The sequence below is a fragment of the Lactuca sativa genome, chromosome 9 (genome assembly GCF_002870075.4).
Source record: "Lactuca sativa cultivar Salinas chromosome 9, Lsat_Salinas_v11, whole genome shotgun sequence".
Taxonomy (NCBI): domain Eukaryota; kingdom Viridiplantae; phylum Streptophyta; class Magnoliopsida; order Asterales; family Asteraceae; genus Lactuca; species Lactuca sativa.
Genome location: NC_056631.2, coordinates 102181757 through 102253845, shown reverse-complemented (window position 1 = coordinate 102253845; position 72089 = coordinate 102181757). Strand labels below are relative to the sequence as shown.

The 72089-nt window shown below is 37.0% G+C and overlaps 2 protein-coding genes across 2 annotated transcripts; one reads left to right on the top strand and one right to left on the bottom strand.

Annotated features, from left to right (window-relative positions):
* Positions 1 to 13799: 13799 nt before the first annotated feature.
* On the bottom strand, positions 13800 to 17528 carry LOC111920706 (kinesin-like protein KIN-10B). The gene is made up of 11 exons (XM_023916275.3): positions 17020 to 17528; positions 16752 to 16920; positions 16253 to 16643; positions 15949 to 16154; positions 14990 to 15272; positions 14733 to 14893; positions 14602 to 14648; positions 14484 to 14505; positions 14325 to 14387; positions 14188 to 14226; positions 13800 to 14057 (listed from the first exon to the last, which is right to left on the bottom strand). The coding sequence occupies exons 1-11, from the start codon at positions 17265 to 17267 to the stop codon at positions 14013 to 14015; spliced, it is 1674 nt and encodes a 557-aa protein (XP_023772043.1). The 5' UTR covers positions 17268 to 17528; the 3' UTR covers positions 13800 to 14012.
* A 35314-nt stretch (positions 17529 to 52842) lies between these two features.
* Positions 52843 to 54477, top strand: LOC111920712 (aspartyl protease family protein At5g10770). The gene is made up of 2 exons (XM_023916279.3): positions 52843 to 53026; positions 53220 to 54477. The coding sequence occupies exons 1-2, from the start codon at positions 52843 to 52845 to the stop codon at positions 54464 to 54466; spliced, it is 1431 nt and encodes a 476-aa protein (XP_023772047.3). The 3' UTR covers positions 54467 to 54477.
* Positions 54478 to 72089: the final 17612 nt, after the last annotated feature.

The window sequence follows — 72089 nt, the reverse complement described above, 5'->3', positions numbered from 1 at the left end:
TATTAATTGTGTAGGTTTTGGGTAGGTGACAATGTAGTGGCTAAGGCTGAAAGGCGTGTCAAATTTCATATTTAAGAATAAAAAGCATTTTAGTGCCATCACGTGGGAAACTATATGCCACAGTGTGGCGACCATTTTGGTATAAACCATAGATCTCCGGTTTATTTAAGGGCACTAACTCCCAGGGTTGCATCATTTGGCAGACTCCATCCTCTAAAATCGACCCCTACCCCCCAAACCCTAGCCTATTTGTGTGTATATTGAGTGTGTGAAGCTATTTTGTAAAGATTGAAGGAATGAGAAGCTCATCTTATGGATTTGTTACCTTAGTTCCAGCTTAGATCCACCTTGTGGAGGTATAAGGTCTCAACCTTTCTCCTTGTTTCTCTAGAACTTGTTTTGGGTCTTGTATGAGCTTTTGGTCCCAATATTTTTGTCCTTGGAGTTTGACTATACTCCATAGCATTTGGGTGCATATTTTGGCTTCTAAACCATGGTGTTGGTTCAAAAAGTGGTCTGGCATGAATCATTTTGGTCTCCATGCCTTTGGTGTAATCATTAAGAACTTTGGAGTAGGGATATTGAAATGTGTTTCTTAATAGATCAACTTGGAAACTTTATCCATCAAGACCTATTAGAGATTGAAATCTGAGCTTTGGAGCTCTTAGGATTAGGAGATAAGATCTTAATCCATTAAGTTGTCCATGTACAGTTTCCACGATGTGGCGACTTGCTTGCCACGATGTGGAGATTGGTCTGGTCGCGAATCTGTTCTCTAGATTCTATCACGGCATGGTCGCGTGTCTGCCACGATATGGCAAGTGGATTTTGATTAGGATCGAGTTGAATGACCACGATGCGGCCTTTGTTAGGCGATGACGTGGTAGGCAGCTAGAGTTGAATTTAAACTTGACCATTGACTTTTTGACATGGTTTAACTTTTAGTCAAATTGATAGTTTTAGAAGGTAGACTAAGACTTTACCTTGTATTATCCATGAGGAGGTGTGTAGCATCCACTTTTCTACTGTGATGGCATGTTAGTTGTTGATTGTCTTTGTGATACTTGAATGGATTACTAGGGTTTGGCCCCTGACATTTGCATGAAAGGATATGGTTTGGCCCCTGGAAATTATATCGAAGACCAGGATTTCGCCCATTACACTTATACAAGTAAAGACTATGATTTGGCCCATTGCAAGGAGTAAGACTATGATTTTGCCCATAGCATCTACTTGGGGTTGAAGTAGACCCATTATGTTATGTATTGTATTTAGTATTTTGGGTAACTCATTATGTTTTATGTTTACGATTTCCTAGTTTAAAAGTTTCAGGTATATCTAGTTCCAAAAGAAAGGACCCGACATGATCGCACTGTCTCCCCCCAAAGATTTATTGCACACTATATATCTTATACACTCTGATGTTTTGAAGAACTTATATATATTGATTGGTTTTGATAAATAGGTTTTATGGTTTAGTGATTTAAAAATCCAAAATTTTTACTTCTTACTTTTGGGACATTACAATACAAATACAATACATTAATAGCTAAAGTTAAATTTAATAACCATCTAACCTAATTGCCTTTAATTTTTTTTATTTTTATGCATTAACAAGAAAAAGAATTTAAATCTATTCCATCAAGCATAAAATCTTTTCTCTGCTTTTTAGTATCAAAGATCGTTTCATTCCTATAGTTCAAAATCACTCAAAATTTAGAAAAAACATTTGCATCAAAACTTGAAATCATTAAGGTATCTCAAGCTAAGCTTAATGAATCAAATAGTAAGAGTATGAGGGCAATATTGTGTACAATACCTCCTATTAGGATGCTACATACAAAATTTAAAGTGACTGATGATTTTAGTTGCATCTTCGTGGCACACAATAAACATGGTTGTAGGTCGTCCTTTATGTCTTATTTGTACTAGATTAGTCACTTTCTAACCATATGTTATGTTCGAAGAAGGCATTGGGTGCTGAATTTTAACCTTCTACTACTTCAAGGGGTGTATCATACTTGGACTCATGAATATGAACAAAAAATTCATATATGTATATATCCATATCCCATCTATAGGGTTATAACAAATATCAAACATATCTAAGGAAGTTGTGAAAAACAAACTGACTCATGAATATGAACAAAAAAATCATATATGTATATATCCATATCCCATCTATAGGGTTATAACAAGTATCAAACATATCTAAGGAAGTTGTGAAAAACAAACTCAAACTTTTGGGACAATTTTTTTGCCGATTAAATGGTTCTAGGTCTATGTATGGAATATTTTTAACGAAAATTTTATAGGGTATGGATGGTTAAGATATAATGATTACCTAATTACCCAATCATATGGTTATGTGATTAAGTATGGAATATACATCATAGTTCCTAATCACCTACTTTTCAACTATATCATAAAGTGGATCTGTAGCCAAAATTATCCAAATCATATCCAATAAAGACATATTTTGTGATATACTCTTAAGCATGGATATGACATCCCAAATTTTCAACCAAAATTTTCTTTAAAAAAATCAAAAGTAAGACAAACTAAAACTGATTTCATAAATAGTTCACGAAAAATATCCATCAAATCAAAACATTATTCATATCAAATGTATATCAGAGTTGTGGAAAACAAAAACATATCAATCAAATGAAATTATAGTCATGCCACACCCTTACTTTTTTCACTGGAACAACTTGGAAAACATTTCACTATAAAGAGTAAGTACAAAGTTTAGTGTTTTTCCCAAAATACCACATATTCCAATACACATATAATGCATACCACCTAATGGCTCATGGCCTCAAATCGTTCCGCCAAACTCATACTCAAGTATTTTTCAGTCAACATTTGAAGACTCATGGGCTCACACTGATCCATCAAACTCACAGCCTCACAATGTTCCGTAAACATACCATATAAGTCATGAGAACGAATCATATGACCAAAAAATCAACATGTAAAGACTATACTAGTATAATCACACATTTTTACTATAACAGTACTCTCACGTCCTACTATACAATGGGCAAATAATGTCACACAAAGTATATTGAGAAAACTCACTTGAATTTAAAAGCTGACATCATACACTCGCAACCTTGAAGGAATCAACGACACAAACTACCTAAATCTTGTTACGTGAAACTCAATGATCAATACAAATTGGAGGTCAGCCCAAAGTAAAATACCATTTAAGCATTAAAGTTTAACTAAAAGTCAAGCAGGTCAAAAATTCAACGATCAACTGGTAAAAGTAAATGGTCAACAGATCAACACGATGCGACCCAGCTCATGTCCGCATCATGATCACTAGGAAACAAAATAGTCATGAAACCAATTCAATTCTCACGTCGTGACCCTTTCTTAATCGCATCGTGCTTATCAAGGCAAAGTCATTCTTCTTATTAAGCACATAAACTCTTAATACTAAGGCACATATTTTCTAGAATAATTCGAAATATGGTAATAATGGATAAAGTTTCCATCTTTATCCATCTTCATTTCTCTAAAACTACCAACTCTAAACATAGGTCTAAAATGAGTCCAAAATGCCATGGTTCAAATAGAAAGATAAGCATGCACCCAAAACACCACTATAGGTCCAGAAGATCAACCAAAACCACCTTTGGACCTAGAGTTTTCCAAAATCTAAATGAAACATGACAAAAACGGACCAAAGAAGCTCAAAAACCTAGATGTAATATGAAAAAAAAAACCTTAATGGTGGGAACTTGATGACTTACAGAGCTTGAGAAGATGACAATAGGGTAGGAGTAAATCCGAGAATACACGAGAGTTCTTATGTATTGCAAACTAGATGCAGATCACCAACCAATAATCATGGACAAAACATCCCCTAAAGCAAATATTAAAATAAGGTGAATATGTAGGAAATAATAATATGTAGGAAATAATACCTACTGTTAACAAGATACAAATGACTGTCTAATTCTGTTGATGGCTCCACTGATGATCTCAACCATCTATATTGAAGAACTATATGTTGTGAAGCTACATACCAAGTTTCAGGACGATCCAACGGGTAACGAAATTGTTTCAGCGATTATCCCACGACTGTGCAAAACTAGAGGAATTTTTTACAACTCAAAAAATGCTTTGTTTGCTTTTTTTCTGATCTCTAATTTTTCTTCGGTAGATTTTTCACATAAGAAAACCTTTATGTTTGATACTAGTGGATCTAGCAAACTTTATACGATGTTCAAAAGCCCTAACACTTAATAAAAAAATTTACATAAATTGTCAACCCAATTAAGAGGGAAGCCCACACCCAGCACATCATGCTGCCATTTATCATGGACGATATCATCACCAAAGGATATTACGCCATCAAATCAAACTACGAGATTCAAATTTTGATAATCGTCTAAGGTAGCAAAGGAAAATAAATTAGAATAACTAAAACGTTTTATTACCCATATATGAACCATTGCTAGAACTATAATCAAGATGGTCTAATCACGACTTGTAAATTAAGTATTTTAAAATTAAGTTTCTCAAAGTTTAAAGTTTCAAATGATCAACTAAAAATATAACTACTATAAAAACGAACCATTGTTGAGCTAAAAGGCAAGCTAAAGTAGCTAACAACACGTCACCTACATTTGCTAATAATAACATGGCCAACCTCTTGACAATGAGTTATATGTGACGCCATTTTTTCTTGTGTATGAGAGGGGTAAGTTGAATCACATGTGTATGTCTTCACATAAGACCAAAATTTATTGGAATAATCTTTCAAACACCATTAATGTATTCCGTAATCAATGTATCTCGTAGTCAATATCAATACTACTAAATTTCAAAATAGGGAAAATTAAATTATTGGGCACTATGGGCACTGCACGATAAAACGTAAAATACATATGATAAGTTATTTTATTAATAAAAATGATTCATCAATTTGTCCATACAAATCGTTAAGACATGAAACATAATTGAAAAAATTTGAAAGATTGCAACAAAAATGAGTTCAATTCATTTCACAAACAAATAGAGTATATAATAGAGTGTATTACAAATTCGATCTTGTGTTTAACTTAAAATTAAAAGTTCAGCGTAAAATATAAAATGGTTTCGCTATGATCTTTAAATTTGCATTCATTATGATGCCATTTTGATCCCTATCAGATCAGGAACCAATTCGTATAAAAGCTAAACCTTTATAAACGGATTGATTTGATCAATCTTTTTGGACATTAAAGGATTGATATTATAGCCGGTTGAACTCGATTGCATTGCATTTATCGCAATGAATCAAATACATAAACAATAATCACACAAACACGAAATTTTAGAGTGGAAAACCCAAATAAAAAAAAAACCACTATGAGAACATTATAATGGATTTGAAATACAGTTACAAATAATGGTTCTGTTTCGGGGAATGGAAATAATTAATCTAAAAACTATCTAAAATCCCCTGGATATTAGAAACTAGAAAACATATCCTAACATAACTAAATAGGTAGGCAGATTTATGTTGTATTCTGGAATAAATGAAGCTTTAGGAACAAGCAATGCTTGACGGCTAGGAAAATCTCTCACATACATCTCTTGGTTCTCAGAGCATAACAAACAAACTCCACCTTCTTATGAAAACGATATCCAGCAATGTAACCTTTAACCATCAAGTGAAATGAAAAATATATAGTGTTTAGAATTCCTTAAGGACTTAATTTGAAATACCAACCAATTTGAATAAAGTTAAAATTTGGCGGTAAGAACTAGCTTTGTCATCATGTCGGTTGGCTTGTTGTTGGTCTCAATCTTGGTCACCTTGATATTTCCTTGGGTAATGACATATATAATTTAATGGTATCGTATGTTGATGTGTTTTGTCCGCTTGGGGAACATCGAATCCTTCGTGAGGCATATCGTATTTTAACTATCGCAATAAATTGTGGTGAATGATAAATCACCACACTAAGCCAAGTAGACTCTTTATATACTTTTAGAATAGACATGTACTCAGCTTCTGTAGTAGCCAAAGCAAACGTAGGTTGAAGTGTAGTCTTCCAACACACGGCACAATCATTAATAGTAAAAACATAACATGTGAGTGATCTTCTTTTGTCAAGATCGTCTGCATAATCTGAATCGGCTTATCCCCATAATTCAAATTTCGATTTCCTAAACTCCAAATAGGCCTTAGAAGTACCTTTAAGGTACCGGAAGATCTATTGGACGGATTTCCAGTGTTGTTTTCTCAAATCGACCATAAATCAACTTACAACACTCAAAGATTGTGATAAGTCGTGGTGGTACACCACCATAGCATACAGTAATGATCCAACCATGCAAGAAGAAGGAACCTTTGACATCTAATCAAATTCATCATTTATTTGTGGAGAAAGTTTAGAAGAAAATCGGAAAAGGTCAGCAAGTGGTGTACTTACCGGTTTTTGCATTTTGCATGTTCAACCGATGAAGAACTTTATTGATGTAGCTGCTTCGGCTTAAATATAACTTTACTAAGGATTGATCCCTTGAAATTTCTATACCAACTTTTTCTTTGCATCATCCAAATCTTTCATCTCGAATTCACGGCTAAGTTTCTTTTTCAATTTGGTAATAGTGGTCTTGTCTTTTTGTAGTTATAAACATATCATCAACATAGAGTAGTAAGTAGATAGGAAGCCCTTTATTGAATTTTAGGCAAACACATGAATCATAATATGATCTTTTAAACTACTAAGACATAATGGAGTTATCAAACACCGTTGTCGAGGTGATTGCTTTAAGCCATAATGTGATTTCTTCAACTGACACACCAAATCTTCCTTCTTGAGAATGTAAATCCTTTGAGTTTCTCTATGTAATTTTTTTTTTCTAAATAACCCTGTAAGAAAACATTTTTAAATCAGGTTTTTGAAGCTCCAAATCATGCATTTCAATGATTCTAAGCAAAGTATGGATAGAAGTATACTTAACAATCAGAGAAAACACATCAGAGAATCTATATCGGGTATTTGGTTATACCCTTGTGTAATGTCATGATTTTTACCTAATTTTTTTTCTTTTATTTTTAAAATATTTTAATGGAAAATGCAGCGGAAGACTTTAAACATTGTTAACTTGAAAATCATTTCAAACCACAATGTTTACATTCAATTCAAACCAAAAGATCAAAAGTATTTAATTGTAGTGAAAGCATAAGTATTAAAAAGTAAACAACACATCCAAGTGGCATCTTTATTCTAAGGATAAACTACCCAAAAGTGACCCTAACTCACCAAGCCAAAATCTTAAGCTACTTGTATCAATCATAGAGGCATAAAGCCAAGAAACAAGTGTCAAAAAATGCATCGTGAGCCAATACGAGTTTATACGCAATCAAAAAGAAAATATACAATCCCCTAACGGTTCAATCATTCAAATTATAAACATGTAATAGAACTTTCATATCAATCATCAATCAATCTTCATTCATATATCGTTCCATCATAACAACTATTATATTGTTTTGATATATTGGGATATGACCATCACATCAATACTTGTTGTCTTGTATATTAACATGTTTAATCTAAGAATAATTTTATTATTCTAAAAGTTCATAGTCAATTATAATTATGGAAATAATTATGAAGTAATATGAATTGGATTGGTTGACTCTCACCAGTTGAAAGTAGGCAAGTGGTTGTAACAAAGTTTCATAGGTACTTGTCAGAGAACTAGTACTGAATGGACGCGCATCAAGATCACCTCATGGATCGCTTGTGAGTGAAACTTGATTAAAAGGTACTATCTTTGTATCCTTAACACCTGAGATACATGGTAGGACCTAAGTGTAGGGAGTGTTTTGCTTTGATATGGTCAAAAGTTGATCCATAAACGGGCGGTTATAAAATACATTTTCAAGTATTGTATAAACTATGTAAGAGGCTATATAGTCAAGATAGGATTTGTTCCTTTTAAGTGTTGAGATTTAGGCATCTATCGTGATACCCAAAGTTGAACTGGAAATAAGATTGATTGTGATCCAAGTCTCATGTTCAACAGGACATCTATAACAAAGGAGTTGTTGATAAACTTACCTTATACATCAATTAAAGCTTTAAGCTTTTGGGAATTGGATGTTGATGAATGATATTCTTTGTTATATGTTATTAGGGGCAGTGAAATATTGCTAGACGTTCACTATTGTTTATATCAATCTATGGTGAGTCTTATGCAAGTGAGAGATTGAAGGATCTTATATGTCCAAGAGTCATTATAGAATGATGTTTCTAATAACATATAATCTTATAAGGCCACACCTTATAGGAAATTAACATTAATTGATTATTTATTAGAGTAATTTTGAATATTAATAAATACATTAGCATTTGTATTTTATTGGAAAAATATTTTTTTATGAAAAATAATATTTACCAATATACTGGAAATTATTATTTCTAGGAAATAGTAATAAAGAGAAAAAAAAAAAAAACTAGTAATAATTCATATCGTATGATTTTATAAGTTATGTATAAATATTTGGTCACTTAGAGTAGCTAAATAGTTACACTCTAAATAACTAGTTGTTAAATAAAATAAAGAGCATTTGGTTTTGGTCTCCTTTGACCTCATCAAGAGACATGGTCTAGGATTGTTTTTTCATTATTTATTCAACACTCCATACTTGTAAGGAGCATGCTTTCACTTTTTCTTTATGCTTTATGGTCTTGTTTTTTTAATACATAAGATGACATATAAAAAGAAGACCAAGAGCAAGTGTATGGGCTAGTTTTTCCTTGCAAAAAGTTCTCTTCCTTTCTCTTTAAAAAGTGGCCGAATTTTTGGGGCTACTCCCTCTCTTTTTCTCTTGCAATTTGTTTCTAGAATTGAAGTCCATAAAGTTTCTCTCTTTAAGCACTTATTTGGTTTAAGTCTTATATATTAAGAACAACTTTAATATAAGTGTTTACTAGCATATTTTGGTGGTGCAAAGTTTTCTTGGTGGATACATTATAGAGAGCTTAATTTAGAGCTTAAAACACCTTCATCAACTTCCTAAATGCAAAAAGGAAGCAAAGTATTCAAAGGTTGTATCACTTTCTTTTTATTTGGTTTCGTTTAATCTTTCTAAATTCTTGCAAAATGATCCTTGGTGAGTATAGCACTAGTTTTTTTCTTTTAAATCAAATTCTTCTGTTGTCGTCTTTATGTGTTTTAAAACTATTTTTGAATAAAAAAACCAACATATCAGTTATAGGGTGTTGCATGATAGAGATGTTCTACTTTGGAAATTTATCTTCTTGACAAAATCTACTTAAGGGAATTTATTGAACCTTCTTGTAGATTAATTTAGTTACATTTATGGACACTGATTCTTTGGCTAGATTATGATGCTTAGTAATTGTTGGTAAATATAAATTTAGGAAAATGTCACCGTAGCACAATAATGTCTGACTCGATTTGGTCACTAAACTATTTTTTTGCACAATTAGTTATTAAACTTACAATTTTTGTCTCAATTAACCCATTATCGTTAGATTTTAACTATTCCTTCGTTAACTAGCCTATGTGGTAGGCTGACATGTCAAAAAACTCAACTAAATCCTTTCCACCTTACCATCCCCACCGACAATCACCATCATAGTGTTCACTTCAGCAACTGCCCACCATACAAGTGAGTAGGCACCTTGTTATTGTCTCATTGTTAGGGTTCTTCGGCACTGGTAAGGAGAGGCAACGAGTTATCATTATTCGTGTATGGAGAAGGTTAGTTAGGCAATCATTGACTCATGGTATAAGGGTTGTCATCGACAATGAATATCTACAAGAAACTAAAAGAGCAAGCTAAATGGACGGTGGAATTTAGATATAGAAGAAGACAAATGAGATGAATTTTTTTTACATATTTTCTTTTCAATTTTAAATATAAAAAATGTTAAATAAATTTATAAAATACTATTTTTAAGAAATATATATTAACTACAATATTTTGGTAAAGCTCTTTTGGTGCATTGTGTTTTGAATAAAATACAATGTATGAGATGTAGGAAAAATAAATCTAGAAATTAAAAGATTCCTTATAGCTAAACTTTGTTTGTGTTAGGGTACGATGTGTGAGAAAATCAAGAATGGTGAAGCTTATGCTACTTGTACTTTATGCATCATCAAAAATACTTCTTTTATGGCTAATTATGGATCAATGCATGTAGGAAACATCGTGAGAAGAACATGGGGCAATTTATACTTGAAGCACCATTTGATGAAAGGGATGACGTATATGAACTATTTATACAAGATGTAGTGAGAATTGTACAATTTTGATTTTCAATGGAGAGAAACTTCATCAAGATGCATCGACTGGGTTCTCGAGTTTAATCGAAGAGGATACAGGTAAACTACTTTTCTCGGACATGTAACACCCATAAAATTCAAGCCAATTTAAAGCTTGTCATAACATTTAAAACCAACAGTTATTACAAATTTGTTTTCAAAATAGTCTAATATCAAAGTTTTCCCAGAAACACAAACAAAACATGAGGAGTTGTACGATCATGCATTCGCCTTGCTGCGATCCCCTGATGTACCTGAAACAATAAAATGAAAGTATAAGCCCGAAAGCTTAGTGAGTTACCCCAAACTACCAACCTCATATAACCATTATCATATCATATCAACAAATACAAAACAACATGTATAATGAGCCTTCAGTCTGACTGGACCGCCTCACAGGCCTTCAGTCTTTCTCGACCGCTCTTCGATCCTTCGGCATGTCTGGACCGCCTCTCAAGGCCTTCAACCTATCTGGACAGCTCGCCAGGCCTTCGATCTGACTACCATACCCTTTCGGGTTTGTAGTCTATCCGGTCCGCCCTGGGTATGTTGGCCTTCAGCACAAAGCAAGACCACCTCAACCCATCCCAAATCAAACAAACATGTGCACATAACTATCATACGCTAGCATACATATATAACAATCAAACTGATCTAACAGATCATATAGCATAGCAATACCCTATAACCAGGACACCACCAGGACACCGACCAAACCAGGTCACTAAGTATTAACATTACCTCATCCTAACTCCCAGTATGCAAAATAATAAACATATCATGCCATAATCGGATACAATCCATAAAGGGTCGGCCTTGGTGCCTTAGACCCTGTTGATATAGTGAGGATAACTCACCTCGCAAGTAGTGCTGAAATACTGTAAATCTCTGATTGCTGTCTCGCCGGGGATCCCAAACTATTACACAATAAACACTAATTTAATACCCAAATAACCTTCTTGACAAAATGTCCACACCATTCATTAAGTGCATTTTCTTTATTGGGCCAAGGCCCAAATACCCAATCCTTGACTTAAAAGTCTATATATAAACCCATTATCAGCCCAATTTATTAAATTGGGCCCAACTTCCTAATTGGGCCTCACCCATGATCCACTATCACTACCGGGCCCAAAATATCTTATTTACAAAGTCCAGCAAAGGCCTAATTCCATTTAGTCCATAAACAGCCCAAAATATGAAACCCATTTGACAAAGGCCCAACAGAGGATATACGCGGGGCGTACTTGTGCAGATGTTGACCACCATCAGGGTGGTTGATCCAGTACATTGGGCGTACTCGACAGTTTGCCAAAACCTTGTTAAGTGCTTAATGGCTTAAGCATTTAAGCCCAAACTTCATATCCATAGACCTAACATGCCTAGGGTCCATAAAGTCATGAACTTTATCACTTTGGACGTCCATAAAGTTCTTAATGCTTGGTCTTAATCCATTAAGACCTTATTTCTCCATGAATGGGACACATACATCTAATAGGACCTCATTTTTATCACTCAAGGTCCCTTCAAGAGTATAGAAGGACAACCCTTTTTGTACAAATCACATCATGCTACACCTTATGGCTTTTGGGACAAGAAATGCTTCTAACAAAGTAAAATGGTGAGATCTATGCATATATGCATAAAGTTTGGAACTTTATACCTTCTGGAGCTTCTTGAGCACAAGCTAACTTCAGATCTACAAGCTTGATCTTCTTCTCCAACTCTTTTATGCAATACCTTCCTCATAAAGCACTCAAGAACACAACAAATAAGCTTAAACACACAACGGAAAGGCTAGGGTTTAGGGAGGACGAATGTAATCTGTGGAGGCTAAGGTAAGGGAACTTTTGATGCTCATAATGTTACTTATGTAGGCCCTAAACCCTAAATATTAGGGTTTCACCTTGACATTAGTATGCCCAGCGTACACAAGTGTATGTCCAGCGTATTAAAGCAGACCTTAGTACACATAGCGTACTCTTATGTACATGCAGCGTACTCCCTCTTGGCCCAAGTTTGCAAACTTGGCCCTTAAAATTATCTTTGCTCTTCACTTCCAACCCCAAGGACTATAAATGACAAGATAATGATAGAAGAGGGTTCGGGAATACCTGCCAAATCTCGGGATGTTATAGGACATGCCAAAGACCAGTGCATGTGGAAATAAAGTATGATTACTATCAACGTCACACCTATGACGACTGAAAATCATGTGAAGTGAATCGAGTTGTAATCATTTACAAACACATATGAGGTTTTGTCCCAACATAACCATTGTTACAACAAACCGAAGGCAATGAGAGCTATACATGCTGTCAAAACAAGCGGGAATAAGGAGGTGAAGAAGTTTTACCGGAGAAACAATGGTATGTATTGTAGGTGATTGTCACTATGGAACATAGGTGATCGTCAACTATGGGTTTTCTATGGTTTGGGGGAAGCTTACGAAAGTGATCGCAAGTGAAAAAGTTTTGAGAATGGCTAAGGGTAGGGTTGATGATGAGAGAGAAAGAGAGGGAAGAATAAGAAAGATAAGATGAGAATGTGGCTATAATTTACTCTTAAGATCCGCTTTGACTCGGAGAGAACACTGCCTAGATCCAAGGTATGCACATGGTTTCCTTGCACATCATCCTACCATGTAGGCTAGTTAATGGGAGAATTGTTAAAATATAACGATAGTGACTTTGTTGACAGATAAAATGTATGACTACTTGCGCAAAAAAATAATTCAGTGACTAGTTTGATATTAAAATTCAATTTTTAGGCTTCCAAATTTCATATTCTCAGCTTTCTCTTATTCTCGATTTACATTTTTAGTAATGATTGTTTCACAAAGACAATTTGGATCGAAATAAATGATTGGAATTGGTTTGTATTAAAACCAACTTATTATTTTAAATTTCGGATTGGTCTTGGTTAATTGGTTTGTATTAAAACCAACTTATTATTTTAAATTTCGGATTGGTCTTGGTTACTAAAGTTAGAACCGAATAATCTAAGAAAGCCGAATAATTTTTTTTAATCTATTAGATATATTTCACAAATTATTAGAAGGTATTGCCAAAATTAAAAACTAAAAAATAAATATTAAAAAAATTAATACATATAGAAATTTGTTTCTAATTACAAAAACTTAATTCACAAACAAATGGTTTTCAAAAAAATTTAATTGCCAAATAAATCATTTGATTTTCTTATTTTATTTTCTAAAAGACTCTTGAAAGCTCTAAATTGAAAAAATGGATCTAAACTGAATTATAATTCGGATGTTTCGACCCGAGTTTAATTTAGTTTGAGCTATTTGACATAGATATTTCAATGGCACTTATTTGGATCGGATCGAGCCACTTCATTCAAACATACACCTCTGATAGAATCATATATGAATACTTATCAAATTTAGACATCTACCTTAAAATAAAGTTACAATGGAAAAAAATGCCTATTATGTCGACGTCAATTTCGTGGGATTCCGTTGCAAATGAGCACAAAATTAAATTCCATTTTGTCGACGTCAATTTCTGGTAATATGAGTTACATTCTACAAACCATACACGCAATCCAAATAATTGCAACATGATTGACTTAGATGTGGTAATACAATATTACCACCATCCATTATTTTGCTACCTTATCATCAAACAACTAACATATTTCTTTCTCTATCCTCTCAACAACCTAGTGAAAACTTGAAATCAATCAAACAACCCTTTCGCTGTTCTTCCAAACATGTTTCCAACCTGCACAAAATGTACAAACAGAATTTACATTTTGAATCAAATATCACACATTGTAAAACAAAAAACATCTACTTGAACCTATGGTTTTCTTTGTGAAGCATAAAAGGGAGAAAAAAAAAACTTATATTACCTGTTTGGATGAAATTCCAATTTTCTCCAAATCATTTAGCTGCACGCAAGTATAAGTTGTTAGCCATCATAACAAAAATAACTAACGTTCAAATTCATATAAGAAATTAAATGAAACCAAGTTATGGCATGACATACGGATTTGAGTGGGGTCATATCTCTAAGCTCAAGTATGTATTCAGCCATCTTTTCTCCAATTCCCTGAAAAAATAAATTCACAGGATAAAAAAATAAATTCACAGCTCAAGTAAGTATGTAATAATAACTTAACTTGTTATAAAAAGATGTGAAAATTACCTTCAACTGTAGAAGCTCTCCCCTGGTTTGGAATCCAAAAATATAGTTGAGAGTTTAGCATTTAAATTCTCGCATAAATTAAAACAAACAAGAAATTGTCAAATTGACTTTAACTTACTTGTTCGCTGTGTTTAGGAAGTTGACGTATTCTTGGGCGAGAGTGCTCTGTGATTGAAATTTCAAAACATTATGAGGATGACAAGCTAAAAATAATAATAATAATAATAATAAATGTTTAATCGTTTTTACCTTCAAATTACAACTCATTGCTTTGAATTTATTAAGTGGAGTGTCTGTTTCATCCGCAACTGAGTCGTGTTTAGGAGTGATTGGATCAATAATGTTGGAGTTGATGGGAAATAGCACTTTCCTTGTTGGTGTCATTTTCAACCCTTTTTCAACTTGTTCCTCTGATACACACGAATTTGTAATTTTGCATGCGTAACAAAAAAAAATAATAATAATAAAAAAATAAATAAAAGAAAGAAACAAAAAAAGGTGAGTACCTAATGTGGCAATTGGCTTTGGTTTTCCAGAGCTCTGGAATGTAATGTGCTTCTTCGTAGAGCTTATAGAACGGGGAGTTGTAGTGAATGGAATATCATTTTTTGTCTTTCCTTTAGATTCGAGCCATACCCTAAGCTTTTCCTCCATGTCAACTTCAGTCCCTCGGGTATTATTATTATTATTATTATTATGCTTCTGAGCAGAGTGTAGAAAGTTAGAGACACGTCGGGACCTTGCTGCCAAACTAACTGTATGGACAGATTGTTCATACTCCCCTGGATTCTGGTAACATAATAACCAACAAATTAGTAATTGCAGTTAAATAAAACAAAGAGTAAATTACACAAATGGTCCCCATGGTTTGGAATGATTTACACGTTTGGTTTCTAACTTGTTGTTTAAATTTGGAAGGTCCTTACTGTTTGTTTTTTTGTTATACGTTTGATCCTGTCTTATCTAAAAAAATTATTTTGTCATTGATTATTTAATTTATAAATAAACATACCTCAACTCTAACCCCACCTCATCTTATCTTATCTAAAAACCCTATTTTAATTTATTTAAATAAGAGTTTTACACGAATGGTCCTTGTGGTTTGGATAATTTACGTATTTGGTTGGAAGTGTTTATATAAATAAATTAAAAAAATCAAGGGTAAAATAGTCTTTTCAATTAAGACATCAACTAAGTGCATAATAAAAGCAAACAGTGAGTTAAAAAAATAAATTAGGAACCAAACATACAAATCACCCTAAACTATAGGGATCATTCGTATAATTTATTATTTAAATAATGACATAATGGTCCAGGTAAGACAAAGAAAACAAAAATAACATTAGGAGCTTTCCAAACTAAAAAAGTAAGTTAAAACCAAATATGTAATTACCCTAAACCATAGGGACCATTTGTGTAATTTACTCTAAAACAAAATGGCTAAAAAAAAAGTTAATGAGCTTACGAGGCAAGCGACCATTAAAGCATGATTTGTTCCCCCTAAGGAATCTTGCAAAATCCGTGTGAGTTTGGATTCTCTATACGGAATCCGAGTATTCTTGTTATTGAGCGCATAAATGACGTTTGATAATGCAAATAGAGACTGATTAATTTTTTGACTCTCAATAAGTCGAACACCTTCATTGCCACTTCTCCTGTTATCTTCATTGCCTGATGAATGGAAAAGTAACTATATTTTATCAACTATATCATTATCAACTAAAGAAAATACTTTTATATGGGTATGTTTTTTAAAGAAGAAATTTAACCTGCTAAATCAATGAGATTTAGTTTCCCAATCAAAGCACCATTTTCACAAGATCTTGAAACAGAAATGACGAGTACCCCATGGCTTCTACTTGAGACATCATTAAGACCTGTGTGTGCAACTTTTCGCCTCTGTATTCCACGAAGGAAAACGTCATGAAAATCAGACATTGAATATATTGGGATTTTGGATAGATTTCTGAGATGAGGATTCCCTTGTTTATCGTCTAAAATGGTAATTTCTTTTGGTTTTGGTGTGTCTTCTAAAAGATCATAACATCGATCCATGTAGATCTCGTAGTATGAAACTTGTACAGTATTCCCAATCTTTTCACACATCGAGAGGATGCTTGATGTAGCCATTCGCATCAAACCTGGCAACTCATCACTTCCCTGTATCAAGTCAAAACATTTAGGGTTTCAACTCAAAATCAATTGAAAATAAGTGAATGGAAAACGAATCAGGGGATCAAAATTAATCAAGAAGAGAAGAACACAAACCTGCATTGTAAAAGTTTTTCCACTACCGGTAGCTCCATAAGCGAAAACAGTGGCATTGAAGCCGTTTAGTACAGCAGGAATCAGAGGCATCACTTCTCTTTCAAAGATCCGTATCAGATTGTTATCTTCTTGACCATAAAAGGAATCTAGCTTGTAATTTTCATTCCGACTGCGAAGAAATAACATCATTTCGTGTTTTAAAGTTTCCATCCAGCTAAACAAACTCGGAGAGAAAGAGGGGAGAAAATTAAAGAGATCGTATACATACCAAGAGTGTGGATCTTTGAGTCTCACAGTAACTTCTGAGGCAGATTGTAGTGGTGAATCAAGAACGGAGACACATGGTATTGATTTATCGATATCAGCATCATTTGACCTAGAAATCTCGTGAGGCAAGAATGGACGAATCCTTGCGATTACTCGCACCATTGAGGTCGAATCAAGAGGTAAATGCTTGTTTGGAGTGCGCTCTATATGCGATGTTGCACTGGAAGAATTTAGTTGAGGGGTTGACATTTGAAAATTAGCAAACACAGAGATGGAAAATGTTGAGATTTGGGGAAAAAATTGCAGCGAATGGATCGAGAGTGGTTAATTGTTGCAGAATTTGAGCAATTGGGGAGAAATGGATCGATCGTTCGCTAAAGTTACTGAAGCAAATGAAATTGGTGGTACTTTTGACCGTTGAAGAAGGGTTTGAAATTCGAATTGGGTGAACGTTGCAACTTGCAACTGTATGTGTGGAGTATCGTTATTCTAAATTCCCTCTGAAAATGAATGGGGAGTCGCGTGTGAGAATGAAATTAGTTAATTTGTTAAAAATCTTTAGATAATTTTTTCATATATTATAAAAGCCCTTAAAGTTTGCAAGTTTTTTCTGTTTTTGCCCATAGTTGTTTTTTTTAAGTCCATTAATATCTTACATTTGCTTTAATTTTTTCATTTATATCATTTGGGTTATCCACAAAAAAGTTTCAAATTTTTTTCATAAATTTTAGTTAAATCCTAAAGGTTTTTTTTAAACAGAAAAGTCTCAATATTTTGATGTTTTGCCTAAAGTAATGAAAAAGTTTTTTTTTTTTTTAATCTTTGAACATAGATTATATGATTTTTTTAAAATATTGAGATTTTTCTGTTTTAAAAAAACTTTTAGGATTTTATTGAAACTTTTGAAAAAAGTTTAGGACTTTTCTATAAATAACCTATATAATTTCACTGGTTTTTCTCACATTCGTCGGTTACCAAGGCCAGGTGGATGCCATATAGCCTCATTAACACCGTCAAATAGAAAACCCCTTTCCGTTTTGTAGCTGTTAGCCTAACCCCCCCCCCCCCCCCCCCCCCATCTTACATAACATTTTGTATTGTTCACTTAAACTTTCGAGTAAACACATAATCGCATCATAAAAGAGGGTTTTTGAAGAAGATTAGAGTATGTTTTCTTCAAGTTTGGAGCCAAATCAAGATAGTCTTCTTCGCAAGGTAAGTTCTTATTGTGTTCTGATCATGTGTCTTCTTCAAGTTTGTAGTGTATAATGTTTGTGTTTATGCAGGAGTGTGTAATGGCTTCGTCATTCGAAGGGTGTGTCGACCCTTTTGATGGCATACATGAGCATTTTTTGGGTTGAATGAAAATTATTTTGAGCTCCACGACATTTACATAGACCACGAACCACAACAAAAGTTTGTGCCAACACTTGATAAACGTAAGGATGTCTTCATAAATGTTCTATTAAGTGATGAAACCTACAAAATTATAGTATCGGTGACGAAATCAGAGCCCAAGTGTACCATGTTACTTATTGGATGAGTGATTAAGATGAAGATGAGCTAGTTAAAAACAACTATAAAATTCATGATCCAACCATCAGCAGAAGAATTGTTGCTAGACGTGGAAAGAGAAAGGAAGATAGTAAATTCCCTTTCAGTCTTTATATTGATGTATAAGGAAGATCTTTTTAGCTCAAAGCATTAAATGGTAACAATAAATGTTATGTGTAGTTTAAGTTTGGGTATATTGTGTCCCTGAAAGGATAAGAAGGCATTATATCACTGAAAAAGAAAGTAATCCAAAGATGAAACTTTGGGAAATGATTGTTAACATAAAACAGAAGGATACATGTGTAGTATCTATAGGACAAGTGAGAAAGGCAAAAAATGGGACAAACATTTGATAAAGCTAAACTTATTGAACATTATGCAAGCATATGGGATTATACCCCTGAGTTGTAAAGATCAGCCATGGGGTCCTCATGCCAAGTTGGTGTAATGACCAATACATATGGAAAGAATTATTTTTATAGGTTCTACGTATGTTTCAATGCATTAAAGTGTTAGCTGGAAAAGAGGTGTAGAAGAGTAATTGGGTTGGATGGGTGCTTTCTAAAAGGGAAGGTGAAGATGGAATTGCTAACAACCATTGGTAGATATGCCAACAACCAAGATTATCAATTAGCTTGGGTTGTTATTGATGTAGAAAAGAAATCTAATTAGAATTGGTTTCTTGAGCTCCTTACTAGTGATGTAGATCCTAATGATGGAAGAGGCTTGGTGGTTATATCAGATCAACACAAAGTAAGTTATTTTGTAAACTGTGAATCATTTTCAAGTTACTTATAAATACTTACCTATATCATGGTTTCTTTATAGGGTTTTCTTGAATCTATAAATGACACCTTGCCACATGTGGAGCACAAGCAATGTGCTAGACACATCTAAGTAAATTTTAGAAAAGCTTACATTGTGTTGGAGTTCAAGAAGGTGTTATAGGCTGTAGCTATGAGTTGTGTGGAAGGTGACTTCAAGAGACACATGGGTACAATTAAGCTGCTCGGTCATAGTACATATGAGCATGTACATTTTATATGCAAGTATACATACAATTCATATGCATTTTCATATGTATATGCATATTTATATGAATTTAAAACTATTCTTCTTCACTTTTAAATTTCCTACGAATTTTCATCTGCATATCAATATACATTTCATATGTATGTACATATGCATATACATCTCATATGTATGTATATCTTCATATGTATATATATATATATATATATATATATATATATATATATATATATATATATATATAATGGAGTGTTCAATTGAGAAAATTTATTATTTCGAGAACAAATTTGAGCCACATAATTTTTTTAAAATAAAATCATCAAACAATATGTAACATACCACATATAACTCCTATGGCTTGAAACTAGAATTAGATAAGTATAGTATGCAGGGAAGTACCTATCTGAAAGGAAGGTAACGACTGGCACATAGGGACATCGGTTTAAGCTCCCTCAATGGGTAGCTTTATCATATGGAATAGGTCTCTGGCTTGCTCCGTCTTCTCTTTGGTTCTCTATCGGAAAGAGTCGTAATCTTTCCTTTCTGTCTACTCCACTATTGATTCCCTTTGGCTCGCTCTGTCCTAGTAAGTCATCTCACTCTCCTACCTTCACTTTAAAGAAGGGACATGTCCAATGACTGCTACCTCGACATAAAAAATTTTGTTTTTATATTAATAAAGCATTAGTACATATTATTCCCATAAAACCAAGGTAATTTAGTTTTAGAATATCATCATCAAATCAGAGTAAATCATGGAATGCGAAACAGGTGGTGTGTGCGCTGCAATCATCCTGACCCCTTCCATTTGAAAACCAAGGAACTGAAACATAAAATAAAAATTGTAAGCACAAAGCTTAGCGAGTTTCCTAAGATACCACATACCACAAAAACATAAATCGCATATTAGGCCCCTTTCCCTCCATCGGGCCTCTCCCGGTCTCGAGTCACACTCGGCCTCGAGCCCCGCTCAGATTACAGATCTATCAATCACCCTGCCTAACCTGACATTGGGCCCTGCCCGATACACACATAATCATATAAACATATAACCTTGCTAGTCCATGCAATAATCACAAAGACTATAGCACACTATACAACCATCAAGCCTCTCCCGTCATCAGGCCTCGCTCGGTAAGCATAAAAACAACTACTAATAACTAGCATACAATATACTCATCAGGCATTACCTGGCATCGGGCCTCACCCGGTAAACATACCATCGCATAACACATGCACGAGTTACACAAACATCTAGCTTTCTTACATAAAAACCATGGGCCGGCTTTGATGCTTGCGACCTGCTAAACCCAATAAGGAGGCTCACCTCGCTCTGCCGAATCACATAGACGATCCATGGACGTTGGCTAACAGATCCCCGAATTGTCAATATCAAAACAACACCCAATCAATAATTGGGTTCCAATCCATAACCATAAATCCATACTTGGGTAAAAAGAACATTTTACCCTTAACCTAGCTTGGTCCAAAACTAATGCCCAAACTCACAATCTGAAAGGCACAAAAGCCATATAATCAACCAAGGCCCAAAGATGGCCCAATTTTCCAAATTGGGCCTAAACCCCTTACATGGGCCTTACCTTAAAGCCCAACCAATTTACCTTGTCCAAAACACTTATACTCAGATAACCCATTAATAACTCAAACACCCAAGCCCAAAATGAATACCAACCACGAAGCCCAAATGCAAAAATCCACCTTAGTAAGTATGTAGGGCGTACTCAATGACTTAGTGACTTTGCATGCCCCAAAAGAACCAATCTTCAAGATAAAGCATTATACTTTCACCAAATGGACACCATCTCATGCCTGGGGGATTCCAAATCCTAAAGGATGCAACTTTATGCATATAGAACCTCAGAAACACCAATAGTGGCAACTCATAGCTCATGGAGTGGTACCAGACCACTAGATCTCATTCTTGTGGCTAAAAAGGGACAAAAACTCACACAACATAGATCTAAACCAACAATGAACAAGATCAAAGCTTTGTACCTCAAACAAGCTGTAAATGAAGCACATAATCAAGATCCATAAGCTCTTCCTTGATCCACAACCTTGCATCTGTAACATCCCAAAAATCATGGCCAAAAATTTGTTTTTAATTATTCTTATAAAACTGTTTATTGAAAAACATCATCGATAACATATAAGTTCGTAAAACCATAATCAATATTCATAAAAGCGTGTCATGGAATAATAATAATATTTCAGAGTACAATCCCAGAACATCATAGTGCAGAAATCATGTGTGTGATGCGTTGCTACCTTGTCGGCTCCTTCCCCTTCGACGAAGAGGTACCTGAAAACAAAACTGAAAATTGTAAGCACAAAGCTTAGTGAATTCCCCCATCATACCACATACCATACATTAAACATACTGATGGGCAATTCTGGGGTGCCCGACTTACCCATGTCAAGTAGTTCTAGGGTGCTGACCTATCCTGACGGGCGATTCTAGGGTCCCCGACCTACCCATGTCAGACAGTTCTGGGGTGCTGACTTACCCTCTAGTTTATTCCAACCGGCTTGGGAGACTATTTCACCCCTATTACTACCACAAAAATCATAACATAAACATATTGTTAGGCATATCAAGGGTGCCCGGCCTACCCGTCGGTCCAATAACCAAACTTGGGGACTATTCCCCGCCTACTACCACTATCCCATATAACGTATCATGCTAGCATATAAACATATCAGGTAGTAGCTGATGAGTTTTGAGCACTACATCAATCCTATGGTGTACATGTAAACCCTAAAGCTTTGGATCTAGTTTGTTTAATAAACATGCAATAATCATCCAAATCTCATGAGCCCTAGATCTAGCATACAATAATCGAATTAACATATAAATTAGGGTTTAGGTCTAAGCTTGATTGTTATGTTGCAATAACAATCTCAATTCTTCTTGATCTTGACTCTTGAAAGCTTAGTGCCTCAAATGTTGCACCTCTAATGGAATCACAAACACCATGAGCAACAAGATGACTTAGGAGAAGGAGGAGAAGGCACAAAAAGTCCAAGAACCCTTAGGGATCACTTAGCCACGTTTTTGGGGCCTTTGGGGTCTATTAGGGTTATCATACAAGGAAACCCTAATTTGACTGCTTAAGCTCTAAGCAGCCCATATACTCCCTCCTTAGAAGCCTTGGACGAATTCTTATGGGTTTCCCCATAGATTTTGTCCACTCCAACTTCTATGGAGTCCATTAGCCCATTTATGCAACTATCTTATAATTATAATATCAGTCCCCTTTATTTAATTAATCTCTTTTAGTCACAAAATTAATTCTTGACTAATATGAATTAAACAATATGATTTCTCCTTTACTATATTATTCTTATAATATATTAATAAATCATAATTAATCATCTTTCTCCTTAGTTCATCCTATTAGTTGCTATGGTGAAGGCAACCCAAAAGGACCATGCTCATAATTGGGTCAAGTACATTCCAAAATAGTTATGGTCTTAGACACCTAATCCAACAGTCTCCTACTTGGATAAGTCTAATAACTATTTTCGACTACGACTTCAGAACCTGATCAACAATTGTAGCTTTCAAAAGCCGCTATCAACTCTGATCTTATCAGTAATGCGTCCTTTAGATAAGGGATCATATATTCCTCCATTCTAGATATCGTATGAACCGAGAAAGGTATTTTAATCATACTCTCTGTTCATGTGTTGTTTCCCAATTTCCGATTTATGATGACTAACAATAGACTACAATTGAACACATCAACTTAGTCCCGGCTTGGCCAAGTGCTTAGGGTGTCATCACTAAATCATCGAGGGGCCTACATATATCGCTTTTATCCCACTTTGGGTAAAAGGAATGGATTAACTTCGACTAAAATGCTCGCTTGTACCTACTCATCAAAACACACACAACAATATGTTTTATAACACCAAGTTATTGGTGCGTTTACATATTATCAATGTGCAACCAACTTACAGAATACAACTCACATATCTCGGTTTCAAGAATATAAGATATTATCGTCTCACCAATCACTTGTGATAAAATCCATGAAGCGATTATAGGAGCACTCATGAACTTATAGGAGCACTCATGAACTCTGCAACAAACTTGTGCTATCTCTAAACACTTTAGACAATCTACAAACAGATTCATAACAGTCTAGCTTCAATACCTACTTCTAAAGTATTTATCAACTTTGGATGGTTTGAATAACCTATTTATTCTAGAAGTCAAAACATGCAAAGTGAAACACAAGAATAATCGAATTCAATATGGCCCCAAACTTTTGAGTATAAATAAAACTCCTTTTATTTAGTCACCATATTGATTACACATTATTCATTGTATAATGTTTCGGGTAATCAACTTATTACTTGAATTGTAACAGCAATTGTCCCATGCACCAAGCATGCACACTATGTTTACCTATAGTCCTTACTTTGTGAAACAGATTAATTGAAAACATTTTCAATGATACTCCTTTCACAACTCCTAATCCCTATCATTAGTGTAAGAATACCAAATTCTTCCCACTATTAGAATATGTTTGCTTCTAACATTTTATGCAATGACCCTTTGTAATGTTACAGTACCAAAATCACAAAGACTTTGCCAATGAAATTACAAAGTGCTCTATTGGAGATTGCTACAAGTCAATTCCATAGATATGAAGTCTCTTATTCAAAGTACATTCTTTGAACATCCTTCTTGCATAAAAGTTTCTAATCTAGACATAGATTTTCGATATCCAACTCCCAATATGGAAACATTTCCATATTTGCCATATGACAACTCATTCTTAATAGATTCCTATCTATTCATAATAATGCCAATATGGTCCATCCATTACCATACTTCCAACTGCTCACAAGCGACCAATCCTTGGCGAACCTTAGATTGTCCTTGACAGTTGTTTAATTATTTAGTCTATCAGATTCTAGTACCTTTTCCCTCTTAATGCCCTAGGCATTTGGAAAATTTAGAATGTTCGAATATTACAACATATGCAATCGATCATATACCCATATGGGACACGATTCATAATGAAAAATGTGATACTTTACCAGTTTCTTGCTATAATATTCCCATATATAGAATTCATTTATGTTGAATCTTTTCAACATAACATCCATGTATGTCTTTTGACTAAATTTGATTAAAATTTCTTGATACAAGCTTTTGGATTTTGAAACAAAGTATAATATTCTCTCCCTTAATTATAGCAAAACAACTTTTCAACCCCTACAACTTTGCAAAGTGAAACTTTTGTTTTCTATAATTAATATTGCTAACTTGCAACACTTAAAATAATAATCATGCTCCCACTAACATGATGATTATATCCATACCATCATAACATTTATGCTCCCACTAGCTTTGACACGTATTCAGAAAACAGTTGAACTTCTAGAAAGCAATACTTATTGACTTCCAAAGTTCATAGTTCTAATATGATATGCTTCGATAAGCCTTTATCTAAGCTTCTCAAACTCATACACCTTTCCTTAGATAGCTCATATGCGTGTCTAAACAATTTCAACACTTATAGCAATAAGTCTTAAATGTTTAAACTAATTACCAAATCTCATAATTCGAACTATGAAGAGGGATGTCGTACTCATAATCGAATTTGAGAATGCAATTTGCACAATCGCTATCTCCTTAAAATCTCTCTTAGTGAAAGTGTTTCCTCACAATTCATTTTCATGAAGTGGACAGAAACCTTATTACTTAGATTTTATGGTGTATGTGCTCTTATCCATGTGAATTTTTCATAACCATAATCATAATATAATGTTTGTGACAAATCCAAAATCTTATGGACAATACTTTTCCATTCTTAATTTCTTGCCATCAAGGGTCCCACCATTGCTTCCAAGTTATTTAGTAGCTCACCTATACTATTCAATGTACTTTCATTGAACAAGGTGCTTGCCTTTATGCATTCTATTAAGAACTCGTAGAACTCATATACATAAACAACTTTAGTGGAATGGCACAAAAACAAGAATGTATTAACACGATAGGTTACAAACCTCAAGTCGTGTGCTAGTGTCTAATAGGTTTACTATTGATTAGTTCTTGAACCTTTTCAAGATCATTTAGACTCCCACTAACCTCTTGACATATGATATTCTCTTTGTCAAGATACATTTCTTGACAAACAACTATTCAAGAGTTAGTAAGGATTCTTATCAAGAAAAACATGACACACAATTGATCGTAGTTGGTCTTTGTCTTATCCAAGACATCACAACTTACCAATTTCAAACGTGTAAGAGTAAGAAAAACAATTTTCTACTTCACATTTGATTAGTGTGTTAAAACTTCTTAATATGTGTCACTCAAGTCACAATCTTGGAGTATGACTCTAAGACTTGATTTTGGAACGAAGTATGACTCATCCTTTTTGATTTAACCATTTCAATAATTTCCGATTCCTCTTATTAGCCATACTAGTGCACTAAGGTGTCCTTAAAGTATTAATTGTGATATGGTTTCATAATCAACAAGATGATCATAAAACACGATACTAAAGTACTCTCCCATCTTTTTAGATTGGAGAAACTTTTATCTTTTTGCTTATTTGATTCTTCTTATTCGTTCCGCCATTCATTGAAACTTTTCAATGATTCAGAATTATACTTAACCTTGTGAGTATAACCACATTTACTAGACTTTTAGTAAATCATGATGAATAATTTTGTTGTTCTTTGTGGTGGACTTGACTAGTGCACAACATTGTTTACCAGTTCTCCTAGTGCGTCCCTTGACTATTTGTCAATGAGTTAGTCTTAATTTTCCAAATATGAAGGTTCTCATTCATCATACAATACAAGTTGTATGATTCCCTGTTTCTTTTGGAATGTAATGGTATGAATTGTGAAAAATTGATATTCTAATGTAAAGGTATCTGAGTATGAAATGCATATTTGGTTTAATTGCAATTGTTTGGGTTATTGTTGTAATTTTAGGATGTTTAATTATGTTTCTATGTAATGTTAGGATTCACTATTTCTTATGGAATGTACATACCAAATAACTATAGGAAACTGCATTACAAACCATACAAAAGTACATACCAAATAACTATAGGAATCTGCATTACAAAATATATTCCAAATAACATTATAAACCATACCAAAGTATGTCATAGTTTTTGACTTTCCAAAAAATTTACAAAAAGGGAAATTGTTACCCAGAGAGTTATATAAAGCCAACAAAATGACTTTGTTACAAAAAGGGCTACCATATCACAATCATTTGCCCTATTCTAAATTAAGTGCTTTGCTTTCACTCATCCCAAATTTGCTCACCACCTGCTTCTTCAACTTTAACTAAGTTATCCTCTCTGATGGCTTCCTCCTCCTGATTTGTTGGGTGTTCCTTATCCTGTTTTCTTGGGTGTTCATCCTCATGATTTCTTGGGTATCCACATTATTCTGTGTCTCTTCTTGAACCTTGACCTCTTTTTCAATGACCTTTTCTTCAGTCACTGGTACTGTTTGAGTCTCTTATTGAACATTGGTTTCTTGAATAAAAACACAAATAATTTCAAAATTTGGCTTTGATTTGTAATGCCATTAAAAATAAAGACTCACCATATTTAAAGATCCAAACTCCTTCAATTGAGATTCATTAATTCCAAGAGTAGACATTATTTCAAAATCACTATAGTTTGATGACCTCAAATTTAGAATGGAACTTACTATTATATCCATATCTGATATATCAGTTCCATCTCCCTCATTCACAACATCGGGTTCAACCTCAACATCAGGTTTAACCTCATACTGAGGTTTAACCTCATACTCGGGTTTAACCTCAAACTCTGGTCCATTTATACTTTCCCCCATCTCACCTCTACCACCTCTATTGCTTCTACCACCTCCTCTTCCACCTCTTCTCTAATGGGTAAGAGTAGGATCCAACTTAGGCCTTCCTATTTTCTTCTTTGGTTTTGGTTCGGGGATCACCTTGGGATTTTGGCAAGAGACCTTATTATGACCCTTTTGCTGGCAGTTTGTACATTGGACAATTCTACCCTTAGATGATAATTGTGAAAACTTGTCCTCATGTTCAGAAACATGCCTCTTTCTCTTGATGGTTGGCCTTCCTAGCATCCTTCTTTCAATAGGTGAGAGGGGCTTTGGATAAGGAGATTCCAACCACATATTGCTACCATTGACTGGTAGTATGTTAGAACCAAATGTTAACATATATTTCTCTTTACTAAACCAACTACTAATGTAGCTCATAGGATCCTATTGTGTATACATAATGGCAGCTTGGGCATGTACACAAGGTATCCCTGGTACAACCTACAAATGACAAGTACAAGAATACTCTTGTAAGTCAACATCGTAAGAGTAAAAACCATTCCTCACTTCAAAAGCAATTAAACCACTAGGATGAACATACCAGGTCCTGTAATTAAGAGTACATTAGCATATGAAAGATAATATTAGTGAATTAATTTTTGGGTAACTTACTTTAAACTTTCACCAAATGCTTCCATCTTCTTAATTGCTGTTGGACATATTTTAATATCCCATTTCTATCCTTCTCCCTTCATATTATAGAATATTTCCATCATCTATAGTCATATTTCCTTAAGCATGGTCAGTAGGGGCTTTTTTCTAGCATCCACGATAATTGCATTAAAACATTCAGCCATTCCATTTTCTACTGCCTCACATGCCAATCCTCCACCATAAAAGGCCCTGCACCGTGAACTCGGATCCCTTGCCGTTAGATGTTCATAAGCAGATGGACTAATATCCCTAATCTTTTGCATGTTCATGTTGAACTCCCCTTCAATAGTTGATTTTGTAGCAACCCATAACATATTTTAAAACTCCACACCACTATACACCTTTATAAAGTTGGCATATATATACCTAACACATTGTCTGTGTTGTGCAAGTGGTAGGACTTCCTTTGTAGCCTCAAGAATCCCCTATTCATAAGAAAAACAATTACATGCAGATAAACTAAGTATGAAGTATATAGTAAAGAAATAGTAAAGTTTTTGTGAAGTACCTTGTGTTGATTAGAAATACTTTCATACCCCTTCCACCATCCAATTCTAAATCATTTTTATCAATTCCAAGAACCATTTCCACTTTAACCTGTTCTCTATGTCAACTGCCTAGGCAATGGGATACACTTGATTATTTGCATCTCTCCCTATAGAAGTTAACAATTCTCCCTTACATTTACCTTTTAAAAAAGAACCATCTAGCCCAATAACCCTACGACAACCAACCTTCCATCCTTCTTTTAGTGCCTTAAAACATATATATATATATATATATATATATATATATATATATATATATATATATATATATATATATATATATATATTCTTTGGAAAGTAGTTGTGTTATCCTGGTTTTGACTCACAATAATTGTAACATCCCAAAAATACAGGTCAAAAATTTCATTTTTAAATAAGCTGATATAAAACCATTTGTAATAAAACCGTCAATAATAATGTCTCATGTCAAAACAAAAGTGTAAATAATAAAACATAATATCATAAAACCATCTCAGAGTGTAATCCCAAGGATCTCATGTGCGGAACTCATAGTGTGATGCGCTGCGATCAAGCCGACTCCTTTCCTTTGAAAACAAAGCACCTGAAACCAAAACTGTAAACCGTAAGCATGAAGCTTAGTGAGTTCCCCTATCATACCACATAATGCCTATCCCTCGGTATCTTTCAACTGGTATCTTTCAACCGGTATCCGCCTGGCATAACTGGGAGCTGGACTCCCTTTCGGTATCTTTCAACTGGTAACCGGGAGCTAACCTCCCCTTCAGTATCTTTCAACCGGTATCTGGGGACTATTTCACCCCTACCACTATCACATAAGAACATGTCATAAACATATTGGTTCCATGATAACATAAGATAAACATACTGAGTCACAAAATGTCATATCATAACCATACTGGCCACATAATAACATATCATAAACATACTGCTCACATAATGGCATATCATAACCATACAGGTCACATAATAACATATCATAAACATACTGCTCGGCATGCATGGGTTCTATCCACCCCTTCAATATCTTTCAACCGGTAACCGTCTTCGGTATCTCTCAACCGGTAACTAGGGACTATTGCACCCCTACTACCACTAACACATATCTCATAGCATCCCAGCATAATAAGCATATCAAATAATGGAAACCAGATAATTATCACAAAGACAATCATCTCAAACATAATCACCTACTGGTGGGCCGACATTGGTGCATTAGACCCACTCCTACTGGAAGGTAACTCACCTCACAATGCTGAAGTCCCGTAGACACAATTCCAGCTGCTGGATGACAGATTCCCGAACTGTCAATATCAAAACATCACCCAATTAATAAATGGGTCCCAACACATAAGCACAAGTTCTTGGAGTAACAGGCTGCATTACCTCATCTTGGCTTGATTCGAGCCCAAGGCCCAATCCAAAGGCCCAAAAGTCAAACTAGGAATCAAAGCCTAACATATGGCCCAATTTTCCAAATTGGGCCCAAACCTTTGCATGGACATAATTAAGGCCCAACTACTTAGTCCAATCCAAACATTTGGCATTCTCATGGCACGATGTCATATAATCATTAAGGCCCAAACTATGGCCCATCTATGGCCTAATTTTCCAAATTGGGCCCAATTACTCATATGGGCCTTACCTCAAAGCCCATTAATTATTCTAGTCCATTTGCTTGATCTTGGATGGTCAGTTAATAACCCAATCATCAAGGCCCAATAGAAAGGCCCAACAATAAACCCAAGTGAAATTAGGGTTTCTCATAAAATGATGATTAAGGACAAGTTTCCTACTTAACCCATTAAGTGCTTAATTGTCACACCCCAAAACCGGAACGGCGGAAACGTTCTGGGCTGGATGACGTCATGTCAAGTATCACAACACATGCATTATAGTAATCAAAGTACAACAACCATTGCATTAATAGTAATAGTTTTACATGGTTTACATTACAATACATCAAAGTAATACAAGTAAATATATAGGTGCAACATGGTACTAAACTGTCTTCGTCAGAAGCTCTGGGGATGTACCTGTCTAATGCTGACCTAAGAATACAAGTTATTTGAAAAGCGAGTATCAGCATTTTTACAAATGCTGGTGAGTTCATAAGTATTTAGTGTCATTTCATTCAAATAACTTTAATAAAAGTGGTAGTTTTAGAGTATCCATTAAGTTAGAGTCCTTTCCAGAAAATCCTATATTTTCTTTAATAAAAGAAGTCTTCTACCAAGACTGGACGAAGTTATGTGGTAAAAAGTAGTTTTCCCTTAATAGCTATCATTATCAAAATACAGAATTTGATTATTAAAGAAAGCAAGAGAAATCAGGGAATAACATATGCCTCAGCAGTGAAGACTGCTGACTAAGGCAAAAGGAATCTTAGACTCTAGGAGAGTGTCGAACAAACGACACGCCAGGCTCAGTCTAACAAAGGGAGACACAGACCCCAGACGATACCATATGAAAGATACAACTAGTAAAGTCTAAAATAAAGAATACAGACCCTAGACAGTATCAAATGAAAGATACAGCTAGCAAGGTCTAAAAACAGTGTGACTTTGAGAGTGGGTTTCCAGCATACAGTGTAGAATACAGTGTAAAATACTGTTACCTTAAGGCCATGAATTATAAGGTAACCTGGGATACTCGTAACCATACTAACCGACACTAGAGTACCTGACGCCCTACAAGCGTCAATATAAAATATGACATTTGTCACCCCTTGGCTTGGTAGGCCGTGGACTGTAGCTAGCAGTCAGGGTGCGGGGGTGTCAATCCTGTATAGATCTATACACACAATATCCGCTCTCCCTACAGGAGACTATGGTTACCAATTAGACGACGGAGAAGGCCGTGTCCCGAAGATGCATCCAAAATAGTGGGTAGTGGGTTTTTAATACAAGTGCTAAACGAGTGGTAGAGACTCATAGCTGAATTGACTAATGTAAACCTATATGTCTATGCTTGTGTACATAATATATAACTAATGGTCAAATGACCTTCGGACGGACATCTGATCCCACCAGACCACATCTCAACGAAGAAAAGGAAATAGGGCGAACAAGCCTTCCTGTGTCCTTCAACCATTATTTATATGCATCTATACAAGCATATGCATACATCCAACTACGTTTGAGTGTGTAACAAGTGGAAACGTATCGTGAAGTATAACCAAATCGTGATGTATAACCGAATCGTGATGGATAACCGAATCGTGTGGAATAACAAAATTGTGAAGTGTAAACGAACAGTGTTGAATAACCGACTCGTGATGTATAAGCAAATCGTGAAGCAAAAGTGTCATCAAGTATAAGTATACCCCGGAGTGGAATCGTTAATAGGCATAAGTGAAACGGAAACATAATCAAGTATAAGTGAAGAATAAGTATATCACTAGGTAAAAGCGTATCACATAGGAGTTTAAACTAAGTAGAAGCGAGGCAGCGGTATCTAACAAGTAAGAGTATACAACATGAAAGAAAACCTTGATGAAAAACCTTAGAAAAACCTTTATACTTAAGTAAATCGCAACTTGGTATTCTTTGGTAAAATAAGTTTGAAAACCTTTAGAAATTCTTTGGAAACCTTTCATAAACTAGTTTGAAATGAAACTTTGAATAAACAGTATAAGTAAGAGTTTTGAACAAGTGAAAACATTTTAGAAAACCATTTATAGTATCCTACTCGGTAAAACAGTTTACAGTGTGGTAAATCCTTGTGCATGCGGGTTATCAATCACATGTGATTGATATGATAACTGGCATGTTTAACTTGTATTCCCCCCTATAAAACATGTAAAAGCATTTAAAAGGTTCATTCAGGGGTATGAACTCACCTGTTGTAAGTGGATCCGACGAAGGTACCAGTTGGGTGCTCGGTGTCAAGTAAAGACTTGGACACACTTAGTGACCTATTTAACACATGTTCACATACAATTAGTACATTTAATACTAATTAGACAAGTATACGCTTCCTAAGTGCGGAAACACTTTTAATTAAGCGTTTGGGGTGTCCCGAGAGAGAGTATAGAGAGATAATGTAAAAGGGGTGGAATGAAGTCCATTCCCCCTTATATATATGGGTTGGAGTTGGAGCTCAGTGGGAATCTACCCGATACTACCATCAAACGGGGCTTTTTGGTCGCACCCGATTTAATGGTCGTAATACAATTTAACTTTTTGCAAATTACTATGGAAATGTAATTTAAGTGTTTTTATTTACTTTATTACGACTATAACGACATAAAAATATAAATAAATAAAACATTTATTTATTTGGCGACCTCTAATTAACGGAACTTTTATAAAATGGAATATTCCGTTAACGGTAACGGGGTAATGTAACGGAATAAACTTTGGGTTGTCACATCATCCCCCCGTTAGAGGGAATTTCGTCCCGAAATTTAGGTCTAGGCAAGGTAGTAGGTATGAATGATAGAGGCAGGAGGGTACCTCCTATTCAGTTTGTCCTCGCATTTCCAAGTGAACTCTGGTCTGTGTTTGTCATTCCAACAAACCTTCACCTACGGGATGTGGATTCCGTCTCGTGTAGTTAGTGGGTTCCGACTGGTGTATCTACGAGGTTAGGGTTCTCAATGGTTTCTATCTGGATGAGTGGGATACGAAGAGTGACGTCGGGGAAACACATATCAAGTCTAAGAAGTGGATCGATCGGGTGTGAAGCTTGTGGAATATACGAAAGTAGTAGTGGTTTGACGAGGCTTGGACCAAATCTCCATGAGGATTCTCAGATGGTCCTAAGCTCTCGGAAGGGTAGAGCTTTTCAATACTTAGAACATAGTGTACTTCTATGGAAAGATCATCACTGGCGTGATCGCCATTCCGAAGTTCCTAACGTTCTCTCCCATACTGGCAGTGTAGTCCTTCAGGTTGGTTCTTAGGAAGCTCGGGTTGTCCTTGGTTTCGCGTTTTCCTGTCAATTGGCTTTTAGAGGCTTTCTAGATCATCAGATGGGTTGCGTGCGTACGGTTATCTGTCTGCTGTAGAGTGTCTATCTCAAGCTCGTGGAAAATGAACCTGCGCTTCTGATGCTTGAGGTATTTCTAACGGAAACCCTTAGGGTCAGGGAGATAAGGTTTCACCAGACGAGTGTTGAACTATTTCGGGAGGTGGTTCTACTATTTCTGCGTGAGATAGTATTTTTGGAACACCTAATAGTCCAATGAATCTCTAAGACTTTGATTTATTCTTGTGCGGAAAGTGCATGCTCCTGCATAACCCCTCGACTAACACCAAGGCTAGTGTCAAGTCTATAATCTCTTCGGGATCTGGTTCATGAGGCTTAACGCAACTACCTTCACACTTTGATCAAGTATTCTTGGCTGCGGAGGTTATCCTGTGGTTCTCGGTATTCTAGTGTTCCCTTCGGAGAATGCTGTCTATCGTCTACATGGCGACGACGATTTCCTCCATGCAAGAGGGTGGAGGGTCCTAGGCACTACTAGTCTGTAACGAGGTGGACGAAGTTCCTGAGTAGTGCGAGCATCTACTGCAACTACTCTTCCGAAGGTTCTGAGTTTTCCCGGTCTAGGTCAAATCTAGTGAGTATAGGTTCCCATCACTCGGAACTTTAATCTCTTTACTAACTGAGGGTGTTAGCTATCATGTGAGCTTAACCAGTATGACAACAAATTTTGGACTTATGGTCATTATAGTAGCTCAACCCGCAGTGGTTCTCTTGACTCTAGCTCCTATTTTATGGAATAAGATGAAGGGCTTTACTATGAGGTTCGTGGTAGAGCTCAATCTTGGCTTAACCACTAACACTTGGTGTATGAAGGCCGTATATAATTGAGGTTGAAAGGATGTTCAGTTGTGCGACTCCAGCCCAGACCCACAACCCAACGAGGAATAGGGAGTAGGGAGGAAGCGCACATCTTAAATCTTTTTGATCTCAACTATATACCACCTTTATGCATATACCTGGTTATAGTGGTCAATCTCATGAGTTCTATCCTCTGGGTTCACGAACCTGATGTGCGAGGTGCGAAGGGTCTTTCTGGGGAATCTATGAAGTATGCTTCAGATGGTTATTGTCTTCTGGAGTATCTTGAAGTGTCTTTCGCTTCGGTTTCCATATGACTAAGAGGGGTCGGTCAACAACGCGCGATACTCTTCTCTTGGGTACTTCAGAAAGTTTGAGATAAGAGGGACGACTGACGGATCGCATTAGGTTTGATTATTTGTATTATGTTTAGGTTCGGAAGAACCTTTATTTGCCGACATGGCTACGGAGAAAGTTCTTTTTACACAGCACTAGTGATTTACACATGGTTGCACTACGTCAAACCATGATCGATAGAGTCGTCACAATTGGCATACTTCAACATGACATAAAGTGAGGGTCGATAGAGTCATGCGCTGAACAGGCACACAAGTTCTAGGCGTCTCAGGTTTCGTCCTGTGTATCACTGCCGCGGATACTTGGACCGATAGAGTCGACGCAGAACTGTAGAGAGTCCTAAGTGTTTCTGAGTAGAGTATCTTTTCATGAATGGATTCTCACGAGGCATTTCTATAATCGCCTAACATATACTAGTCATGTATAATTAAGGTGGGGAGGACTGTTGACTGAGCGACTTCGCCCTAAATCCACAACCAAACGAGGAACAGGAAATGAGGCGACATTCACTCACTCAAGGTCTATCCATCTTAACTATACATGGCCATAACGTATATGTTTAGCCCTTATAGTTTTACCTGATGAATTTTAAATTTTATAACAGTGTTGCGACTTTCGCCTTAATGGGGAAGTATTTACATTTGAATTAGCCTTTTAATGTTTTGCATTAGTTATCTCTGATTGAGAGACGTACCAAAAATCTACTCGGTTCCTTAGTGCCTCTCCTTAAGCTGTAGAGTTAGGCTCCTCCTGTGTCCTTGTCTTTTCCTTCGGTTGGGCAGTCCCTTTTGAAGTGTCCAATCTCACCACATAGACGGCAAACTGGATTGGTCGTCACGTTGGTGATTGATGCAATACGCTCCACCGGAGTTCTGCATACGTGAGCAGTATGCCCCTTCATGTTGCACCTAGCACATAAGAGTTCCCGGCATATACCATGATGGTGGTAGCCACACTTGCCGCAGTGGGGAAGGTTTCCTAGGTATGGTCTTCTTGAAGTCAGGAGGGAAGGATTGACAGGGGTATTGACCGCCTCAGCTCGTTGCCCTTCGGAAGGTCCTTGAGCCGAGGTACCTCCCTCCTCGATCTTGAGTTTTCTCTTCAGTGGATTCAGTTGAGGTTCTTGGGTGGCTGGGTATGCAGGGGTTGGTTGTTGCTGTCCATTGCTAGGATCGAAATTCCCGATAGGGCCCTTTCTAACATTGGCGTTGTAAGCATTCAGGTGAGGCATGACAACTGCTATGGCTGCCGAGACTGAAGCTTGGAACGTAGCTTCATCGAATAAGAGAGTAGGTTTCTTGCTTGTGGACTGGTTGTGTTTCTTTGGAGGCATGGTTTTTCCTACACGGAAAGGAATACAAGATAATGAGAGGCGATGGCTAACCCTGGACATATCTGTCTCGACTGTATTAGGCATAAATTTTTCCCATGCCTCGGGTACTGGTTGTCTGAGTGTCGACCTACATCCCTATGATGTAGTCCTGGTAATCAAGGTAGGAGTATGGGTATCGGGAAAAGGCCATAAGATGCGAGTCGTTCCTACTAAGTTACCTTTTATACTGGGAAAGGTTTCACTCTCCGGCCTGGAGAGATTTGAGAACAGTTCAGAACGAAACCGCGGAAAGAGAGGCTTATGAAGGCTTATGGCTAAATATTCTCAATAGAGGTGCTGGGATCCGCTCTAATCGTGTAACTGGCAACGGGAAACGACAATTTACCTAACACATAGCGTGAGTAGTGTAATCAGTAGCTCACTATATTGTATTATTTTACAGGTTTATTAGTGTGACGAACACGAGAAAAAGACAATTCTCGGGTTCCATGTACTGGCTCCCTCTGTCTGTCTCGTATCTTTGGCTGGTATCGGCGTTGGTTTCCTTCGGGTAGTTACCTAGGTTTCTCTTCTCGTATGGACATATTGAATCTCTACTCCGCCTTAATTCCGAATCCGTCTCTGGATGTCATCAATTCATGATGGATGACGAGAAATCTCGGAAGTTTAGGCAAGTTTCTCACCGGTGTCTCTAAAAAGATATAGGCACTTGGTGAATTCAAGAGTCTCGACCCAGTTCATCTATCCCCAAACAGGAAATCTGCTCAATGAACCTCTTTTGGGTCTGCATCAACTCTTCTGTCAAGCACTGAATTGGATAGGGTTTTCTACAGGGTTCGTGCGAGAATGGAAATTTCTAAAGAATCCTAAGATATTATTAACATTTCACTAGATGATCCATATCGAGTCCTGCTACGATTACACAGGGCACACAAATCATATATAGCTTAGATCCGATAGGCCTTCGAATATGTGATACTACTCTATATCCACATCCCAACGAGGAAAAGGAAGTAGATCGAAACCACACATTCTTAGCCTATGGGATCCTTATTATATATAACCTTGGGAGTATACCCTCTGTAGTCGTAGGTATATCAATAAGGATCTTTTTAGTTCTTCACACATGGTTATCTATGTATCCTAAAATACCCCTATGGTATTTTAATTTCTTGTTTGTTTCTTATCTTCTGAATAAAATTCTAGGATTAGTGTGAGTCTTTTAATGTTCTAAAATACTCCTATAGTATTTTAACTTTATGTTTGGCTCTAACATTCCTAGTTGGTAAGTTTCAGACCTGTTGCAACGCCACTATCACTCCCAAGCACATGTTCGTCGCATCTTGAATAAATCTAGTTGATCAGGTTACATTTATTCCAGCTGACGATTACATAACTGCCCAGATTTGACGGTAATGCTCAACATCCGAAGACTTTTATTATTGTTCTTCTTGTGATACTTGTGTTCGGGTGTGATACTTGGTCAGAGTGTTTTATCCCTATGTATTTATAGGTTGTATATCTTTTATGAATTGATATACTTAGTTCACTATAAACAATGCTCTGATACCAATCTGTCACACCCCAAAACCGGAACGGCGGAAACGTTCTGGGCTGGATGACGTCATGTCAAGTATCACAACACATGCATTATAGTAATCAAAGTACAACAACCATTGCATTAATAGTAATAGTTTTACATGGTTTACATTACAATAAATCAAAGTAATACAAGTAAATATATAGGTGCAACTTGGTACTAAACTGTCTTCGTCAGAAGCTCCGGGGATGTACCTGTCTAATGCTGACCTAAGAATACAAGTTATTTGAAAAGCGAGTATCAGCATTTTTACAAATGCTGGTGAGTTCATAAGTATTTAGTGTCATTTCATTCAAATAACTTTAATAAAAGTGGTAGTTTTAGAGTATCCATTAAGTTAGAGTCCTTTCTAGAAAATCCTATATTTTCTTTGATAAAAGAAGTCTTCTACCAAGACTGGACGAAGTTATGTGGTAAAAAGTAGTTTTCCCTTAATCGCTATTATTATCAAAATACAAAATTTGATTATTAAAGAAAGCAAGAGAAATCAGGGAATAACATATGCCTCAGCAGTGAAGACTGCTGACTAAGGCAAAAGGAATCTTAGACTCTAGGAGAGTATCGAACAAACGACACGCCTGGCTCAGTCTAACAAAGGGAGACACAGACCCCAGACGATACCATATGAAAGATACAACTAGTAAAGTCTAAAATAAAGAATACAGACCCTAGACAGTATCAAATGAAAGATACAGCTAGCAAGGTCTAAAAACAGTGTGACTTTGAGAGTGGGTTTCCAGCATACAGTGTAGAATACAGTGTAAAATACTATTACCTTAAGGCCATGAATTATAAGGTAACCTGGGATACTCGTAACCATACTAACCGACACTAGAGTACCTGACGCCCTACAAGCGTCAATATAAAATATGACATTTGTCACCCCTTGGCTTGGTAGGCCGTGGACTGTAGCTAGCAGTCAGGGTGCGGGGGTGTCAATCCCGTATAGATCTATACACACAATATCCGCTCTCCCTACAGGAGACTCTAGTTACCAACTAGACGACGGAGAAGGCCGTGTCCTGAAGATTCATGCCAAATATTGGGTAGTGGGTTTCTAATACAAGTGCTAAACGAGTGGTAGAGACTCATAGCTGAATTGACTAATGTAAACCTATATGTCTATGCTTGTGTACATAATATATAACTAATGGTCAAATGACCTTCGGACGGACATCCGATCCCACTAGACCACATCTCAACGAAGAAAAGGAAATAGGGCAAACAAGCCTTTTTGAGTCCTTCAACCATTATTTATATGCATCTATACAAGCATAGGCATACATCCAACTACGTTTGAGTGTGTAACAAGTGGAAACGTATCGTGAAGTATAACCAAATCGTGATGTATAACCGAATTGTGATGGATAACCGAATCGTGTGGAATAACAAAATCGTGAAGTGTAAACGAACAGTGTTGAATAACCGAATCGTGATGTATAAGCAAATCGTGAAGCAAAAGTGTCATCAAGTATAAGTACACCCCGGAGTGGAATCGTTAATAGGTATAAGTGAAACGGAAACATAATCAAGTATAAGTGAAGAATAAGTATATCACTAGGTAAAAGCGTATCACATAGGAGTTTAAACTAAGTAGAAGTGAGGCAGCGGTATCTAACAAGTAAGAGTATACAACATGAAAGAAAACCTTGATGAAAAACCTTAGAAAAACCTTTATACTTAAGTAAATCGCAACTTGGTATTCTTTGGTAAAATAAGTTTGAAAACCTTTAGAAATTCTTTGGAAACCTTTCATAAACTAGTTTGAAATGAAACTTTGAATAAACAGTATAAGTAAGAGTTTTGAACAAGTGAAAACATTTTAGAAAACCATTTATAGTATCCTACTCGGTAAAACAGTTTACAGTGTGGTAAATCCTTGTGCATGCGGGTTATCAATCACATGTGATTGATATGATAACTGGCATGTTTAACTTGTATTCCCCCCTATAAAACATGTAAAAGCATTTAAAAGGTTCATTCAGGGGTATGAACTCACCTGTTGTAAGTGGATCCGACGAAGGTGCCAGTTGGGTGTTCGGTGTCAAGTAAAGACTTGGACACACTTAGTGACCTATTTAACACATGTTCACATACAATTAGTACATTTAATACTAATTAGACAAGTATACGCTTCCTAAGTGCGAAAACACTTTTAATTAAGCGTTTGGGGTGTCCCGAGTAACATTTAAGGGTGTGAATGGCTTAGGAATGGAGTTTACTCTCCAAGAGTAAACTCTATACATAGTGTTTACGGCCCTGGGACAACTTCCCATGAGTTTACGGCCGTACACTCATGGTGAGGGTGTTCTAGGATGTTTAAACGCTTTATATTGATCGTGGAATTTTGCTAGGTCCAAATCTAGAAGGTATGAATGGGTTTAAGTCATTTAAAGGGACCAAATGGGTGTTTCGGACCATGAACCACCCCTATGGGAGTTCACGGCCATGAACTCCTATACCCTTGGTTTTATTGAAGTTTAAGCCCTTGTTTCAACCCTAGCATTTTCTAGTGAGGGTATAAGGCCAATTAGGGGGTTTAAACCCTCATTTGGTGAGGTTTGGGGGAGTTTACGGTCTAAGCTTATGCTTGGGCCGTAAACTCTAAATTACCCCTCAAATATGATGTTCTACTTGTCCCAAAATCGATATGGAATTTCCCTAAGTCATATCTCAAGTCCAAATATGCATTGGAAGGTTTTTGGGGCATTTTTGCAAGGATAAGAGGTGTTTACGGCCTAAGCATGTGCTTGGGCTGTAAACTCTCTTTTATGCCCTAAAACTTTGTGTTTTGATGTTTAAACACTCCTAGATAAATTCCATAACTAGTATCCAAGCTCAAATAAGGAAGAATCGGGACATTTGGCCACTTTTTGGGTGTTTACAGCCTCAGGAGGCTCTTAGGCCGTAAACTCCTTTTCCTTGTCCTTTTCATGAGATTTTTGAGTCATAATAACAATAATGCATGTTTAGAACAAGTTAGGGTTGAAGGTCTTACGTTTAGGAGGCGGAAATTTGCGGATTTGAGACGAAATCGGACTTTATGAGAGAGAGTATAGAGAGAGAATGTAAAAGGGGTGGAATGAAGTCTATTCCCCCTTATATATGGGTTGGAGTTGGAGCTCAATGGGAATCTACCCGATATTGCCGTCAAACGGGGCTTTTTGGTCGCACCCGATTTAGTGGTCGTAATAAAATTTAACTTTTTCCAAATTACTATGGAAATGTAGTTTAAGTGTTTTTATTTACTTTATTACGACTATAACGACATAAAAATATAAATAAATAAAACATTTATTTATTTGGCGACCTCTAATTAACAGAACTTTTATAAAATGTAATATTCCGTTAACGGTAACGGGGTAATGTAACAGAATAAACTTTGGGTTGTCACATTAATCTACTAAGGACTTAATCCATTAAGTCCAATATTTCTTAGATTAATTTTTGCCAATGATTATTATTTAATATTTCAAGTTATTAAATAATTCCCGCATGCCTCGGTTAATTCCCCAATTTAGGGTTTTACTGGCATTAGGGTGTTCCAACCGAAATACTAGACAATTTATCAATTTATTGGGCTTTTAGGTCAATTAGGGCTTTATTGGGCCTCTTAGGCCCACTAGAATATCATTAATCCCATTAGGGTTTTATTTGATTCAATTAGGGTCCAATAGGGCTTACAAGGCCCATTAGGGTTTCAAGCACCCCAACCGAATCAACCTCACAAGATAAGCACACAGCCACCCGACACGGTGGCCAGTGGCGGCAGGAGGCTGCAACCACCACCCTAAGGTGGTGGTTTTCAAGTTATTTTCATTATTCCATTTTTTTGTTACAATTACAATGAAAATACCAAAGTAACACACCCACTAACTAAGCTAAACTTACATACACATAACCACCATGGTTGCCGGCGGTGGTGAGTGGCGGCAGCCACCATCCTATGGTGGCGGTGATGCCATTTCTGAGAGCTTCAGCCACACACACACACACACACTCACCAACTGAAACACACAGATCTTCCCTTCTTTGCTCGGGAAAGGAAGCCAACCACCCATTGACGACGACAGTGGTGATTTTACAATGGCAGCCACCACCACACGGTGGTGGCGGTTGGTTTTGATAGTCTCCGGTCTTACAGCCACACACACATGAGCCTTGAAACAGAATCACACCCATACAAACTCATGGTCACCTCCCATGGTGGACGGTGGCGGCAGTGATGCCGGAAAATAGAAAGAAATGGCGGCAGGAGGAGGCATAAGACGTCGAACGCATAAGAAGGAACAAGAAGGAGGTGTTGTCGACATTCCGAGAGTCTTCTGGTTGCTCATAGCCCACGCGACGACGTCCCAAGCTCTGATCTCCGGTCTTCAAAGGCACCTCTGGTTGCACAAATGTTATTGGCGGCAGGAGGTCACGAGTCCGCGACACCCACGATGCCGTATTGTAACGACCGAAAAATTCCAACCAATTTAAACTATAAAAAAACAACACATTTTCTTAATATTATTACAAAAAGGTTTTCAATACAATTATTATCAGAGTCTTCCCAGAATCACATCATAAAACATAATCATGAGGAGCGGTACGATCACGCCTTCGCCTTGCCACAGTCTCCTGAAGAACCTGAAAAAGATTAAAACACAACTGTAACCCCGAAAGCTTAGTGAGATATCCCCAAAATACCAACCACATATACCATACACGCATAATATGCCATATCATATCCGATCACAGAACAACCATGCACTTCGGGTCTACTGTGTGATTGGTCCGCCGCACCGGCCAACAGTCCACCTGGTCCACCCTCCGAGTCTAACCATATACATCGAGCCTTCAGTGTGATTGGTCCGCCCGCTCCGGGCCTTTAATCTACCTGGTCCACTCTCTGAGTCTATAGTATGACTGGTCCGCCCGCACCGGGCCTTCAGTCGGCCTGGTCCACTCTCTGAGCCTCGGCACGTCTAGTTTGCCCTCTTGGGGCCTACAGCATATCCGGACCGCTCGCTGGGCCTTCGGGACAACCGGTCCGCCCTGGGTATCTTGGCCTACAGCATAAAGCAGGACCCGCCTCAACCCAACCCCAGTCCAACAACAATGTGCACATAACATACAATCATATAACAATTCACAGTCAACAAGCCGATCTAGCAGATCACATAACATATCATCATCCTAACCAGGATATCGACCTAACTGGTCACTAGCATAGCATCATCCTACATAACAGGATACCGACCTCAACCATGTCTCTAACATATACCATCCTAGCTACTAGGATGCAACCATATCGAAGCAATAACATAACAAATAATACCCGGATCTCAATCCGATAAAGGGCCGGCCTTGGTGCCTTAGACCCTGTTGATATAGTGAGGATAACTCACCTTGCCACTGCCGAAACTCTGAACCGAAGAAGCAGATCCTCGAATCACCGACTCACCGAAAATCCCGAACTAGCTAACATAGCACAAATAATCATTAGGCTAAGCACAATACCCTTCCAAGGATAAATTGACACTTTTACCCTTAACTCATTTCGGCCCAACACTAGATAAGCTCTCAAGCCCACTAATGGCCCAAAGTCCAAAAGTCCGAAGCAAAGCCCACTATCGGCCAAATTTACTAAATTGGGCCCACCTCACCAAATAGGCCTAGACCCATGGTCCAATACAACTGATGGGTCCACAATACTCTATCCATAATGTCCAGTCGCGGCCCAAAAATCCAGCAGCCCAATAACAGCCCAATCCCTAAGGCCCAAAATGAAAAACCCAACAGAGGGAGTACGCTGGGCGTACCCTCCTTGGTACGCTGGGCGTCCAAGCTGATTCGCAAATGGGGATCGGGGCACTGACCCGCTACGCGGGGCGTACTCCTATGTTACGCGGGGCGTAACTTCGCTTCTCATTAAGTCCACATAACTTTTTAATGGCTTAAGCTCTTAAGCCCAAACTTCAGATCCTTAGGCCAAATATGCCTAAGATTCATAAAGTCTGAAACTTTATCACTTGGGACGTCCATAAGCTCTTAATCAATTAAGACCTACATATCTCACACATGGAACAACCACAGCCCTTGGGACCTCATTTTTCTCACTTAAGACCTCTCCAAAGGTCTGAAAGGACAGATAATCTCGACCAACTCAAAACATGCATCAAGATGAGGACTTTTGGGACAAGAATGATGCCAAAACTTCACAACATATAGATCTATGCAATATAAATGACAAGCAAGAAGCTTTAAACCTCAAATAGGCTCCAAAAGATGATATCTTTCAAGATCTAAAAGCTCCAGCTATTCAACTCCTTCTTTGACAACTTCCTCTTTCTTGTTCTAGCCTCTCCTTTGCCAAAATAAGCTTTCCAAGGCCAAACACACCCAACAATGGAGGTGGAACGGCTATCTAGGGTTTCTGAGGTTATGAGAGAGCTTATGGAGGCTAGGGTATGAACCAATATGTTCCTTATATAGTGGCTGACCCTAATTTTAGGGTTTTAGAACTCTGAGAGTACGCTGGGCGTACCTCTAGTACGCTGGGCGTACTCAACCTTGCACCCGCGTCTATTTACACACTTACGCTGGGCGTACTCGACGTGTCTCAAATTTCATATTTGGACCTTCTTTTCCACTTTTCCCACAAAAGGACCAAAATAACCTTCCTCTTAAATCCTGGGGACTCACAAATAAGTACTCTTAGGAACGGGGCGTTACAATTCTCCCCCACTTAAATTAGGCTTCGCCCTCGAAGCCTGCGGCAACTCTACTCCATAACTTCTCCCGCAACGCACCACCTGGCATTAACCAATCCAGGTTCCTTAAGACACAACCACTGGAATCCGAAACTCAACCTTCCATTTTCTTGCGGTGTTCTGACCACCGCCTCAAACCGGCCACCGACTTCACCCTTTGATAATCACACTTATCAGATTCTACACTTATCAAACGAGTACCACTCCATGACACTTTTCTCGATCCTGATCACAACGATCACTTGACTCTTACGAGCTAGATATAACCCTGAACCATCGGGTTCCCGATTCGAGTCCAACTCTATCCACTCCATGCTGACAGAATGACACATTCTCCAGCCTCAGAGCAACTCCCATGAGTTCTCCTCTTGCAATCACATGCACATGCCGAACTAGCTCAAGCACCCTCGGGATGGGAAAACCCGTCACACTGACGAGACCTCCAAAACATCCCCCAGGATGAATCACCACTACATACACAATTCCTTGATCAGAATCAAACTGGGAATCCAAGACTCCATCCCTGCATCCTTTCCGAGCCTCTTGGCTCTACCCTCGCGGAAATCCTTCCGCAACATCAGCAGACATCCCATCCAGATGTGATTCCCTACCACTGCCGCAATCATGCTGCTTAAAGACCCTAATTGGATCACTCCTATCATAACTCTGCACTGCCGCTTTCACTTCCGTGAATTTACACTCCCTTTCGGAGCTACATTCCTCTCTCTTTCCTTACCAAGGAAATCCACTTGGCCGCCTTGTCACAGCGACAAGTGCCACGGTGCTCGCCCCAATGCTACACCACTCCCCTATAGCATAACCGCTATCCATGCAACACGCATGCTCTGAATCTGATCGCAAGGACTCTCGAGTCCATGCACTATCTCCACTAATTAAGATCAATACCCGGGGCCAGACCTTTTAATGCTAATACATCGCGACATACTCAATCCATATCCCCAAACAAATCCATCAACACATGTAGAGTCTTCAGCATGACTAGACCGCCTTACCAGGCCTTCAGCCAATCTGGAGCACTCTCAGAACCTTCAGCAGATCTGGACCGCCCTCCAGGGCCTTCAGTTTGGCTGGACCATCCTCCGAGCCTTCTGCCTGACTGGTACGCCTACCGGCCTTTAGTCTATCCAGACTGCTCAACTAGCATCCATCATTCCGAGTTATCTCTCTGGGAAACCCTCCCATGCATACTGTTCTAGCCCTCTAGGGGTTCCAAACTCTGCCTCCATCATACATACTCAATCCCGGCTTAATCCCAGGCCCTTCACAATCAAATACCCTAGGCCTGTATCCCACCCCGCATGCCTGCCACTTACTCATACCAGCCTACACTCTTGGCTGACAGAAACACTGCTGAATCCCAAGCAGCTAAAAAACCTCCAATGCTCATCGATCTTCCAGAGAATTTTCCAATTCTCCCCCACTTACAGCACTGACTAACAACCACCGGTCGCCATTACCGACCTCCCTCAACACCCTACACAACACAAACACTTACAAGCGAACTGCGTCCCGCAAGCACGAGCAACCTTCACAAAATCGCATATCAACACTGATCATCCCGAGCTCGAACGAAACTCGATCTTCAGCTAACCCCTCCTCAGAGTGCAGATGCTACCCGACATTCAGACCAAACGCCAGATTTCCACTAATAACCCTCATGAATGATAACCAACGAAATCCTCAGCACTAACGCATAACCATACCATAACCCCCAAAGAACAACGAATACCACACCGAAAACCACACAATGAGACTAGCAGATAAACAATACTCCACAATAATCACGAGATAACAAGATATCAAGAAGGAAACATACCTGCAGCTGCATCCAACACTGTTCTGACCTCCTCTGCTGTAAGCTGAAAAGCACGACCCTGAGCCCTTGGGGGCTCCGCTCCACCCTGACCTCCACCCGTGATCCTCAAAGTGGCCGATGCTGGAGCCTGCACCGGGCCTGCAGCAACCTGTGGACAATTGACCCTCAAATGTCCAACCTGATGACAATGATAACAAATCCTCAAATTCCAAACCGGCGCTGACTGCCGACAATCCCTCACATAGTGTCCCTCCTTTCCGCACTTGCGGCATGCACCACCAGACCTACAAACTCTGGTGTGACCCTTCCCACACTTCCCACAAGCGTGGCTGCTCTGATCTCCCACCCTAGAATCAACGGTCTTGGACCGTTTCGGCGCTGGTTGCGACTGCACCGGAGCCTGCCTCAACTCACGCAACTGCAACTCAATCTCCAACTCACGCCGCCTGGCGGCCTCTTGCAACTCCAACAAAGTCTTGCACCTCTGTGTAGACCCAAAGTGTCTGATATCTTTCTTGAGCATACTCGGATATTGGGACATCTGAGTCTGCTCCGAAGCGAACTCAGGGCAAAACATCGCCCTCTCAGTGAACATCCGGGTGATCTCCGTCACCGACTCCGAACCCTGCTTCAGCTCAAGGAACTCCTGAGCCAATCTCTCCCTCTCAAACCGTGGAACATAACGAGTGTTGAACATCTCTCTGAACTAATCCCATGAAACCGCAACCCTCTGCGCATCCGAATATGACCCCATGGTCAATCTCCACCAATCCTTCGCCCCGAGCCTCAACAGGTTCAGAGCACACCTCACCCTCTGATCAGCAGGGCATGAACACGTGAAGAAACACCCCTCCACGTCCGACAACCACCTCATAGCAACAATCGGGTCCTGAACCCCATCAAAGGTAGGAGGCTTCGTATTATCGAAGTCCCGATACTGAAAACCCCGACCAGCTCCTCCCCCTGCCGCTGCTATAGCCCCCGTAGCCGCCGCGGAAGCCGTCTCTGTGAGAGCTGCATAGCGCTCATCAAAATACTCAACCATGGCGGTCTTGATCGACCCAAACAGTTCCGGCAACTCAGCCCGGAATGACGCAGCAACCTCATCATGCAAGATCTCACGAATCCTAGCATCCAACTTGCCTGTGCTCATCAGACCAATAACCTCAGGCGGTACTGACCCACCTGGAACTCCCTCTCCTGCTCCCGATCCTGACCCGGATCCACTCCCAACATGCCTCAGAATCTCCATACTGAAAAACACCACAAAACCTCAGATTCTTCCCACTATCCCGAGAACAAACTCTCAATCCAACCCTAGAGGTCATGGTTTCCCTGATACGCGTATGGGTCCTGTGCTTTCAGTAGTACAGGCCCATACTACCTTCCACACCTACCCATATTTGTATGAAGTACTACCACAACACTCTAGTGAAAACCTACAAAACAAGCGCTCAACCCTCACTACTAGAGGAACATTGGGAATCTCCCACAAGGAAACCCTAGGCTAACAGGCATCATAAATCAGGTAACATTATCATGCAATCCTGAAGATCCCTAGCCTAGCACTAGCATGTTGTTCTATCAAAGCTCAAAAACAAATATCATGTATGGTATTTTGGGGTTACTTACTGGCTCCGGCTGATCGTACCCCCGCGTCCTCCTTTACCCATTTTGAAAACCATTTTAAATTCTCTTTTGAAAACCCTCCTCGATTTGAGACTGGAGTCACACGAGTGCTCCTCCAATTCACTCAAACCAAGGCTCTGATACCAACTTGTAACGACCGAAAAATTCCAACCAATTTAAACTTAAAAAAAACAACCCATTTTCTTAATATTATTACAAAAAGGTTTTCAATACAATTATTATCAGAGTCTTCCCAGAATCACATCATAAAACATAATAATGAGGAGCGGTACGATCAAGCCTTCGCCTTGCCACGGTCTCCTGAAGAACCTGAAAAACATTAAACCACAACTGTAAGCCCGAACTCTTAGTGAGATATCCCCAAAATACCAACCACATATACCATACGCGCATAACATGCCATATCATATCCGATCACAGAACAGCCATGCACTTCGGGTCTGCTGTGTGACTGGTCCGCCGCACCGGCCAACAGTCCACCTGGTCCACCCTTCGAGTCTAGCCATATACATCGAGCCTTCAGTGTGATTGGTCCGCCCGCTCCGGGCCTTTAATCTACCTGGTCCACTCTCTGAGTCTACAATAACACTGGTCCGCCCGCACCAGGCCTTCAGTCGGCCTGGTCCACTCTCCGAGCCTCGGCACGTCTGGTCCGCCCTCTTGGGGCCTACAGCATATCTGGACCGCTCGCTGGGCCTTCGGGACAACCGGTCCGCCCTGGGTATCTTGGCCTACAACATAAAGCAGGACCCGCCTCAACCCAATCCCAGTCCAACAACCATGTGCACATAACATACAATCATATAACAATTCACAGTCAACAAGCCGATCTAGCAGATCACATAACATATCATCATCCTAACCAGGATATCGATCTAACCGGTCACTAGCATAGCATCATCCTACATAACAGGATACCGACCTCAACCAAGTCTCTAACATATACCATCCTAGCTACCAGGATGCAACCATATCAAAGCAATAACATAACAACAAATACCCGGATCTCAATCCGATAAAGGGCCGGCCTTGGTGGCTTAGACCCTGTTGATATAGTGAGGATAACTCACCTTGCCACTGCCGAAACTCTGAACCGAAGAAGTAGATCCTCGAATCACCGACTCACCGAAAATCCCGAACTAGCCAACATAGCACAAATAATCATTATGCTAAGCACAATACCCTTCCAAGGATAAATTGACCAATTTACCCTTAACTCATTCCGGCCCAACACTGGATAAGCTCTCAAGCCCACTAATGGCCCAAAGTCCAAAAGTCCGAAGCAAAGCCCACTATCGGCCCAATTTACTAAATTGGGCCCACCTCACCAAATGGGCCTAGACCCATGGTCCAATACAACTGATGGGTCCACAATACTCTATCCATAATGTCCAGTCACGGCCCAAAATCCAGCAGCCCAATAACAGCCCAATCCCAAAGGCCCAAAATGAAAAACCCAACAGAGGGAGTATGTTGGGCGTACCCTCCTTGGTATGCTGGGCGTACACGCTGATTCGCAAATGGGGATCGGGGCACTGACCCCTTACACGGGGCGTAACTTCGCTGCTCATTAAGTCCACATAACTTCTTAATGGCTTAAGCTCTTAAGCCCAAACTCCAGATCCGTAGGCCAAATATGCCTAAGATTCATAAAGTCTCAAACTTTATCACTTGGGACGTCCATAAAGCTCTTAATCCAAGGTCTTAATCCATTAAGACCTACATATCTCACACACGGAACAACCACAGCCCTTGGGACCTCATTTTTCTCACTCAAGACCTCTCCAAAGGTCTGAAAGGACAGATGATCTCGACCAACTCAAAACCTACATCAAGATGAGGACTTTTGGGACAAGAATGATGCAAAAACTTCACAACATATAGATCTATGCAATATAAATGACAAGCAAGAAGCTTTATACCTCAAATAGGCTCCAAAGGATGATATCTTTCCAGATCTAAAAGCTCCAGCCACTCAACTCCTTCTTTGACAACTTCCTCTTTCTTCTTCTAGCCTCTCCTTTGCCAAAATAAGCTTTCCAAGGCCAAACACACCCAACAATGGAGGTGGAACAGCTATCTAGGGTTTCTGAGGTTAAGAGAGGGCTTATGGAGGCTAGGGTATGAACCAACATGTTCCTTATATAGTGGCTGACCCTAATTTTAGGGTTTTAGAACTCTGAGAGTACGCTGGGCATACTCAACCTTGCACCCGCGTCCATTTATACATTTACGCTGGGCGTACTTGGCGTGCCCCAAATTTCATATTTGGCCCTCCTTTTCCACTTTTCCCACAAAAAGACCAAAATACCCTTCCTCTTAAATCCCGAGGACTCACAATTAAGTACTCTTAGGAACAGGGCGTTACACGTATCCTTCTCTAATCTTCGACTAATGCACTGCGTGATCCCGATTCTCATCGGTCTCCATTATTGCTGGCGACAGAGGCCATTTGGCGGTGCTAGGTGGTCGGAGGTAGCAGCGGCGCCGAAGGTGGGTGAGGTGAGAGTGGCGGCTGCATATGATATTAGGTTTAGGGTTTTTGTACGCCGATGCATGGTGATGGGTTAAATTCCCGTATCCCATATAAACTCTCTACAGATTTGTCACAACCAGTCCCTCCTTACCATATCTTTTCCAAACTAAGCCCAAAATTTACCTATTCTACCCCAGCTTCGAAAATTCCTTTCAAACTTGATACCTGATTTACCAAACCGCCCCTAGGCCTCCAAAATCTCTTCAATGAAGTCCCAATAATTATCATTTAGTCCCTGCCTTCCATAATACTTACAAATTAAGTCCGGATTTTACAATTTTAACCCCAAATCTCTTAAAGTGTGACAATTAGCTCTACGAGACCATCATTTGACATATAGTTATTTATTTTAGGGCTTCTATTCATTCATTAATTTATTTATTTAAATAATAATTAAACAGGTGTTACAATAATTTTAATTGAACTACCTAGATTTGATCTCAACATATCACCACCATAATCCCATAGTTTAGCATAGTCGTCACTCAATCTCCCTTTTATCAAAGACATGGCCCTACACTTTGCTCTATAGCACTTTGACCATGACACATTGCAGTGGAATCTGCTTTGGATAATTACCTGCATATCCTTACACTTCAACTTGGGCTTTCTAATCAGTTCTTTCAGTAACTGGTTTCCTAACCATGTTGGACCATAAGGTTGGTATTTTTGTAATTCCTAACACACCTATGTTTGTTAACAAGTTTCTTATTTTGAAACGACCTCTCTGTGTTCATCCAGTAAGCCCTAACATTAAATGGACATTGAAATTTTTGTGGATCACTAGCACATACAACAATTAGCCTAACACTATCACATTTCTTGAACTTTATCTTATAACCAACATAAATAGCATGGTTAGTTAAACATAACTTTAATTGATGGGTTGATTCATACCTCTCTCCCAGAAGTGGTCTCATCTTCTTCCATTTAACCTTTGGATCATGGGTGCTGTACTCAAACTCAAGCTTAGAATCTTGGTCACTTTCACTTGATACTTCTTCATCAGACCCATATACTTCATCAGACCCGCTTCTTTCTCGCATTAAGTTTAAATGATCTTCATGCTCCACCATATCATCTTCATTTAAGTCAACATCATCGTCGATATGTTCAATTTCAGGGACTGTAAAGTCATCACCTTCTTCACCAACTATGTCGGGACACAAGTTGTTCAAGAACGCATCATTGCATCTCTTGGTTTGCTTCTTCAAATTCTTGTCTACTTCAACATCAATAGTATCAAAATCCCAAACGTCTTCCATTTGTAAAGCTTGGATGACTCGAACTCGTGCCCACAGTTGTCATCTTCTTCACACGTAAAAAACCCTAATTTCTACAAAGACGATATTACCATAACTATGTGTGATTTACCGTTGACGGAATGGGTGTGTGATTTGGTCGACTCACCTTCCACCTAATCTGATTTAATGCTACATCGGTTTGTTACCGGTTGCAAGAGTGGTAACCGGGTAAATTGGGTCAATTTACCTGTTTATAAAGTATTTCATGCTTTTCCGTTAACATTTAATAGTTTAGATTTTTTTTGTAAATGCGGGCAAAATAATAGGACAAAAATGTAGATTTCCATTATATATATATATATATATATATATATATATATATATATATATATATATATATATATATATATATATATATATATATATACACACATATTTGAACCAATAAAAACATGACAACACATCACTTCCACAATAACTTCCACAATACATTACTTGTAAAGAAAGAAATGGACACGTATCATTTGATTATTGGTTCCGGTAGATGTTGCCCTAGTTATTTGTTTTCCATAGAACTCATTCCTATATATATATATATATATATATATATATATATATATATATATATATATATATATATATATATATATATATATATATATATATATATATATATATATATATATATATATATGTGTGTGTGTGTGTGTGTGTGTGTGTGTGTGTGTGTTTAGGTAGTTATGGGCTTATGTTTTATAAATGTAATTCAATGAATAAATAAGCCGACACTGACAGGAAAGTTTAGTAAGACTTTCTTGTTTTGGAAGTGCTTTCTTGAGATACGTATCATACTTTCCGTCGTGTTCTCATCATATAATAAATAAGATGTTACAATATAAAATAAACATTTTCTTGACATGTTACATCAGGGTGAGTAGTGGGGTTAACATTGGGCTACGCTCGGGACTGAATTCGGCTCTAAACACATTTATGGACGTCTAGTACTAATGGCTATAAATAATGGTGAAGAAGGACGAAAGAAAACCAGTACTGAAAAGCGAAATGGCACCATCCAACTCCACCATAATGTTTCTTTCATATTGTTTTCTCTTTGTTTTAATAGTTGCAGGAAAACGAAGTGCGACAGAGAGAAGCGAAGCCAAAGTAGATGCCATAGCCCACCACTATCAAACAGTCAAATTAAGCTCTTTCTTATCATCTTCTATTTGTAGCCCATCCACTAAACGTTAGTTTTCATAAACCAACTTTTTTTTTCTTTTCCGATTTATCTAAAAGTACGTGTACGTACATACTAACGTAATACTAACATAAATACATATATACAAACACATACGCATATAAATACATACATGCATGCATGATGCATACATACATATCTGAATTATAATCAATGAATAACATTTGAATTCATGAATTAGGTGACAAGAAATATGGATCATTGAAAGTGGTTCACAAACACGGACCATGTTCCAAGTTCAGTAAAAACATTATGAAACCCATAACCATGGAAGAAATATTGACCCATGACCAGTCCAGATTTGACGCAATCAAATCAAGGTTGACAACCACCACCACCACTGGAAAAAAAGGTATCAAAACCTCCATGGCAACCATGCCTGCAACATCCGGCACCCTATTCAATTCCGGCAACTACATAGTAACAATTGGAATGGGCACCCCAAAGAAAGATCTTTCACTCATTATGGACACAGGAAGCGATTTAACATGGACACAATGCCAACCATGTTCAGGCTCCTGTTATAGCCAACAAGATCCCATGTTTTCACCTTCCTTATCAACTACCTATTCCAACATCTCTTGCACATCAACGGAGTGCTCATTACTTCCTTCAGCCACCGGAAACCTTCCTGGTTGTAGGTCATTAACATGTGTCTATGGCATTCGATATGGAGACGGATCCTACTCAGTTGGAGAGTTTGCAAAAGAGAAACTTACATTGAGTAAAAACGAGGAATTTGATAATTTCATGTTTGGGTGTGGCCAAACCAATGACGGAGACTATGGAACAGCTACCGGGCTGCTTGGGCTCGGTAGTGGCAAACTTTCAATTGTGTCACAAACTGCTAATAAATACGGGAAAGTCTTCTCTTATTGTCTTCCATCAACAGATAGCAGTAGTGGTTACTTAACATTTGGAAAAAGTGGAATTTCTAGAAATGTCAAGTACACACCTTTGTTAACCTCTCTAGGGGGTAGTACTTTCTTTAATGTTAAGTTGGTTTCTATGACGATTGGTAATACAAGAATAGCAATGAGATCGAGTATGATCATGGACTCAGGAACTGTTATCACAAGGCTCCCTCCGAAGGCTTATTTGGCTCTTAGAAACACGTTTCGAGCAGAAATGACGCAATACCCATTGACTAAACCATTGTCGATACTTGATACGTGTTATGATTTAAGTAACCATACGGATGTTAGGATGCCAACGATAAGCATGGGTTTTGGTCAGAATGTAAACGTGGGTATTCAACCTCAAGGGGCGCTTATTGCAACTAGTCGTGATAAAATGTGCTTGGCTTTTACTGGGAATGACGATGATTCTGAACCTAGTATATATGGGAATATTCAGCAAATGACAACGCAGATTGTGTATGATATGGCTGAAGGAAAAGTAGGGTTTTCCCCTCAAGGATGTGAGTGAACACAAGTCATGAAAACAAGTACAATGATGCATTGTTATATATGAAGGATTTACATAATATAGTTGGAATAAGGCGCCTCTTTAGTCAAATTGTAGCTTTATGAATGATAAAACTATGTACTCAAGAATTATAAAGTACTAGTCAATGAGTAACAATGAAATTGTTAATTTTTATTATACGCAAGTTATATGTGCCTTTTGATCAGTCGGTATGTATGTTGTCATTTAGATTACGGATATGACACAATATACCCCTTGCGTAAAGATTAGTCTATACATGACAGATGTTATGATTGAAGTATATTAACAAGTGTTCAAATGTCGAAGATTGGGGTGGGAAAATAAACATGGAATTTCCACTCAGGCCTCAAGGGAACCTTATTCAAATGGCATCACCAAAGACACCGGAGGCTGTGTATGATGAGGCTGGAAAAAAGGTTGGATTTGGTCGTGGACACAAATCAAGAAAATAACTTGCATATATGCATGGTTATTAAGGCTTTAAAAATCAAAGTAGCAAAAAAAAAAAAAAAAAACTGATGACATCGTATCGAACTCCTAATAAAAGAATCCTTGTTAGCCATTTGTCCATTCAATAAACCTCATTCACCATCAACTAAAATTACCAATTTACCCTTCTATTCTTTAATCTTAGCAATACTCTTCTTCTCCCTATATCTTGCTTATAACATTATATGATATTCAAATTTTGAAAAATGGAAATGGCATATTAGTATCATATCCAAATCTGGGTACAGTTGACAACCGTTTTTTTTTTCTTCTCTGATCCACGATATCACCTCCTCTTCTTACATCTACCCTCTCTCTGATGCTTATCTCGCTTGAAAATATTCCACAACTATATTGAACTTGAGATTAAGAAAAATAACGTGAAACGTAAAATGATTCGATCCTGCGTTGTCGTTCTTGTTGTTGTTGTTGTTTTTTTATTTTTATTTTTAGTTATTTTTTTTTTTAAAGAAGGATATTCATCTTTGATTTTTCATGATTTATGTTCCATTATGGCATGTTTATTTGCCTTTTCATCAACTAATCTACATTTGTTTTGATTTTTGCTCTATGTTCTTGTAAATCCGATTTGGTCAATAGATATGCTAAGCCTTGATTGAGTCGACCCGATTCAGGTTTATTAAAACGTTTTCATTAAATTAGACTTAGAGTTTTATTTGATGAATCATGAGTTTTAATATGCAGGGTTGACTATTGGCAAGATAGCATCATCTCTCTTTGTTTGTAAGTTATAGTTATATTTCATAATCCATGCTGAGTGTTCGATGATTTGTCCGAATGAAAAACTTTGATGTGTATAGTATCACAAAATGTTATATTTGTCTCCTTCGGTGTTTCTTTTTAAACTTAGATTACCATGGTAGTTTAGTCATGCGAATATATTTGGGTTTTGATCTTGGTAAAAAGGTTACAGAAAGGAGAGCCCCTTTAAACATCAACATTTACATGTTCTTATGAGTTAATACTTCAATTTAAGATGTTGTTGAATGAACCATTATGCCAATAACGACATTGATTAATTGGTAAAAAGTATGAATTAATAGTTTAGCATTAATGAAATCCAAGTATGTGGCTTATGGATAGAAAAAGGGAAAAAAAAAAGAGGAACTCGATGGATGTCTCCTGATCAATTTCACTATAAAAAAAGTTGAAAAGGGAAGGTTATATGTGGTATTTTATAAATACTAGATTTGGAGGAATGAAATACTTACAAATTTTTTGATAAAGAGTTGAAGAACTTTACTAAGGAAGGGCTTTCTGGTTTTCTTCTGAAAAATTCTTTTGGAAAGTGTTGCAATTGATCGATTTGGGTTGGGTTCGGGTTCAATTCATTTATTAATTGGGTTGAAAATTTCAAGCCAACTCAACCTATTTATTTAAATAAGTTGATATTTCCAACCTAACCAAACATTTTAGATAAATGAGTTTTCAGTTGATCTATTTATGTAGTTCTCGATACAACATATTAACTAAATGAGTTAAACTTGGGTTAATCCAATTAAAATTAAAAAAATAATTTATAAATGAATATTTCGATTAATACATAATAATATTCAAATAATTATTAAATTAAACATATATTAAAAGTCAAAACATAAAAAATGTATATTTAATTTTTCGTATAACAATGACATTTCCATGATTTATTGTATTTTTTTTTACATTTTACTCAAATTTCCATTGCATTGTATAAATGCATACATACAAAATGTATATTGGATATTTAAAATAATGTATATATTAATTTTAACTAATCATTATAAACTTATAGATAAGGATTATATCTTTGTAATTTAATAAAAATTTGTAAATGTTTGATTTTTTTATTATCATTTTAAATTATCAATAGTGTTTTTCTTTCTTACTCGTGGTTCACATGAGTTGTAACCTAGTAAGGTATATAAAGGTTTTTTGTGACAAATTATCACTTAAATTCAGATTATATGCTTTTAATCCCTCAAATACGCCAAAATCATTCCCCAATTTTGTTTTCATTAACATCCATGTTCAATGACGCCATCAACGATTCCCTTAACTCTTTGTGTTCTTCAATCGGGACTGAGGATGGTGTGGTGGCATTTTGGGCGGAATACATTCTTTCTTTCCCTTTTTTGTGCTAAGAGCATCCACAATGGTGAGTTCAATGAGAAAGTTGAATGAGGTGGCAAGTCCATATGTCATTCAATGGATGAAACTCAACCGTTGTGAGATGCCACCTTAGCATTCAATGGATTCGGAGTTCAATGGGAAAAAAGAAAGTTTTAAGTCTTAATGCTGTGGTTAAATTTGATATAATAATTCGTATTCGAAGTTAATATAATATATTGATTATTTTGAATTATATATATATATATATATATATATATATATATATATATATATATATATATATATATATATATTAAAACTGCATTATCTCAATCGTTTGAATGACATCTACCCGCGAGTTACTCATGAATAAAATTAAATGTAATATATGGTTTAATGTTATTTATAATTGTTGTTATTGTTAATTAATATTTTAAAATATATTTGTTTAATGTTTTAATTTCTATCATTGCAATTATTTAAAATATCAAACATTGTTTTTTCAAATATGGTTTGTGTTGAATTCATACATTTTGTTCTGCTTTTTTCTGGGTTATGCACTTGTCGAGGGAGGAAAAATCAACCTTTGATCGTGATTAATAGAAAATTCTACTAATTATGTTCTCTCATGCTTCTACCTTCTCTTAATTTTCTTAGGTAGGGTTTCGAATCACAGGGTAGAAGTAAAGTCGTATGTTTTCAATTTTCGGGTATTTCAAATTTGGATTCTTGAATCATCTAACCTTTCACCTTCTTTACTCTTTCTGATACTTTCATACCTTCTCTCAAACTTCGATTCTATCATCACTTTATTGTTCTTTCAGGGTTGAAACAACACAGTGGAGAAGAAAAACAGCCGACCCCAGAATTCGAAATAGAAACAGAAAGCGAAAGTGATTCAGTACATCGTGTATACTTGAGCTTCTGGTGTTAGGTAAACCTTCGCTCGATGAAAATCCCCTTAATTTTTTTTAGAATACATCATTTATACAATTAATTTGCTTTTGTTGGTATGTAGATAATTTGTACAGGTCGTTGTAAATCTGATATCAAGGAGACACACAAACAGTACTGTAAGAGGCATTTTTGTGCAATCAAATTTGTAGTTTGGAGATTACTAGGATAGAAATTATGATAAATTTAATGTCATTATTAATGTGTTATCTTATGAATTCAATTTGTCATCCCAAATTAACTTTGTTGGGTACACATCCAGAACTTTTGAGATTGTCTGATGTTGCTTCATTCAAAGCCCATGACATACTTTTTTACTACTTTATTTTATAATACTTTGGTGTAAAAAATGAAGTTTAGTTGGAAATGATTAGGTTGCTTTTAGTTACAGAAAAATAGGTTGTTTTCCGGAAAAAAAAATTCAAGAAAAATGAGAAATTTGAAAACGCATTTAGTTCGTCTATTTTTCTAAATTTTTCACGGAAATTGAAAATTTTATGTTTTCTAAAATTACAAAGAAGTTGGAAATTTTTGGAAAACTGATAATCATTGTTTTCCACATTTTTCTAATTCCAATTTTTTTCTAAAATATAAGTACACACCCACTCCCACCCCATCACACCTCTACCTACATACACCCACCCACCCCCAAGTTCTTCCCCACCCCACCCCACCCCTACAAACACATACACACATCCACACACACATCCCCACAAACTCACAGCTATCCCCCCCACACACACAGACAAACCCACACCCACAAACACAAACATACACACAAATCCACACACACACCCATCAGCACCACCACAATCACCGACCTACCATCACCATCACCACCACCACCACCACCACTACCCCATCACAACCATTGTTGCCGCCATCACCACCACCATCACACACTACAAGATAAACACGATTTTGATAGGGAAGGATTTTGTTGCGAAAAGATGAAATTCAGTTGCAAAGGACGAATAGCGACAAAATTTGCGACGACCGAGTTCCGTCCCAAAAAACTCCGTAGCAAGCGTTTGATAGGGAAACAAGCATTCTGTCGCAATTGTGACAACAGAATGAAATATGTGGTAGATGGTATTCCGTTGTGTATTCCGTAGTAGGATTCCGTCACAAAATCCATGGTAGTTATTCCATCACAAATTCCGTTGTAGTTAATCCCTAGCAAAATCCGTTGTGATGATTCCCTAGCAAATTTTGTGGTGTTGAATCTCTAGTAAATTTCGTGGTGGCCATTCCCCAGTAAATTCCATGGTGGTGATTCCCTAGCAAATTCTGCGGTGATGAATCCATAGCAAATTCCATTGTGGTGAATCCCTAGTAAAATTCGTGGTGGTCATTCCCTAGTAAACTCTGTGGTGATGATTCCCTAGCAAATTCCATCGTGATGAATCCCTAGCAAATTTCGTCTGATGACTTCCTAGCAAATTTTGTGGTCATGAATCCCTAGCAATTTTCATGGTGTATATTATATATCAGATTCCATATGGACCGATGGATAATTGATTTATAAATTAGATCCAAATTATTTTGTAGTAATATATGAAAAAAAATAACAAAAAAATCAAATATCATAAAATAATACAATAATTATTTATTACATGGAAAAAAGAAATTTACTAATCTAAAATAAATACTCTGCAATAAACATATATCAACACTTTATGATCTACGAGTGTTGTTGTTTTGTAAAGACATTAATAAGATCCAATGGCGTTTGAAGTTGTTTTTCAAGATTTCCGACCTTTGCTTTGTTTTCTTCTTGTTGGGCCTTCATCATTTCTTTAAGCTCTTCGTTTTGCTCATTTTGTTTAGCAAGAAGCTCCCTCATTTCTTCTATTTCATCATTTTTTTTTCCAAAATGTAAGATACATTCGTTTTACCGTTCCTATTGGGAACCGCCTTTGCAAAAGAGCCTAATCCATAAAGTCTTCTTTTTTGTCATGACCACCAACAACATCATAAAATAGCTTGTCCTCCTCAAATTCAGCACCTTCAGCTTCCAACTCTTCCTGTTTTTCTGTATAGGCTGCTTACAAAATAAAAATAATATAAGTTAAAAGATATCAAAGTTATGAATGATATTATGGACTAGCTACAATATAAAAGTTTAACACTGAAATGAATATTACATGAATTTGTCTATCTTTTTCATTTGTGAAAGTGACTCCATCGTGATTCTTCATGTGTGTATACTGGAACAATTCACTATGGGGTGGATCACACCCTAATTTCCTCTTCTACATAAATACCATAAAATGTCAAATATACATATAAACATATATAAAAATTTATCTACCATTAAAAAGTTACGGATTCATAAGCTATCTTCAAATGACTTGTGGATCCAACATTATGTGTAGGTTTTGCTACTCCATAAGCTACACCGTTACACCTTTTTTTTGTTCTGCTCGGATTTTAGCTTGTATTGATCTATATTCCATTTTAATTGCTAGGAGTTCCAGAATTCATGTGGAATATGAATTGGTTTAACGCCATGTTTGTTTCTTTTTGGGCTCCGCATGTTGAAGAGATATTGTCCATAGCTTTATGGTGTTTTCCTTGCCCAAGTTTGCCTCACCAGCGAGTCTATTGTTTCATCCCATCAACATTTTTTCAACACACTAACAATATAAACATAAGTTTAAATATAAATGTTTACCAAACAATAATTTATCACATATATTTAACTACCTGAAACTCCTTCGAATATAATTCGTGCATTTATTTGGTTACTTTTCCCTGAGCGTACCCTTGTGGATCTACTCTTTGTAAAAAGGACCGACTAATAAAGTGTGCACAAGGGCCTGACGGTATGATACTGCAAGTAATCATGTAATGGGTTAAGTTTTGAATTGATATGTACGTGTAATCCAAAAGGTTATAAATAGAAAAAGTTGTAAGATATGATTGATTACTCACGTTTTTTTCCAAACATGAACAGTTAAACGTTCATCTGGTCCACAATCTTCAGAGGAATTGTTTTCACCTTATACATTTTCCACTACATATCCATTCATGGTTGGATGTGTTGGTGATGGGGTAGATTCTGGGATAAGTGTTGCTGATGGGATATATTCTGGGGTAGGTGTTGGGATAGATGTATATGTTGAGGATGTGGTAGTTCCTTTACTTAAGGAGGATGTGGTAATTACTATAGTTGTGGAGTATGGTAGTGTAGATGCAGGTTTTGATGTTGTGGTAGTAGCTATAGGTGTTGATGATGTGGTAGTGGATGTCGGTGTTGAGGATGGTTTAGATGATGTAGGTGTTGAAGTTTTGGTTATTGATGTGAGTGTTGAGGATTCTATTCTTCTAGTTTCTGAACTTTTGGATGTATTTGCTGAGGATGGTGTGGATGTTGTAAGTGATGCCGAAGAAGTGGTAGTCACTGTTGGTGTTAATGATTTTGGTTTAAGGGTTTTGGTGGTATATGTTATAGGTGCATTGGATGTGGTTGTTGGTATTGGGAAGTCGATTTCTTCATCTTGTAATTGTCCGCTTATGAAATTTGCAGTTGAAGTCTTGTTGCGGTTCAAAACCTATGGTGCAATTAATTTAGTTGGTTTCACACTAGATGCTCCTTTTGCTTTCAAGTTCGACATCTTTCTTTCTTAAAAATAAACAAAAAACTATAGTCAATAATATTGGATTAGTGTCTAAGCCCATAACTATATTTGGTATGTACTTGACCCGATTGTAGCATAGTCCATTTAGGTTGTCTTCACCAAAGCAACTTGACTGGATGAATAATGGAGAAAGAGAATAAATGTGATTTATTAATATATTATATGAATAATATATTGAAAAGGAAATCATATTATTTAATGAACATTGGTCAAGAATTAATTTAGAATTTTTGTGGTAAAAATGAGGTTAGTTGAATTATGGGGACTGAAGTTGTAATTATAAGATAATTGTAAAATGGGCTGAGGATCCCTAAAGATAGGGGTAGACGAAATCTTATGGATAGCGCATAAGAATTCGTCCAAGGCTAGGGTTCTGGAGGATTCCTGTAGGTTGCTTGGAGCCTAGGCAACTAGATTAGGTCTTTGACTAAAATCATAATACCTCACTTATATAAAGAGCCCTTAGGCATCACATTTTCGGCTACCACAACCCTAGAAGGTTTCTTAGAGCCAAAAATAGCCTTTCCCCCACCCCTCTCTATTATTCTCCAATTGCTTTGGTGTGTGTGATCTATTAGAGACATCACATTTGAGGTGCTAGGTTCTCAAAAGCTTAAAGTTATCAAGCTACAATCAAAGGTAACATTCTAACTTGTTTATTAGATGTAGTTTTTTATTTCGATATGCTAGACATAGGGTTTACAAGCTTCTAATGATTATTGCATGAACAATTAGATAAAACCTAGATCCAAAGCTTTAGGGTTTGCATCTGCACCATATGATTGATGCTTTTGCTAACAACCCAACAGTGGTTTCAGAGTCTAGGTCGTTTTTCTTTTGTATTTGATGCATAGCAAAATTGTTCATAGCTGGAAAAGTCAAAAATTCTGCTTCTGACTGATGAGCTCATCCAGTCACCTGATGAACTCGACGAGTCAGGGCTACTCAACGAGTCCAGTCTGTGACTCGGCGAGTCGGCTCGTCTGTTAGTAGATTTTTCGGGATTTTGACTAGAATTGGGTTGGGATAATTACCATAAATGTTTTTAATTGATAAAATACGATTTTTTTTCACTATGGTATTGATTATCCTCATCCAATTAGAAGATAATTGTTAAATAATAAGATAATTACTTGTTATTATGATAAAATAAATTATTTGTATTATCTAATATGAATTATCTTGCCATAAGCTGAATTAGGTCAAATTTAGATAATCACTAGTTATTTGAATAATAAAATTATTTGAAATTCGATCTAGAAGGTTTTGAAAAGTTTCAAAACTTGCGCTCAAATTTTGGAATTTAAAGTTTTTGATTAATAGTTTTAATTTTGAAATAATTAAATTCTAAACCCTAGAATTTTACAAGTTTAAAATTCAACTCTTATACTATTATAATATTATAAGATTAATAATTTTATATATATATATATATATATATATATATATAGATATATATATATATATATATATACACATATATATATATATATATATATATATATATATATATATATATATATAAGATAAGCTAGTCTTACCGTTAGTAGGCCTCATTCACGAAGTCGATTTATAAGGGGGGGGGGGGGGGTATAAGGAAACTTCCTATAAAATGGCGGTTGAATGGGTGTCCACTCTCACCCACCGCTTCCTTGATTGGTGGAGGGTCGTTAGCCGAACGGATAGGATAGGGCAAGTAATTCCTCATTAATAAGTATAATGATTTTAATAAAGTAACTAAATTTTTTATATAAATTCTCAATCTTAGTTACTTTAGGTAAAATGTGAAATGATGCTATCCCATGAAATTACACTTTGCACCTTGCCAAGTCGTTAGTGGAGTGTGCGTGGATAACCGACACACTAATATGGGACTAGCAAAGGTGGAAAAGGGTGGCTCGATGGTTATCATAGATGAATGGAGTGTGTGGTTAAACGGCACATTGATTAGGTGGTAAATAACATGGAGAGTACCAAGTACATTTGCATGGTTATTCACACCTTGTTTGTGATCCTCGGTATCCCAGTCACAAACTTGAAGGGCATATCGAGATTTAAACATGTCATTGAAAAGTTCAATGAATCTCAAAGGAATCTAGGAATTTCAATTCATTTAAAACTTAATTGTCTTTTTCGTTCTTCATGGTGAAAATTGGTAAATTGTCAGTTACCTACGTTCAAATTATTTGCAATTAGATGACGGCTTCCCTCTTCTGAATTGTATATAATTGTGTTGGGTCCTAGCCCTAATTTTTCATTTGGGTGTTAAATTGGGGATTCTTATGTAATTTAAATTTGTCTCTTTTCTTTTTCCAGATGTCTACTCCAAACAACAACGCTTCCGGCTCAACCCCTTCCGACTCATTCTCACTCATGAACTTGTGTGGGAGGGTCATATTTGATGGGTCCAATTTAAATGATTGGATTCGCAACATTTGCATGGTCACCCGCTATGAGGACAAAGAGTATGTTCTCGATAAGGATCTGAAGGAGATTGAACACACCAATGCTACTCCCGAGGAAATTGTTGCATTCAAAACTCATAAGAGAGATGCTACGAAGGTTCATTGCATTATGCTCGCACCAATGACTGATGAACTCCAAAATTCCTACGAGAACTACTACCCATACGAGATGCACCAAGATTTGATGGAAAACCATCAAAGTGATAGGCAGGAAAGGTACCAGATCATTGATGCGATGATCATTACCAAAATGAAGGATGGGGAGTCCATCACAACCCACTTGTAGACAATGCAAAGATTCATGGACCGGTTCCTAATGTTAAATGTCAACTTCGATGAGGAGCTGGCCATAGATATCATTCTACATTCGCTGCCTCCTTGTTATGCCCAATTTTATATGACTTATCATATGAATAAGAAGGAGGTCACTCTAAGTGACCTTCAAGGACTGCTAAGAACTGCTGAGAGCAGTCTAAAAGGCAAATCTATTGCATCTACTCCTACTTCTGCCACTGTCTTGGCTATTGGGCATGGAAAAGGAAAGAAGAGCAAGGCTCCTTCTAAGAGCCACAAGGGAAAGTCTCACGGTGGTACTTCTTCTAGTGGAACCAAAGTTGGTCCTACTTCTCCCTCTTCCAATCCGAAGGATGCAGAGTGCTTCCACTGCCACAACAAAGGGCATTGGAAATGAAGCTGCCCGAAGTATATGCAATATATAAAGGATGGGAAGACAAAGCCCACCTCCACAGGTATTTATACTATTCAATATAATAAATCATCACATGCTATGTATTGGGTCATCGATACAGGATGTGGTTTTCACATTTGTTTTTCTTTGCAGGGCCTAAGAAGAAGTAGGGATGTGGAGCATGGGAAGATAAACTTGATCATAGGGAATAGGAAAGTGTCGCCTGTCACGAAGATTGGAGTTTACTCCTTAGTGCTTAGTAGTGGGTTAGATTTAGATTTGAATAATTGTTGCTACTCGTCAGAAATGACACGAAACATTATTTCTTTTCATGGTTTGTATAAACAAGGTTTTAGATTTTCATTTAATAATGAAATTGGTTCTATTAATGCTTTCTTTAATAGTACTTTCTATTTTGAGGCATTTCCTTGTAGTGGAATATATGAAACTGTGATGGTTGTAGACAACTTAGGAAATGATGTGTTGCATATTGATTATTCCAATGGTTTGGACAAAGCATGCTTGTGGCATTGTCATCTTGGACAAGTCAGCAAGAAGCGGATAGCCCAACTCCAAAAAGATGGAATGTTGGAGTCATTCGACCTTAGGGACGATGACACGTGCGAGTCTTGTTTACTTGGAAAGATGACCAAGTCACCATTCATTGGTACTTGTGAAAGGGGGAGAGTTTATTGGATCTCATACATACCGTTGTATGTGGGCCCTTTAGATCCACCACAAGGGATGCGAACCGCTTCTATGTGACTTTCACCGATGATTATAGCAGATATGGGTATATCTACTTAATCAAGCATAAGTCAGAAACATTTGAAAGCTCAAAGAGTTTATGCAAGAAGTGGAGAATCAGCTGGGCAGGAAAATTAAGATGCTCCGATCCGATTGAGGAGGTGAGTACCTTCGTATTGAATTCCACAAGTACCTCAAGGAATGCAGAATTGTTTCGCAATTGACGCCGTCTAGGACACCACAGTTGAATGGTGTGGCTGAGAGGCGCAATCGAACATTGTTGGACATGGTTCGTTCCATAATGAGTTGAGCTTCGTTACCTTTCTCATTTTGGGGTTATGACTTAGAGATTTTCGTCCATATCCTTAATCTAGTCCGGACTAAGAAGGTTGCCAAAACACCTCACGAGATGTGGACAGGGAAAGTTCCCTCGTTGGCACATATCAAAGTTTGGGTTTGCGAGTCTTTCGTCAGACACGGGACTCACAACAAGATCGAAACTCGTAGTGAGCGGTGTATTTTCATTGGCTATCCACAAAATTCCTTTGGATATCTCTTCTATGGACCAAGTGAAAATGTTGTCTTTGTTACGAGGACAGGGGTTTTCCGAGAGCGAGAACTCATATGCCAAGAGAACAGTGGGAGGCAAATCAATCTTGAAGAGCTTCAAGAATCAAGCGATAAAGGAACCTCTAACACTAGCACTCAACCCGAGGAGGAAACTCCTTTTGAACCAATTAACGAGTTATTACCTCTTAAATGTTCTATTAGAGTTAGTGTTCCACCTATATTATATGGTTTCCATATAATTGTTGAGGGTGATACGTTTATTAGTGATAGTACACTGATAAATTTGGATGAACGTAACACCTACGAGCAATATTGTTTCCAAAGCATTAAACCTACAACTAGCATGCAATTCACATAAACAAAATAAAAATGAGTTATAAAATTAGCTCTTTGTTGTCTTTTGTTGTTTTCTTGAGCTTGGCCTTTATGAACTTAGTGCCCCAAGTTTTGCACCTCAAATGGAATCACACAACACCACCAACAATGGAAGGACTAAAGAGAGAATTCTTGCACTCAAAAATCGGCTATAGCTCTTCCAAGAACAATATGGTGCCAATTTTAGGAGCTAATGGGTTTCTTATATAGTGTGGCAAAACTAGAGTTACACCATGTAAACCCTAATGTGCATGAACTTCCATATTCCTTAGGCTCAATGGTTTTAAACCTCCATGGATCATCCATGGGTTGTCACATGGGTTTAGCCCAACCTAAGGAATCATGGATCATTGGCTCACACCATAAGAATGAATGATTTTACCAAAGCAACCCCTTATATTTAATTAGTCTCTTTTGATCACAAAATTAATTCCAAATTAATTCTTGATCAGTACTAATTAAATAATATGATTTCATATTAATATATTAGAACTTACAATATATTAATAAATCATGAATATCCTCTTCCCAAAAGTCCATCCTTACAAATCGTTCCGGTGCCATGCAACCCAAATGGACCATGCTAATCTTGGGTCAAGTACATACCATTTATAGTTATGGGCTTAGACACCTAATCTAACAGTCTCCTACTTGGATAAGTCTAATAACTATTATTGCAAGTACGACTCCACAACCCGACTAGCAATCGTAGCTCTTAAAAGTTAATGTCGAACTCTGGCCTAGTCAATGACGTGTCCAATAGATAAGGGATCTTATATTCCTCCATTCTAGATATTATATGGACTGAGACATGGATTATAATCATTCTGTCTGTCCATCTATTGTTTCCCGATTTCCGATTTATGACGACCAACTAACTGAACAAATCAAATAAGTCCAGGCTTGGCCAAGCACTTAGGGTTGTCATCACTAAATCATCAAGGGGCCCACAGATATCGCTTTTATCCACATGGGGTAAAAGGAACGGATAAAATTCGGCCGAAATGCTCGCTTGTACTTATTCATCCAATTACACACAACAATATGTTTTATAATACCAAGTTACTGGTGTGTTTACATATTTCAATGTGCAACCGATTTGTAACTACAACTCACATGTCTAGGTTTCAAGAATATAAGATATTATCGTCTCATGATCACTCGTGATAAAATCCATGATGTTATTCAGATGAGAGTGGGTTGAATCCATTACTCGAATCGTATTCCAGGAGCACTCATGAACACTGTAGCATACTTGTCTTATGACTAAAACACCTCTATAGACCCATTCATGATAGTCTTGCCTCAATACCTACTTCCAAAGTATGATCAACCATGAATGGTGTGAATAACCTAGTTATTAGGGAAGTCAAAACATGCAAAGTAAAACACAAGAATAATACTAATCCTATATAGCCCCAAAACTTTTGAGTGTCATACTGATTACTCATTATTCATTGTACAATGTTTCGAATAATCAACTTAATACTTGAATTAAAACAATAGTTGTCCCATGCTCCAAGCATGCACACTATGTTTATCTGTGATCCTTACTTTGTGAAATAGATCAATTGACAACATTTCAATGATGCTAATTTCACAATCCCAAATCCTTACCGTAAATGTAAGAATATCAAGTTCATGCCATTTATTGTAATCTGTTAGATTCTAAACTTATATGCAATGATCCACTTGTAATACTATGCACAAAAGGCACAGAGACTTGGCAACAGGCATTACAAAGTATTCTAATGGAGATTGACAACAAAACAATTCCAAGGAAGCGAAGTCCCAAATTCAAAGTACATTACTTTGAACATCCTTCTTGCATAAAAGTTTCTAACTTTCTTATCTATTCTTCAACTCCCAATATGGAAACATTCCATATTGACCATACGACAAGTCATTATTAATAGACTCTTGTCTATTCATAATAATGTCAATATGGTCCATCCATTACTATACTTCCAACTATCCTTAAGCGACCAATCCTTTGCGAACCTTAGATAGTCCTTAACAGTTGTTTAACCACTTTAGTCATATCCGGTTCTATTCGTTTTTACCTCTTAATGCCATAGGCATTTGGAAAATTACAACACGAGATTATTAAAGCATATGCAATCGATCCTATACCGGAAGCATATAGGACACGATTCATAATGTCTAACATAAAGACATGATACTTGATCAGTCTTTTGCTATAATATTTCTATTTTCCATGTTCTCATAATTCGAATTATGAAGAGGGATGTCGTAATCATAATCAAATTTTGAGAACGCAATTAACATTTCCATATATAGATTTCCTTATGTTGAACCATTCCAAAATAACATTCATATATATTTGACTAAATTTGATTAAAAATCAATCTAAGCTTTTAGATTTTGAAATGAAGTATGAACTCCTCTCCCTTAATTATAGCAAAACAACTTTTGGAACCCTGCATCTTTGCAAATTGAAATTTTTGTTTTCTATAATTAACATTGCTAACTCACAATGCTTATAATAATTATGCTTCCACTAGCATAATAATTACATTCTTATTAGCATACTTATGCTCCCACTAACTCTATCATCTACCCATAAATTAGCTGGACTTCTAGAAATCAATACTTCTTGACTTTCTTACCAAAGTTCAGATTTCTGATACAAGATGCTTCGATAAGACTTTATCTAGGCTTCTCAAAATTATAAACCTTTCCTTAGATAGCTCACATGTGTCTAAACAATTTTAGAACTTACAACAATAAGTCTCAAATGTTTAGACCTTTGCCATTTCTCACGATTCAAACTATGAAGAGGGATGCCGTAATCATTTTCATGAATTGGAGAGAAACCTTATGACACTTAGATTTTTATGGTGTATGTGTTCCTATCCATGTAAATTTGTCATAACCATGATAACAAGACAATGTTAGTGACAAATTCAAACTCATATGGACTGAACTTGTTCAATCTTAATTTCTTGCCACCTGGCAGCACAAGGGCCTGCCATTGCTTCCTAAGTTGTTACGCAGACAACTGAGAACTCATAGAACTCAGATGCATAGTCAACTTTAACTGGAATGGGCACAGAAACAAGAATATGTCAACACGATAGGTTACAAACCTCAAGTCGTGTGCTAGTGTTTAACAATAGGTTTACTCTTGATTAGTTCGTGAAACATTCAAGATCTTTAAGACTCCCACTGACCTCTTGATATATAAGATTCACTTTGTCAAGAACCATTCCTTGACAAACAAATATTCAAGAGTTAGTGCGGATTCTTATCAAGATAAACACTTCACACCAATTAGTCTTAGTTTGTCTTTGTTTTTATCCAAAACATCACTACTTACCAATTTGAAATGTACAAGAGTAGAAAACATTTTACTCTATATTTGACAAGTTTTATAAACTTTTCTTAAGATTATGTCACTCAAGTTGCAATCTTGGAGTATGACTCTAATACTTGTTCTTGGAACGAAGTATGATTCATCTTCTTGATTTAACCATTTCAACAATTCACGATTCCTTTTCTTAGCCATTCATATGCACTAAGATATCCTTAGAGGATCAATTGTGATATGGTTTTCCATAATCATTAAGATGATCATAAAACACGATACTAAAGTACTCTCCCATCTTTTTAGATTGCCTAATTTGATTATTCTCATTCATTCTGCCATACATTGAAACTTTTCCAATGTTCAGAATTATACTTAAACTCGTAAGCATAACCATATTTACTGAACTTTAGTAAATCATGACGAATAGTCTTATCGTTCTTTGTGGTGGACCTGACCAGCGCACACCCAATATACCCAATCACGTAGTCCTTCACTTGACTAACATATACATGTGAACAAGGAATTAGTCTTAATTTACCAAATATGAAAATTCTCATTCATCACATAATAAGAGTTGCATGATTCCAAGTTTCTATCCAACTCAAACTTTGGTGATGAGAGTCTTTCCTTATTTGGCAAATTCTCGACACTACCACAAATGAAAGAATCAAATTCATATTGCTAACATAGAAACATACAAACATCAATTTTCACAAATGCCATTGCAAGGAGATATAATAAAATAAAACAAAATTTTATTTATTTATAAAATGCAGAAAAAAATTTCCTTACAATGATATTACAAATGAAAAATATGTTACTACATATTTCTAAGCAATCTACCATAACTCTTAAGCAGCAGCTCAAAAATATGATCATCGAACCATGCGATTGAAATCTATCTTCGCAATCAGATTCAGCATACTCTTCCTTTAAGCTTCCTTCCTTTTGCATGATCCTACAAAACATCAAAATGAAAACTTGTCACATCATGTATTAAGAATCAACAACTAGGAACTTAATAGAGTTAGATAGTGGACTTACTTGAAGCAGAACCATACAATCTGACTAAAGTTCTCAGGTAGTCAGGGTAGCTTTGATTCTAATGTTCCTTTCCTTGGCAATAGAAACAAACAGGTTCATTGGGAATGACGTATGGAACAATCTCAGATTTGGCCTTTTCCTTATGATCAAAACTTTTAATCATGGCCAATTCCTTTCCTTTAGGAAAAGGAATCATTTTTAGGATATCCATGTCATTGCCCATGTCAGCTTGAAAGGTAGATCTTCTAGTCAAATTTGCTTGACCATTGTGCCAATTCATTGCTAATTCAGCATTCTCTTCCTTACCAATATTGATATCCAATAGGGCTTGAGTGATCTTAAACTTTTCAAGTCTTCGAACTTGTGGGTTAGGGAGAATAATTGGAGGAGATGGAGGAAGTGAAGTATGATTTCGATTTCCATTAATGCACGACAAAGGGATTAATCTTTCATCTTGATCGCCACGTGGGATATCATCTTCAAGAGGAAAGCTTGTTCCAAAAGATTTGGAAAGACCATAGTTGTTTGAACCAAACATCTACAATGGGAGAAATTCAAGTTAGTTGATTTAAGTCCTTAATATAACACCCAAATGAAATATTAACGCTAGGACCTAACACAATATTTTACAATTTGGAAGAAGGATGCCGTAATCCGAATGCAAAATATTTGAAGGTAGATAAATGACGATTTACCAATTTCCACCATGAAAAACGAAATTGATCATTAGGTTTTAAATGGATTGAAATTCCTAGATCCTTTGAGATTGATTGAACTTTTCAATGGCATGTTTAAATCTCGATTGTGCCCTTCAAGTTTGTGACTAGGATGCCAAGGATCACAAACAAGGTGTGAATAACCATGCAAATTATCTTGACACACTCAATGTTACAACCACCTAATCAATGTGCCAGTTAACCATGCACGCTCCATTGATCTAAGATTAACATCAAGCTACCCTTTCCACGCACTGTCAGTCCCAGATTAGTGTGCTGGTTAACCACACACGCTCTACTAACGACTTAACAAGGTGCAAAGTGCAATTTCATGGGTTAGCACCAAATTCACATTTTCCTAAGTAAGTAAGATTGGGAATTTATACGAGTTTAGTTACTTAGTATTTCATTATACTATTAATGAGAATTTAAATTTCCTGGAAAACGAATTCGACTAACAACCCACCACT

Coding starts and splice junctions, on each gene's coding strand:
- LOC111920706 (XM_023916275.3), bottom strand. CDS start 17,267: ATGTCAACCCCTCAACTAAATTCTTCCAGTGCAACATCGCATATAGAG. Junction 15,273..15,948: donor CTTTAATGGTCGCTTGCCTC/GTAAGCTCATTA, acceptor TTATGTTACCAG/AATCCAGGGGAGTATGAACA. Junction 14,227..14,324: donor ATATGACCCCACTCAAATCC/GTATGTCATGCC, acceptor ACTTGCGTGCAG/CTAAATGATTTGGAGAAAAT.
- LOC111920712 (XM_023916279.3), top strand. CDS start 52,843: ATGGCACCATCCAACTCCACCATAATGTTTCTTTCATATTGTTTTCTC. Junction 53,027..53,219: donor TTGTAGCCCATCCACTAAAC/GTTAGTTTTCAT, acceptor TTCATGAATTAG/GTGACAAGAAATATGGATCA.